The sequence below is a fragment of the Aegilops tauschii genome, chromosome 4, assembly GCF_002575655.3.
Source record: "Aegilops tauschii subsp. strangulata cultivar AL8/78 chromosome 4, Aet v6.0, whole genome shotgun sequence".
Taxonomy (NCBI): Eukaryota; Viridiplantae; Streptophyta; class Magnoliopsida; order Poales; family Poaceae; genus Aegilops; species Aegilops tauschii.
The window spans coordinates 49,266,712-49,338,800 of NC_053038.3; the positions used below are offsets into that span (position 1 = coordinate 49,266,712).

At 47.3% G+C, this 72,089-nt stretch overlaps 2 protein-coding genes and 1 non-coding gene across 5 annotated transcripts; 1 reads left to right on the forward strand and 2 right to left on the reverse strand.

Annotated features, from left to right (window-relative positions):
• The first annotated feature begins 12,040 nt into the window (after positions 1-12,040).
• LOC109782363 (probable U3 small nucleolar RNA-associated protein 7) lies at positions 12,041-18,087 on the forward strand. Of its 2 annotated transcripts, none has more exons than XM_020340975.4 (8): positions 12,041-12,348; positions 12,746-12,860; positions 12,970-13,059; positions 13,705-13,837; positions 14,318-14,436; positions 15,780-15,847; positions 16,126-16,174; positions 16,840-18,087. In XM_020340975.4, exons 2-8 carry the CDS (start codon positions 12,747-12,749, stop codon positions 17,860-17,862), a joined length of 1,596 nt encoding a protein of 531 aa, XP_020196564.1. In that variant the 5' UTR covers positions 12,041-12,348; position 12,746; the 3' UTR covers positions 17,863-18,087. The 2 variants fall into 2 exon arrangements, with proteins under 2 accessions (XP_020196564.1, XP_020196565.1); XM_020340976.4 differs by having other exon boundaries at positions 12,045-12,348; positions 12,737-12,860.
• A 1,761-nt stretch (positions 18,088-19,848) lies between these two features.
• Positions 19,849-20,655, reverse strand: LOC109782361 (probable CCR4-associated factor 1 homolog 11). The gene has a single exon (XM_020340973.2). It carries the CDS (start codon positions 20,653-20,655, stop codon positions 19,849-19,851), a length of 807 nt encoding a protein of 268 aa, XP_020196562.2.
• A 1,135-nt stretch (positions 20,656-21,790) lies between these two features.
• LOC109782362 (uncharacterized) lies at positions 21,791-40,242 on the reverse strand. 2 transcript variants are annotated; one of them, XR_005753582.3, is made up of 5 exons: positions 39,675-40,242; positions 22,701-22,874; positions 22,490-22,600; positions 22,127-22,386; positions 21,791-22,032 (listed from the first exon to the last, which is right to left on the reverse strand). It is a non-coding gene; the product is annotated as an uncharacterized protein (transcript). The 2 variants fall into 2 exon arrangements; XR_012181325.1 differs by lacking the exon at positions 39,675-40,242 and adding an exon at positions 22,969-27,407.
• Positions 40,243-72,089: the final 31,847 nt, after the last annotated feature.

Genomic DNA, 72,089 nt, shown 5'->3' on the forward strand with positions numbered 1-72,089 from the left:
TAGCAATCACACACTTATTACATCGAATATCTCCGAAGAGATTAAGTATGATAAACATGGCTTAAGGCCATCTAACAACGATAACAGCGGAAGACTTGGAAGATAAGTGAGTCCATCAACTCCAGCGGCATCACTGAGTATAAGACCATGACCTAAGGCACCTTACTCGTCGTCTGAAAAGTCTGCAACATGAAACGTTGCAGCCCGAAAACGGGTCAGCACATAGAATATGCTGGCAAAGTAACACATAGAGAATAATGAACAATAACAATGCTATACTACATGCATATGTGGCTGGTGGAAAGCTATATGGTTACAATTTTGCGAAAAGCCAATTTTATCCTACCTCAAAGGAATAAATTTTATTTAACTATCATGGTGGTTGTGAAACATTGAGATGGTTGACAGCATCTCAATCCCAATTAAATGTCATCAATAACCCAACAAAATTAATTAGTAGTAACATAGTGATGAGATTCACATGATAATCCAAGTACTAGATACTCAAGTTGTCCATAACCGGGGACACGGCTAACCATGATTAGTTTGTACACTCTGCAGAGGTTTGTGCACTTTTCCCCACAAGACTTGATCTCCTCCGTTTGATTACTCGCACTACATGGTGTTTGAGTAACGGATGACCAAGACACAGTCTTTCAGAAGTGTTTGCACCTTACGTATGGGTAGACAGTTACACCTACTTTCCCCTACATCTGCTAGTCTACCACTGTAAGAGTTCACACAACTTAGTCAACTATGCTAGAGCCCATAATAGCTTGCGGCTGCACACGGAAGTTTCTAGCATGAATAATCTCATGATCCCTTTGAACCTGGGTGGCGGTCCAAAAGAAAAGCAGGCAATCCTGGAATACCCAGGTACCTCAGTCCACCCAGATGTGAGTTTTAGTTGCCACCTTAAGTAAACCATTAATAACAATCTCACATCTGTCATGAATTTCACTCAAACCCAATCCACGTCTACGAGCATAGCATGGCAATAATAATAGCAACGTAGAAGTAACTCCCAAGGTTTGATAAGTAAAACAGGTAATAGGTTCTACCTCAACTACTTCCCAATACCCACAATTTAATTAGATCCTAATCATGCAAGTGTTTGAGGAAAAGATCTAATGCAATAAAACTGGGTATGAAAGGTATGATCAAAGTGTTACTTGCCTTGCTGATGATCCGCAAAACCTAGCGATTCGAAGTAACAAGCGGCACACTCCGGGTACTCTATCGCAAACAAACAAGCATACAATCAGTACTCATCTAATGCACAGGTAAAACTCGAATGAAAGATCCAACCAGAAAGTTCAACTTAAGAACTCCGGTTTGCAAAAAGAATCAACTCGAAAGAAGCAACGAAAGTCAAACGGCGAAAGAAAGAAACTTCGTTTGCCAATCTGGATCTAGGTCAAATTTTACTGTAGCAAAAACTTGTTTGAGTAGGTTAAACGGAAAGAGAATTTCGAGACGAAACTCTATGCGCTTGAATCGCCTGATTCCGATAAACGAGCGAGAAGTTAAACAGAATCGAAGATTCGATCAGAAATCGAATCTGAGATAATCGCAGAAAAATCCGACGAAAAAGAAAAACGGACGAACGGTTAAAGAACGGACGTTCGTTAACAGAGAAAAACCGACGAACGCGTTCGTTAAAACGAACGGTTCGGTGAACGCTCGCAAAATAATAAAACCAAAAAAAAACCGGGTTTTTTTATAACAAAAACCGGCAACGACGAACGGGGCAGCGGCAGTACCTCGTCGGGCGGCTCCGGCGAGGGCTCCGGCGGGGCTCCGGGCTCGGGCGGCGGGGTGCGGGGCTCGGGGGGGCGCGAGGGGCGGTGGCTCCGGCGACGAACGCGGCGGCGGCGGCTCGGCTTCCGGCGGCGGCGGCGAGGCGAGTGCGGGCGGTGGCGGCGACTTGATGAGAGGGAGAGAGAGAGGGGGGTATTAATAGGAGGAGGGTCCGGGGTGGCTTGGGGGAGGGGGCGGCCGAGCGGGAGGCGGGCTCGTGGCCATGGCGGACTCCGGCGGCGGCGGGCGCCGTGCGGGAGAAGGAGAGAGGCGCGGGCGGGCCGGCGCTCGGCTGGGCTGCGGCCCAGCGGGCGTCGCGCGTTTTTTTAAATAAGTTCCGCGGAAAATAATTCACAGAAAAATAAATAAAAATCGGAAAAATATAAAATAAATTTTCCCCGTCTAGTTAGAAAATCTAGAATAGGGTGAACATTTTTTTAAATCAAAATAAATATTTTGAAAACATGCAATATTTTTAATGCAATAAAAATTGCAAATAAAATCCAAATAAATTCCAATAAATGATTTTAACATTTTTCCTCCAGTATTTCAATTGTTTTGGAGAAGTCATATTTTCTCCTCTCATTTATTTTGTTTATTGAAATATTTTTACGGAGAGAAAATAATTAAAACCAAAATCCTCGTCTTATTATTTGATGAAAATCAAATGTGAAAATTCGAGAAAATCCCCAACTCTCTCCGAGGGTCCTTGAGTTGCTTAGGATTTATCGAGGATTTGTCAAAATGCAATAAAATATGATATGCAATGATGATCTATGTATAACATACCAAATTGAAAATTTGGGATGTTACAACCATGGAAAGTCTGCTGAAAACAGCGTCAGTCCGGGTTAGTTCCATTCAAATCATGCAAGTTAGAGTCCAAAACAAGGGCAAAAGTGTTTGGAAAAGTAGATACGACGGAGACGTATCAACTCCCCCAAGCTTAAACCTTTGCTTGTCCTCAAGCAATTCAGTTGATAAACTGAAAGTGATAAAGAAAAACTTTTACAAACTCTGTTTGCTCTTGTTGTTGTAAATATGTAAAGCCAGCATTCAAGTTTTCAGCAAAGATTATGACTAACCACATTCACAATAACTCTTAGGTCTCATGTTTACTCACATCAATAGCATAATCAACTAGCGAGCGATAATAATAAATCTCGGATGACAACACTTTCTCAAAACAATCATGATATAATATAACAAGATGGTATCTCGCTAGCCCTTTCTGAGACCGCAAAACATAAATGCAGAGCACCTTTAAAGATCAAGGACTGACTAGACATTGTAATTCATGGTAAAAGAGATCCAATCATAGTCATACCCAATATAAATTAACAGTAGTGGATGCAAATGACAGCTGCGCTCTCCAGCTAGTGCTTTTTAATAAGAGGGTGATGACTCAACATAAAAGTAAATAGATAGGCCCTTCGCAGAGGGAAGCAGGGATTTGTAGAGGTGCCAGAGCTCGGTTTTGAAATAGAGATAAATAATATTTTGAGCGGTCATACTTTCATTGTCAACATAACAACCAAGAGATGGCGATATCTTCCATGCTACACACATTATAGGCGGTTCACAAACAGAATGGTAAAGTTTATACTCCCCCTCCACCAACAAGCATCAATCCATGACTTGCTCAAAACAACGAGTGTCTCCAACTAGCAACAGTCCCAGGGGGAGTTTTGTTTGCAATTATTTTGATTTAGTTTGCATAAAGCATGGGACTGGGCATCCCGGAGACCAGCCATTTTCTCGTGAATGAGGAGCGGAATCCACTCCTCTTGAGAATAACCCACCTAGCATGGAAGATAAGGGCAGCCCTAGTTGATACATGAGCTATTCGAGCATACAAAACAGAATGTTTATTTGAAGGTTTAGAGTTTGGCACATACAAATTTACTTGGAACGGCAGGTAGATACCGCATATAGGAAGGTATAGTGGACTCATATGGAATAACTTTGGGGTTTAAGGAATTGGATGCACAAGCAGTATTCCCGCTTAGTACAAGTGAAGGCTAGCAAAAGACTGGGAAGCGACCAACTAGAGAGCGACAACAGTCATGAACATGCATTAAAATTAATAAACATTGGATGCAAGCATGAGTAGGATATAATCCACCATGAACATAAATATCGTGAAGGCTACGTTGATTTTGTTTTAACTACATGTGTGAACATGTGCCAAGTCGAGTCATTTAAATCATTCAAAGGAGGATACCACCCCACTATACCACATCACAATCATTTTAATAGCATGTTGGTACGCAAGGTAAACCATTATAACTCATAGCTAATCAAGCATGGCACGAGCAACTATGATCTCTAATTGTCATTGCAAACATGTTTATTCATAATAGGCTGAATCAGGAACGATGAACTAATCATATTTACAAAAACAAGAGAGGTCGAGTTTATACCAGCTTTTCTCATCTTAGTCAGTCCATCATATATCGTCATAATTGCCTTTCACTTGCACGACCGAACGATGTGAAAATAATAAGAGTGCACGTGCATTGGACTGAGCTAGAATCCGCGAGCATTCAATAAACAGGAGAAGACAAGGCAATATGGGCTCTTGGTTAAATCAACAATAATGCATATAAGAGCCACTTCAACAATTTAATCATGGTCTTCTCCTATCGACCCCCAAAGAAAAGAAAAGAAATAAAACTATTTACACAGGAAAGCTCCCAACAAGCAAAAGAAGAATAAGAAATCTTTTTGGGTTTTCTTTTTAATTATTACTACTACAGCAAGAAAAGTAAACTAACTAAAAGTTACACTAATTTTTTTGGTTTTTCTTAAGGTTTATCAAACACACAAGAAGAAAGCAAGAAAAAGAAAATAAACTAGCATGGATAGTACAGTGAAAGAGTATGAGCACCGAAATCTAGCAATGAGTGTGTGAATATAAATGTAATGTCGGTGGGAAATACGTACTCCCCCAAGCTTAGGCTTTTGGCCTAAGTTGGTTTATGGCCACGGATGGCCTGGCGGATATCCGTAGTTGTAGCCAGGGTCGTACTGAGATGAAGACTCTGATTGCCACTGGCTGGCAGTCATCTCCGGATCCCAAAAGTAATCAGACTGTCGTGGAGGCTCAAATTGTGGTTCCGGCTCAGGGGCTGGTGTAGGGTTCCGGTAGGCGTGAATGGCCGCCCACGGAACGAGATACGGACCTGTAGATAAATTAAACAAGGAGGGAGCAGGCAAGGCAATAGTCTCAGGGTGATGTTTATCAAAGAACAATTTATATTTAAGCTCACCTTCCCTATTCTTAACAATGAAATCATGCGCTACCATACTCTTATAATCTGAATAAGCATTGGGCAGCAATTTTTCTTCTTTCTCATAGTGCCTAATAGGTATGTTATAATGTGCAGCAAGGCGTGAAGCATAAATACCTCCAAAGATGGGGCCCTTTGTACGGTTCAAACTTAACCGTTTAGCAATAATTCCACCCATACTAATAGTGTTATCGCGGAATAAACCATGGAACAAGATGATAATATCAGGAACACTAAGGTTTCCACAGTTTCCACGACCAATTAAGCAACGACTAGCAAATATGGCAAAGTAGCGTAAAACAGGAAAATGTATGCTAGTGATTCTTGCATCGGAAACCTTCCTAGTTTTCCCTACAGTAATAGTGTCAATAAACCCGTCCACATCTTTACGATGTGGTTCATCTAAGGTACCCTCGAAGGGTATTTTGCAAACCTTGCAAAATTCATCTAGTGGCATTTTCTTAACAACATCATATAAATGAAACTCTACTGAAGGAGGTGATTCCTTAGGAAAATAGTAGAAGTTTTGCACAAAAGTATTAGTGAGTAAGAGATACTAATGACGTTGGTCGCGGAGGAAGTCGGTGAGGCCAGCATTCTCAGCCAATGAATAGAAATCATCATAAATCCCGGCTTCTCTCAAGAAATCATCGGAAGGCCATTCACACGGCCGAACCTCCACGATGCGAGGCAAATTATATTTGGGCCTCTGTGCTTCTTCATTTTGCTTTTCCTTCGAGCTTCGGCTCGATGAGCCCCTCAAAAATCTCTTCATTATTTTCTGAAAAATTCTGAAATTTTTAGTAACTTCGAACAAAAGTAAAACAAATTCAACAAAATTGATAGCAACTACTCCTACAAGTGCCTAGAGACTATATCAAGCATTAGAACTACTTGGAACCATATAAATTTGACATGCAAGCTCAAGAACATGGTCACCTAGGCAGCACAAATTTGCAATGAATAAAGCACTAGAACAAAAACTAATTGTACCAATGGAGGAGTCACATACCAAGGAACAATCTCCCCAAGCAGTTTTGTGAGAGGTGCTTTGAGCAAGGAGATCGAAAATCGCAGCAAAATGAGCTAGAACTCGTGCTTGAGCTGGATATTGGTGTTTGTGGGAGGAAGAAGAAGTGTGTGGGTGTAGGAATAAGTGGAGGGGAGCCACCATGAGCCCACAAGGCAGGTGGGCGCGCCCTCCACCCTCGTGGCCAGGTGCTTGCCCCTCCTGCTGTGTTCTTAGTGCCAGATATTCTCAAAAATTCTAGAAAAAAATCACATTCCATTTTCAGGGCATTTGGAGAACTTTTATTTTCGGAGTATTTTTATATTGCACGGATAAACCAGGAAACAGACAGAAAAATACTATTTTTACTTTATTTCAACTAAATAACAGAAAGTAGAAAGAGGGTACAGAAGGTTGTGCATTCTAGTTTCATCCATCTCATGTTCATCAAAAGGGATCCACCAACAAGGTTGATCAAGTCTTGTTAACAAACTCATTCCGAATAACATGGAACCGGAGAAATTTCGAATGCCACTATGTTACCTCAACGGGGATATGCACATCCCCAATAATAAGAATATCATATTTCTTCTTGACAGTAGGAAGAGGAAATTCAAAACCTCCAAAAATAATCGATGGATTTTTTCCAATAGAATTGATACTATGAACTTGAGGTTGTTTCCTCGGAAAGTGTACCGTATGCTCATTACCATTAACATGAAAAGTGACATTGCCTTTGTTGCAGTCAATAACAGCCCCTGCAGTATTCAAAAAAGGTCTTCCAAGAATAATAGACATACTATCGTCCTCGGGAATATCAAGAATAACAAAGTCTGTTAAAATAGTAACGTTTGCAACCACAACAGGCACATCCTCACGAATACCGACAGGTATAGCAGTTGATTTATCAGCCATTTGCAAAGATATTTCAGTAGGTGTCAACTTATTCAAATCAAGTCTACGATATAAAGAGAGAGGCATAACACTAACACCGGCTCCAAGATCACATAAAGCAGTTTTAACATAGTTTCGTTTAATGCAGCATGGTATAGTAGGTACTCCTGGATCTCCAAGTTTCTTTGTTATTCCACCCTTAAAAGTATAGTTAGCAAGCATGGTGGAAATTTCAGCTTCCGGTATCTTTCTTTTATTTGTAACAATATCTTTCATGTACTTAGCATAGGGATTCATTTTGAGCATATCAGTTAAACGCATACGCAAAAAGATAGGTCTAATCATTTCAGCAAAGCGCTCAAAATCCTCATCATCCTTTTTCTTGGATGGTTTGGGAGGAAAATGCATGGGTTTCTGAACCCATGGTTCTCTTTCTTTACCGTGCTTCCTAGCAACAAAGGACACCGCAAGATTGAACCCAAAGCTAAGCACTTCTCCCATTGCAAGAAAGATCAATCTAGTAGGCCAAACCAAACTGATAATTCGAAGAGACTTGCAAAGATAACCAATCATACATAAAAGAATTCAGAGGAGATTCAAATATTGTTCATAGATAAACTTGATCATAAACCCACAATTCATCGGTCTCAACAAACACACCACAAAAGAAGATTACATCGAATAGATCTCCACAAGAGAGGGGGAGAACATTGTATTGAGATCCAAAAAGAGAGAAGAAGCCATCTAGCTAATAACTATGGACCCGAAGGTTTGAGGTAAACTACTCACACATCATCGGAGAGGCTATGGTGTTGATGTAGAAGCCCTCCGTGATCGATGCCCCCTCCGGCGGAGCTCTGGAAAAGGCCCCAAGATGGGATCTCACGGGTACAGAAGGTTGCGGCGGTGGAATTAGGTTTTTGGCTCCGTATCTGGTAGTTTGGGGGTACGTAGGTACATATAGGAGGAAGAAGTACGTCGGTGGAGCAACATGGGGCCCACGAGGGTGGAGGGCGCGCCCCCTACCTCGTGCCCTCCTGGTTGATGTCTTGACGTAGGGTCCAAGTCCTCTGGATCACGTTCGTTCCGAAAATCACGTTCCCGAAGGTTTCATTCCGTTTGGACTCCGTTTGATATTATTTTTCCGCGAAACTCTGAAATAGGCAAAAAAACATCAATTCTGGGCTGGGCCTCCGGTTAATAGGTTAGTCCCAAAAATAATATAAAAGTGTATAATAAAGCCCATTAATGCCCAAAACAGAATATAATATAGCATGGAACAATCAAAAATTATAGATACGTTGGAGACGTATCATGTCCACGTACCCTCGTAGACCGAAAGCGGAAGCGTTAGCACAACGCGGTTGATGTAGTCGTACGTCTTCATGATCCGACCGATCAAGTACCGAACGCATGGCACCTCCGAGTTCTGCACACGTTCAACTCGATGACGTCCCTCGAACTCCGATCCAGCCGAGCTTTGAGGGAGAGTTCCGTCAGCACGACGGCGTGGTGACGATGATGATGTTCTACCGACGCAGGGCTTCGCCTAAGCATCGCTACGATATTATCGAGGTGGACTATGGTGGAAAGGGGCACCACACACGACTAAAAGATCCAAGAGATCAATTGTTGTGTCTATGGGGTGCCCCTCTCCTCCGTATATAAAGGGGGGAGGAGAGGGCCGGCCAAGGGGAGGAGGCGCGCCCAAGGGGGGAGTCCTACTCCCACCAGGAGTAGGACTCCTCCTTTTCCTATTTGGAGAGGGAGAGGGAAGGAAGAGGAAGGAGGGAGGAAGGAAAGGGGGCCCCCTCCCAATTCGGATTGGGCTTGGGGGGGGGGGCGCCCCCTCCCTTGCTGCTTTCCCCTCCATTCCACTAAAGCCCATTAAGGCCCATATACCTCCCGGGGGGTTCCGATAACGTCCCGGAGCTCCGGTATTATCCCGATCTCACCCGGAACCATTCCGGTATCCAAATATAGTCGTCCAATATATCGATCTTTACGTCTCGACCATTTCGAGACTCCTCGTCATGTCCGTGATCACATCCGGGACTCCGAACAACCTTCGGTACATCAAAACACATAAACTCATAATATAACCGTCATCAAACTTTAAGCGTGCGGACCCTACGGGTTCGAGAACTATGTAGACATGACCAAGACACGTCTCCGGTCAATAACCAATAGCGGAACCTGGATGCTCATATTGGCTCCCACATATTCTACAAAGATCTTTATCAGTCAAACCGCATAACAACATACGTTGTTCCCTTTGTCATCGGTATGTTACTTGCCCGAGATTCGATTGTCGGTATCTCAATACCTAGTTCAATCTCGTTACCGGCAAGTCTCTTTACTTGTTCCGTAATACATCATCCTGTAACTAACTCATTAGTTGCAATGCTTGCAAGGCTTAAGTGATGTGCATTACCGAGTGGGCCCATAGATACCTCTCCGAAAAATCGGAGTGACAAATCCTAATCTCGAAATACACCAACCCAACAAGTACCTTCGGAGACACCTGTAGAGCACCTTTATAATCACCCAGTTACGTTGTGACGTTTGGTAGCACACAAAGTGTTCCTCCGGTAAACGGGAGTTGCATAATCTCATAGTCATAGGAACATGTATAAGTCATGAAGAAAGCAATAGCAACATACTAAACGATCGAGTGCTAAGCTAACGGAATGGGTCAAGTCAATCACATCATTCTCCTAATGATGTGATCCCGTTAATCAAATGACAACTCTTTGTCTATGGCTAGGAAACATAACCATCTTTGATCAACGAGCTAGTCAAGTAGAGGCATACTAGTGACACTCTGTTTGTTTATATATTCACACATGTATCATGTTTCCGGTTAATACAATTCTAGCATGAATAATAAAATTTTATCATGATATAAGGAAATAAATAATAACTTTATTATTGCCTCTGGGGCATATTTCCTTCACTATGTGTGAATGCATGGTTTCTGAATTCAACGATGACAAAACAATGATCCGATTCCACTGCACACACATGCCGAACACGTATATGATCAATTTTTTGTCTGAACTCTTCATTGTTAAAGGCTCTATCAATCCTTGCCTTAACATTCGCATCTCCAGCTTGACGGTTGTCCCAAGTGTAAGCAACACCATACCACCCTAGATCTTGGAGAGCGCATTCGTCGGTGACTTCTCGAAACTCTCTCATCTGCCTCTCGGGGCGAGCTGCTCTACTGAAGTGTTCGTCAGGGTACAAGGTTTCGTTGAAGTCACCCATGCACATCCATGCACCATGGGGGATGGTATGTAAGGTTATAATGCAACACCAGCTATGGTGATGGTCTGCTGCTCTAGGCGCGCCATAGAATCCTGTGAACCTCCATGCATTCGGTCCCTGAGCTTCATCATGGACCAAAACATCAATGTGACTGTATGATTTAAGTTCCACCGCCACAGTAGTAGACCAGAACATCCCTATGCCACCGCTTAGGCCGTCACTGTCTACTCCAAAACTGCCAGCAAACCCAAGGGTATGCCGCAAATCCTCTACTCTTTTCCCTCTGATTTTCGTTTCCATAACAAAAACCAGTTCAGGCCCTTCTTGCTTCACCACATTGCGAAGCTCGCGAACTGCCTCGGGGTTCCCAAGCCCCCGGCAGTTCCAGCTCAAACATCTCATTGCGACGGGCAGGGCTGACTAGCAGCTCCTGCCGAGTTGTCTGAAGTCGTGGGTGTTTCTCTCTTCTTCTTCGGTGCTCGTTCCACTTCTGCACCTTCAATAGTATCCTCGCCACTTGCTACTGCAGGGTTATACTGTATGATGGCGTTGGTCTACTGATCAGCGTTCAATTCTGCAGTTGGCGCGGGCATGATAACCTTTCTGTAAACTTGTTTCGGAGGTCCCCCTTTCCTCTTGTTCTTGCCGTTGCTATTATTTTTTCTGGGAGAGGTTACATCAAGATTGCCATCACGAGTAGCACTGGATTCAGGAACGTCTGCTTTCCCACTTGGTTTTGCATTAGTCTGGCTAGCTCCTGAGCTCTCACTAGAAGTCGGTTTCTTTTTGTCCTCCGGTGCACCAATACTGGTTTTGAAGGGTAGCTCGCCATTCTCATCCCTGGTTCCCGGCGTCGGACAAAGCAGGTCCGAATGACCTAGTCGGCCACAAGAGAAGCAAAAGTTCGGGACATTTTCATATTGAATGGCATACCAGTCGCGACCACCACGGGCCGCTGAATCTATAAGGATCCACCTCCGCAGAGGCTTGCTGACGAAATCCCCCAATGGGGTCGAACTGTACTGAGTGGGCGTTCACATCTATCTGTTTTGCCACAGCCTGCCCTCTCTTTTCATTGCGGAGATTAAAGGGTAGGTTAAGAACCCTAGCCCATAGTTGCAGTCTGTCAAACTTCAGTTCAGATGGTTTCATGCACTCGGAAAACTCCGTCAGGATGACAACGTGCTTGCTGATGTGCCACGGGCTTCCGTCCCAGACGCGATCACGATCGCGTTTGCTGGCGAATTCCGCCACAAAGATGTTTTCCCCCGCCGACCTGAAAGACATGCCTTTAGGGTTCCGTCGAAGAGCATTGGGGATCGTCTGGATGTGGAACATGTGACGATGGTGAACTTTCCCGGCCAATGACCACTTCGTCGGATCGCCCTCGTCGACGTCGTCGATCACCAGTGGTGTGGCCTCCTCTTCCGTCAGATCCAACTTGCCCATCGCCTCCACCAGTCGCGCCCTTGCCGTGCGTGGTGAGAGTGCGCCTTCCTTGCCATTGCCAGCGCCAGATGCATCCATCTTGCGCCGCCCCCAAAGCGCCCCGTCGATCAAGATCGGACGTGCGCCGTCGTCGCCCCTCGAAACCCTAGTCGCCTGTCGCGAGGCTCCTAAGTTTCCGGGGACAAAACCGATAATTACTAACCGAATTAGTACACATATTTCGGTTTTATAGCCCCTGATTAACCGAAAAAACGAAGTGTATTACCACCACAATGTTTAGGCCCATTATGTTTCTTGCTAAAGGCCCGAGGCCTGAAGGCCGGCGTGGTGCGCTGGTGATGTCCTGTCCTGCCCTAGTTCCCCGAACCCCCACACCCGAGCGGCCGAGCGAGCCATCGCAGCGTGCCGCCGCCACAAGCGCTTTCCTGCCTGCTTCGCCACCACAGGCCCTCGCTAGCGCCGCCGCCGCCGCTGCCGCCATAGGCCCTCGCTAGCACCTCCGCCACCACACTCCCTTGCTCGCCGCCGCCGCCCCACGCCTTCCTCCTCCTTCCCTCCAGGCTCCTGCCCCGCTACGCAGCACCGGCAGTCCAGCACGCCGAAGAAGACCGTCGCCCGCGCATCTACTTTCAGGTATACTACTGTTATCAATCTCTTGTCTGCATGCCTCTTGTGATTGGCGCTACACATTCAAGATGTTATGCTGTTAAAAACTGAAACACAATCCTGCTAAAAGTGACAGTCTGAAACTGAAAATCTGCGTTTCCATGTTCTGTAGAAATTTCGGTTTTACTATTTCAGGAGCAAATTTCGGTTTTCACATCTCACTAACCGAAAGAAAAGCCAGGTCTGGTGGAGTAGCAGTCTATTTTTTTTCTTCCAGTAGAAGCCATGCTAAAAGAATGTTGCTGCCGCTAATTTAACTTGTCAATTTCATGATATCCCCTCGAGTTTTGCCTTGAAAAGTGGCTTCGTTTGTATTTGCTCACGCATCGTCTCGCCATTTCTACTTTCCATCCAGGGTGAGCAGGATGGGGATCACTACCGAGGAAGACCCCAAAGAGATGAAGAACCACCAAAACTCTGTGGATGAAATGGAGATGAAGGTGGTCAAGTTTTCGCGGGGGAAGGCTGCTAACTTGGCGGTAGGATAACTACTCTCCTACAAGTGTAGTCGTTGAAGTTCAGCGCTGGTTGCTTTGCTGATTGAAAAGCATGGTTTGGCATTTTTGTTTCATTGTGATTCCGTTGCAGGCTCTGCGTGATAAGAAATTGAAAGGGCAGCTCACCGGAAAAGAGAAGCTAATCGGAATATCTGCCAAAGCTGCTGCGCAAGCTGAAAAGGTGCGGTATTGTGGATTTATTGTAGAATTTCTCTGAATTTTTTGTGACAAACACATATATAAGTAGCTGAATAACAGTGATCATGATTTGATGGATTCTGGTATTCTGCACTGTTGATTTACTACAATATGATATTCTATCATATAGCTCATCTTTAGTTTTTCAGTGGTCTTTAGCTGTTCACTGGCATAATGTGGACCTGTTTGGATGAAATGATGGACTTATATTTATAGGATTTACCCTACATGTTTAGTGTGACATGGGTTTATTTGGTGTTCTTCCCAAAGAGGTGCTAGTCAATGAAAGATTGCTCGGTATTTTTTTATGCATCTACTGTGCAGAAAGTAAATTTACTGTATTGCTGATACTCTTTTTGGAGTTCCTTTAGGTTAATTCATACTACCTCATGAGTAACGATCGACATATCTATCATTTTCGTGCCTCTTTGATGGACTATTGCATGAACTTATGGTGCTTAGTGGCAGCAATATACCACCGGACCCATTGAAATTCCCTGCTGTATCTATTTTTATTATCTGGCCAACTTATGCTTCTTGATCTTCGTACTTAACATATTTCGAATTTGACTTTTGCAAACATGGGAGACTTTCCATTTTACTGATTTGTTGCTATCTCAATTTGCAGTGGTTTTTACCTATTGAGGGGGGCTACTTGGAGCCTGAAGATTTGGAGAAGACATATAGATTTACGCAGCGAGTGGTAGTGGGCGGTGTCGACATTTCGAGTGCAAGAAAACCATTTGATATGATCTTACCTGGTAAATATGTATTTATTTTGTGTTCTCTGAAGCTGTGTCACCATCCCTACATGATCCAGTACCAATAACAACAACGTACAATACAGATGTTGATATGAAACACCACTGATGATACTTATGTTCTTGTGTGGTACAGTTAGCTGATTAGCATTTCCAAATTGAAGTATTTTATTTCCTGATACTTATTTGGGTTGTCTTTGTAAGACTTATACTCTTCTTATTGTTTACGTGAAAGAAGGCCAATAGTTAGTTTTTTTAATGTTTATAAGCACAACAGCATAGAGTTATTGACACTATCAGGTTTTTGTCATTAAACAGTTTTACTTATTTGAATAGTCGACGAGAGTTTTTCTGTGCTCGTATGTTCTGATAGATATATATCTAATATCTATATTGTCCCATTGATAAATGCTGACTATCAACTTCCCTAATAATTTATGAAAATTGAGTTAAGGGGGCTAACTAGCTCTTTTTATGCAGCACTTGGTCCTTATACTCTAGAATACACCTCAAATGGTCGCTACATGATAGTAGGTGGGCGAAAAGGTCATATTGGTATGATGGATATGTTGAGTATGGATCTCATCAAGGAGTTTCAGGTCAGCTTACAGTATTTTAGCAGTTTCCCAGCATGTTGGATTTTTGGAACACATTCACCATTTGAAGCTTAGCGCTTTTCTCAAAAATTAAGCTGGCAAGCCTGGTCTAGTATGATCTTAATTTCTAGTCAAAATGCAGTTGTAGTAAAAGTATGTGCCTTCCATGCAACCAAGAAACTAACAGAAGGTTTGAGTTTGGTTCCTATTCGTATGAGAAAAATAAAAATATGCTGACCAAGGCTACAATACATTGAGCAATATGGACAGAAGATAAAGTATGCTCATAGATGGCTATTTTATCTAGTTGTAATTAAAGATGATGCAACTTTTAGTTGATGGAAGGTGTGGATGTTGAGGGCAGGGAGCTAGATCTAGTTGTTTTTGCTATTTCATATGCTTTGATTGCTAGCGGCTAAAATTCAGATCAAATAGGGCGAGTTCAGTTTAGTTTTCTCCTAAGAAACTGAAAAGTCCTCACAAAATTTTCCATTGCCTTCCTGTCGGGATTGTTATGCATACTTACTGCAATGGTTCCCAAGGTTCAAAAAAGACTGTATTCTAGGCGGGCGATGGGCCTAGGCGGCCACCTGGAACATAGCAGGAAGTAGTCAACCGGGCACCTGAGCTAAGCACATTGCATGTGAGGGCTAGAATTACAGAGAGCAGAGTGAGGGAGAAGTGAAGGTGGAGTTACGGTCCAGGTCATTGCAGCAGCATGAAGTTTCACAGTCGCCGCAGCAGCGAGCCTCCATGTCGTGGCTGTAGGGGGAGTACGGGGTATGGGAAGATGATGTTCTCATGTCATGAATATGGGGGATTTCTTGCTTGTGTGGGACCCTACCTTTACTAAGCCATCTAGGCATCCATCTAAAACATTCATGTATCCCAATCGTCCACATATCTGCTAATGAGGGGCTGCCCCCATGCATGTCCATCTTCTGCTTCACGAGGGTGCCTTCGCTTCGTAATTCTCCTCGTGCCACAGCCACTCCTCTTCTCGCTGCAGAGCTGCTGCTCCTCATGTCGCCGCCGCCTCTTCTCTGCTGCCAGAGGATGTCGATTCCTCACTGGAGGACCTTGCTGGCAGCCTAGGGCTGTAGCACCGCACCATGGAGCGCCTAGGCAGCGCCTAATTGTGTGTATAGGCCCTTGATTGTCTTTATTGTCACAAAAACTATCTTGCGTTCACGTTTGATGATGATTAAAGAAAATGATTCCTGGTCAAATCCTACTCTTGTCTACCACTTTTCTCCAGAACTATCCTTGTCTTTTATAATTACATTGACTAGACACTTTTGTTGCACTTTATGCATATACTTTACTTCTCTGATCCTCTTTTATAGGTGAGGGAAACTGTGCGCGATGTGGCATTCTTACACAATGAGCAACTCTTTGCAGTCGCCCAGAAGAAGTAATTTCTTGACTCTGTTCAAGCTTTGCGATATATATCCCTTGCTCATAATATATATCAACATGTTTCTTCTGCTAGTCTTAGCTGTTACCACACTATAGTTTGATTTTCGGCCACCTAGCTAGAGTTATGCAGCATGCCTACATGATTCACTACATTATTCTATATGTAGTTATATGCTACCATGAACCTTGAAGAGTTGTTTTGACCACTCATGCTGAATTTGGTACCATTTCTTTGACTTTCTAGAGTCCTTAACAAGAATATTCTCGAAACAGGTACCCCTACATATACAATCGTCATGGCACAGAAATTCACTGTTTGAAGGTAATTGAAATTTGAACACCTTTGCGTTCTTGGTAACTATGCTCTAACTATTGATGATTCTCAGAATTGACTGCAATGCTGTTTTATCATTTAACACATGCTTGCATTCATTATGTGAAAAGACTAGATAATAGTAGAACAGAATATAGAATATTCCCATTCCCTTTTTCTTATGAATTCTGCAGGACTGATGAATGATATGTTGATATACCTCAGTTATTTATGTAGCTACGTCAAAACGATTTGGTCCTAAATGAGCTCATCTCAATAAAATTCATTTTTGTACTAAACAGTTGAGCTACTGCGATGTGCTGATTCGTACTTAAATTGGAGAACTAGTAAAGTAGCATCCAGACCACATGTGGTTCTGGACCCGAACCTCGATGAGCCGAGTTAGGTTGTTCCTCAGTTAAGGAATATAAATATTTTTTCCCAGAGGGCATTCCGAGATGAAATTATTTGTATACTAACTGAACATTCAAGCTACTACAAGTTTATTGTTTGGTGATTTCTTTTGAAAATGCTTTTATTTCTTAAGCTGTAGAAGCATAATTTTAGAGCTGTTCATCATCCAACTTGCACTAGGTGTATATATATCGAAGGCATGACATTTCCGAAATACAGTTGTAACTTCTCTGATCTGTGACCACTCTTCTGTTTCACAGGAACATGGCAAAGCGCTGAAACTTCAGTTTCTGGACAAACACTTCCTCTTGGCATCGATAAACAGCTTCGGGCAGCTCCACTACCAAGATATGAGCACCGGCGAGATGATTGCAAATCACAGGACAGGTCTTGGGCGTACAGATGTTATGCGGGTAAATCCTTACAACGCTGTCATTGGCCTTGGGCATGCTGGTGGCAAAGTTACCATGTGGAAGCCAACCAGTGTGAAACCACTTGTCACAATGCTGTGCCATAATGGCCCGGTGACGGCTGTTGCATTCGAGAGGGGCGGTCATCTTATGGCAACTGCAGGTGTTGACAAGAAGATTAAGATTTGGGATCTCAGGAAGTATGAGGTTGTGCATACACACGCTGCACGAGCTGAGTCCTTGGATTTCAGCCAGAAGGGGTTGTTGGCCGCCAGTAATGGATCTCTAGTAGAGATATACAGGGATGCTGGGGGCCATGATTATAAAGTTTATATGAAGCATAGGATGGTAAAGGGATATCAGGTCGGTAAGGTTTTGTTCCGCCCTTACGAGGATATCTGTTCGATTGGGCACTCCACGGGGTTTTCTTCCATTCTCGTTCCTGGATCAGGCGAGGCCAACTTTGATACCTTTGTTGAGAACCCTGTGGAGACTGCCAAGCAAAGGAGGGAGAGGGAGGTGCATGCTCTCCTCAACAAGCTTCAGCCGGAGACCGTGATGCTTAACCCAAATATGATCGGTAACGTGAGACAGCCAAAGAAGAAAGAGAAGAAGACCAAAAAAGAAGTCGAGGAGGAGATTGAAGATGCGGTGGAGGCCGCCAAGAGCACGAAGGTGAAGAATAAGACCAAGGGCAGGAGCAAACCCAGCAAGCGGGCCAAGAAGAAGGAAGAAGAGGTCCTCAGAGCCAAGAGGCCTCTACTGGACCAGTACAAGGAAATCGGCGGGCATCCCGACAAGAAGCAGCGGGTCGGCGACAAGGCCGAGCTGCCAAAGGCCCTGCAGCGGTTTGCCAAGAACAAGCAATCATGATCTTGTTTATCTACCAGCTTGTGTTGTGTAGTCTATCATGTAGCTGGCAAGTAGTATTTGAGTCCATGTGGACATGCCACATGAGACAACGATGGGAAAGGACGCAGCAAATTTTTGTCCCGAAAGAACTTATTTTCTAGTTGAAATTTAGCTCACTTCTTGAGTTGGACATCCTATATCTTGTATGAATGGGCTAGGCTGGGGCTTGAGAGGTTTATTTGATGATTGGTGGAGCCTTTTCGGTTCGGTGTCAACATAACTTTAATGTGCAAGTTCCATGTGCATTTTAGTGATTCGAACTCTTATGGTGAGCACCACACTGGGAATGCTACAACTTAGAATGTGTTTGGTTCAGAAAAGGTTATCTAGATGTAATCAAATCACACACTTCCAGCTCTCTTCCATTTGTAAGTATGATGTAACAAGCCAACAACTGTAAACAACCGAAATCGGAATCAAAATTCAAACCAACGGATGACGAGATTTGGTAGTAATTTCATGAGAACTCAATCGCAAGAATTAGCACACGCGTGCAGAAAGAATCAACGATCTGTGGTGGGTGCTTTAGGGGAAGTATCAGGTGATGCAACACTAACATGCTCCCACTTTGAAAAAATTAAAAATCAGATCCAAGTGTGTCAAAAAGATCCATTTTTTGTATGGATGTTCACAACACATGTTTACACCCAATAAAAATTTCGGATCAAAATTCGAAATACAGAAAGAGATACAAAAATGATAAATCCAACATTTGAAATACAGAAAGGACAAAAATAAAAAGTCGACACTAACCATGCCGGATTTGTCTTTTCATTTCTCTTGGACTTCGAATTTTGAATTGAATTTTTTAGGAGCTGTACATACATGTCTTGTGGACATCCACAAATACTTTTAGATTTTTTTGACACAATTTAAATTTGTTATTTTTTGAAATGGGAGCATCCTAGTGCTGGTAACACTAGATATTTTCCCGGGTGCTTCAAGTGCCACCATGAATTCTCTGGTTTTGAAGCTCGGCTGCCTACTTCCTCACGAGCATGCTTCGGCTAATTGAGAATATAACTAGAACGTTGATTAATTGAGAAGCGAGGAAGTACTTAGCAATGTTATTTCATTTTCCTCTCTCCTGTAGAAGGGTGCATCTAGCGTGACGTGTCTTGGAAATATGATGGATATGTTTATAACTTGATTCGGCTAACTGGGCAACATTACTATTTTTTCGAGAGTACGACGAGCAAATTGCATAACAAATTTTCTTGTATAGAAGATAGCAAAAGAGTTTACAAGATATTTCTCCAATAGAACGGCTACTAGATAGTGTTGCAAAAAAAGAAAAGAAAAGAACTGGGTATCTTTATACTATAACTTTAACATACTTTTTGCGATTACATGGGCAACATTACTATGAAGCTATACTGAAAAAAAGAAAGTCTAATACTTGAACTTCAAAAGTGTAGTACTGCTAAATTCTTCAGACTTCAAAAACTTGATCAGAGCCACCAAAGGACGCAAGTCGGCATCAGTCTTCCTTGCACGAACTTTGAATTATCGACTCAGCATCGTTGGTGTCAGATCGACCTAGTGGATGCCTTGAAGAACACCTCGGTACCTCCACGTTGGCTGCTTAACTCTCCGTACTTCCTTGCTACCTGATACTATACGTTTTTTTTCTGAGAAAACTAGGAAACTTCACTGAAACGGATTTTTTCAGACTTTACTGAAAAATATAAAATCTAATACTTGAACTTTTTTTCCCGAGGAAACTACTACTGAAACTTTAAAACCGTAGCACTTCGATCCATATTAATTGTCGTGGATCAGAGGGAGTAGTTTTTTTTTTTTTTTTTTGGTTTTTTTCTGAAACGGGATTCTTCGGACTTGGGACTTCAAAGGACTTGATCAGAGCTACCATGGACGCAGGTCAGCAACAGTCTTCCTTGCACGAGCTTCGAATTCTCGGCTCAGCATTGTTGGTGTCAGATCGACCTAATGCAGGCCTTCAAGAAGACCCCGGTACCTCCGCACATCGCCGCCGAGTTTTCCGTACTTCAGCCGCATGAATACCTGCAGCGCGTGCACGCCGGCGGCAGCTGCGAGGCGTGGGCTCCCCAGCGGCGGATGGAAGCCGAGGTGAGCGGCGATGCTCTCCAGCCCGAGCGGCATGTCCAGGCAGTCGGCCGCCATCCTAGCCACATCATAGACCTGGTCGCCGAGGTAACGCCGCACGGCGCCGTTGAACCCGGCCACGTCTCGCGGCAGCGGGGCGCCGCCGGTGACAATCTTGAGCAGGTATGCGACATGGTAGGCCCCAGCGTAGGTGATCCAACTCCGCGACCGCCCACGCCGAGGCCGAGCGCTGATCAGGCCGGATTCAAACAGCTTCTTGCTTAGCACGTCGGCGCTGACGCCGTGGTCGCGGAGCACGCCGACGTCGAGGCCGCGGCCGGCGAGGTACGCGTGGGAGTTCTCGTCGTGCGGGTCGGCCTGGGGGCGGAAGTCGCGGAGGTTGAACTCCCAGGCGTCGAGGTACCCGCCGTCGCTGTCGTAGAGCGCGATGCCGAGCTGGAGCGGCTTCAGGCCGTCGACGTTGGCCTTCACGAGGGCGTAGCGCTCCTCCACGGTGAGGGCGTTGTGGTCCTGGCTGGGGTGGTGGACGACGCCCGGGTAGTGCACGTCGATGGCGACGTACTGGGCGTTCCTGGCGACGTGGCGGAGGTTGGCCGATTCATGCTTGAGGTTGGGCGCCCACACGGAGCGCACCGGGACCGCGGACGACGGCCATACCGGCGACATGGGTGCATGGTAGAAGTACGGCGGGGGCTGCATCGGGAACGCGTAGTGGAAAGGTGGTGGCGGCGGCGGCGGCGGTGGAAACATTGGAAACATACCGGCGGCCGGGTTCATGCTGATCGATGCCTCTGATCAACAGGAGAAGCTTGTAGCTCTGCGTTCGTGTTAGCTAGGCGGGTGGCGTGTTTCGCATTATAAGGAAGGAGAGGGAGTGGAGTCGTAGTCGTAGTCGGACGAGGAAGGCTATTGCGGTGGTGGGAGTGGGACACGGACCGGCTGTAATTCAGAGAAGCTAAGCAGCATAGTACAGTAGAACTCTTTTTCTTTGTTTTTTTTTTGTTTTGCAAGGGAGTGGGTCATAAGAACTCGGAGGTAAATAGTTACAGTAGTCCTGACGGGGTACGGTACTTGTGTGAAAAGAAATTCCTGGAGTTGTAGTTCTCTACTCTTGTTCTTTTTGGTCGCTCGACAAAGGGAAGACCGCCCATTATGAATTTTTTTTTTCTGAAAATATCAGATCTATTATAAAGATTTACATGGGAGTACAAAGCACCTCAAACATAATAAAAATTACATTGAGATCCATGGACAACCGAACGACCATTGCCGCCGCCAGAACAAGCCGCCGACGCGCCGCTGTCGCCGCTCCCATATCGGAGCCGGCCTGACCTTGTCGATGACAGTTGGGAAGTCTTCGTGCACGTGCCACTAAAGACCAGCGTTCGGGAGCCGCAGTCGTCGCCATTGAATCCTTGAATCTATCTGAAGAACCTGACACCAAATCTCGCCAGGTACGCACGACGAGAAACCCTAACCTCGCCGCTCTGAGGAGCTGTCAGCACTACCGGAGAAACGGCCTTTAGTCCCGGTTGGAAAGGGATTTTAGTCCCGGTTCACCAACCGGGACTAAAGGCCCCCACCCTTTAGTTTCGGTTGACCACGACCCGGGACTAAATCTCTGCCACGTGGCTGCGAGCGTGCGCCGGGGGCCGGGGACCTTTAGTCCCGGTTGGTGACACCAACCGGGATTAAAGGTTTAGGGATTCAGGGGTTTAGGTTTATGGTTTATTTTTTCTTTTCATTTTGTGTTTTACATTTAATTATTGTTCATTTAAAACGTAATTTACGCTACTACACGTTATGCATATATAATAGAATTTCTCGTAGAACCAATCATATATCATAGAATTTCTCGTACGACCACGCATACACATATATATACAATTTCTTCTACAATTTGCAGATCATTACATGCAGGCATTAGGTGAAATGGTATTCTTCGTCGGGTGCTATGACCTCGTCAAGCAAAAATCCCGCCATTTCCTCTTGAAGTGCTTGTATGCGGTCCTTTGGTATGAGCTTATCCCACATCTTCATCGTCTTTAAAGAAGGAGATCAATATGAATATATTAGTTGTGTGTATATATATTAGATCATGATATAAAAATTGTGAATAGTGTTCTGGCAAACGTACCCAAAATTATCCTGCAGAGGTGGTCCTTTCGGACTTCATATTGCGAATGTTCTCGCAAACGTAGTATGCACACAAATTATTCCCCTTTTCCTGCCTCATGCACTTTACGAGAATAGAATTCAATCAGAAAAAATGGTATTGAAACTAGAATTAAATAGACGCGTGGACGTAGCTAGTACTAGTTAATTGCCTTGGATTGCACCCATTTCAGCTTTGGTGCCCATACACCGACTATCTCTTGGGTGAACTTTTTTCAAACCCTGTCCGGCAAAAAAAAATTGAATACAAGAGTTATTACTTACTTACTTGATATCATGAAATGAACTAAAGAGGCCGACATAGTGCGATAATGATTGAAATTACCTATCGAGCATCAAATACAGGTTGTAGTATTCTTTAGGGTCTTTACCTAGTGAGTCCAGTACTTCAACTTTTCCCTCGTCAATTCTAATGATTAGCAGGATCCAGTGAAAACTGCGCACACGTTTGTATAAGCGGGCATGCATAACTCATCAACTACACTTAACATCGAGTAAGCAAAATAGAATTTGTAGTACAAGATAGTAACACTCACTTGAAGTTGTAAGGAAATAATATTTCTGGTTTGGCTTTTAGTTCCTTCAAAAACCTTAGCAAGTTGTCCTCTGTGTCTTCTTCATTTTCTTTTAATACATTTTCATAAATGGTATTTGGGTCAATGAAGCCAATGCCATAGACTCCATCTCTCTTCATTTCAAAAATCTTCATTCTACATAATACCACACAAAAGAATATAGTGAGGATAATTACAGGCAATGAACGAGCTGAGCTAGAGACTTAAATTACAGAAAGAAATCACTTACAGACAATAGCAACTGACGACCAGTGCGTCTTGATTGTATAACTAAAAAAGTTCTGGCAAATCAATCCACACATCGGTTCCATGGAAGTAATGCTCTGGCTTGATTTTCACCATGAGGCTCTCTCGCCCGTCATTTACTTCTCTCAGGTACTAGTCATGCAATCCGCGCATCTTCGTTGGTAGAAGATGGACCTCCTCAGGCCTGACCAGAGGGTTCCCGGGGACGTATTTCCATGCTAGTTCCTCCTCTTCAATCCCGGGGAGATCCTCGATGCCTAGGAGTTGTCCAACAGTGACACCGGCCTCTCTAGCCATCTGTCTAGCAGCTTCGGTTATTACCGGCTTATCGGTGGTACTCACCTTGAGCGGGGGGATCGATTGCACTACCTGTTCTCCCAGCTGGGGAACAGTTTTCCCGCATTTACTACTACCTGTTGTAAGGCTCGACTCCTTATCTTTTTGTGCACGATATGACTTCTTAATAGAGTGCTCGTAGTCTGATTGCGTTCTCTCCACAGTCGGTTGAGCAAGATCCACAAAGTGTTGTATGACTCTCTCAGGTATTTTCACCTTTGGCGGCGGGGGCAGTTTCGGTGCAAAAAAGGCCTTCACTTCGGCAGCCACTATGGCCTTGTTTTCCTCATCAGACCTCTCGTAAGCCAACTTGTTTTTGGCAGCAGGTTCAGATTTCTTCGTTGGTGCTCTCTTCCAGCCGAGGCAACTTGCCCGACGCCAACAATGCGGCCACCCTTGAGCCTGGGAGTTCCGACACCATCGACAACGTCAAAACCAAGGCTCGGGAAGCGCCTTCATAGTGGCATGCATATCTTTGTGAAGATCATAAATACACAAGATCAGATGAGGACTAGAAGACGATGACCCTTGGCAAGATCCTTGCCGAGGAAATCCACAAGACCCTCGGCAAGATCCTTACGGGGGACGACCACGATGCCACGGCAAGACCCTTGCCGGGGCCCCGGCAAGACCCTTGCCAAGGACGCCTGCGGATCCATAGCCATGCCCGCATCCGTCAAAACTCCACCGCCGTTCACATGCAGCTGCCAGCTCAACCAGCTGGGCAGGCACCTGCGTGGCAACATGCGGCTTCCAGGCCAACTCAGCAAGCACCTGCGTGGTGGCATGCAGATCTTCGTGAAGACCCTACCACCTCACCATCTCAGCAGCCTGCGAGCCTGCATGGCGCTGCACGCATCGCTGGCCTGGGCGCGTGTCGAAGCGAGGCGGGGTGGCGACGGACGGGACGGGCCTCGTTCCCGTCCCCGATAAAGCTAATGGACACCTAAGTAGCGCATTTAATGCGTTTTGTCCCGTGATGCCGGGCGATAAGCTTGTGCACTGTATGCCTTTCCACCTCCTGTGTGCCACTGTGGCAACCCCTTTTTGACTATAAAAGGAGGCCCGAGGCATACTGGAGAGGGATTTGACTCTTTTGAACTACGCAACCACCATAGCTAGTTCGAGAGCTTAAGAACACTCTCAAATACACACCAAAGCAGGACTAGGGTATTACGCATCCTCGCGGCCCGAACCTGGGTAAACGATCTTTGTGCTGACTCCTAAACCCGCTCTTCTCACAACCTCGCGCCCGCCAACTGTAGAAGGGATTCTAGTGATCCCACAGGTGTCATTTCCCCGACATCTTTGGCGCGCCAGGTTGGGGGCGCAGTTGTGATAATCCGGTTTAGTAGTTCTTCATGGCCATGGCTTCTAAGGAAGAAGACGACCAAGTGAGCAGCGTCACCTGCAAGCGCGAGGAACGCCCGCACGGCGATAGAAAAGCTTAAGTCATGCAAGACTTTAAACATTTCCTTTTTATATAAGTTGTTCTCCTCAGAGATCCTGCTCTCTGTATGATAAATCTATGCGCGATGGGGCCCTTCCACTATTGGCAACGCCTTCGCTCTGTTTCGAGTCCGCTCAACAGTTCGAGCGGCCGCGTCGAGAACGGCAGGGTGTCCTTTCCACTACTGGCAACGCTTTTGTCCTGTTTCGAGTCCGCTCAACAGTTCAAACGGCTGCGCTGAGAGCGGTGAGGTGGTTTGCATGGCAGCAAGCCCACATGGCAGGCTATTGAGGATCCGTCCTCGAGGCGCAGCGGCTTGGGCTTATGCGCCGGCAGGCCTATCCGACTAAACGTACGGTGGACATACAAAGAGAGATCGAACAGGAAAATAGCATACACCAATTTAAAGTACTGCAGAGTTATATTACATCACTTGTTGCCGCGGTTCTAACTAAAGATGAAAATTGTCTTGGTTGTGAACCTGCAGCAGCGATAAGAAATGGGACGCCTAGTCTCGGCACTGGCCCTCTACCCTCTGGACTCCATCGATGCGGCTGATGATGGGCTTGATACCCTCCTCGAGCGGTGCGAGGTCCACATCCTCCAGCAAGCTCTCCAGCGCGGCGTCTGATACGTCTCCAACATATCTATAATTTTTGATTGCTCCATGCTATATTATATTCTGTTTTGGACATTATTGGGCTTTATTATACACTTTTATATTACTTTTGGGGCTAACCTACTAACCGGAGGCTCAGCCCAGAATTGCTGTTTTTTGCCTATTGCAGAGTTTCGCAGAAAAAGAATATCAAACGGAGTCCAAACGGAATGAAACCTTCGGGAACGTGATTTTCGGAACGAACGTGATCCAGAGGACTTGGAGTCTACGCAAAGCAACGAACGAGGAAGGCACGAGGTAGGGGGCGCGCCTACCCCCCAGGCGCGCCCTCCACCCTCGTGGGTCCCATGTTGCTCCACCGACGCACTTCTTCCTCCTATATATACCTACGTACCCCCAAACTACCAGATACGGAACCAAAAACCTAATTCCACCGCCGCAACTTTCTGTACCTGAGAGATCCCATCTCGGGGCCTTTTCCGGAGCTCCGCTGGAGGGGGCATTGATCATGGAGGGCCTCTACATCATCTCCAAGGCCTCTTCGATGAAGTGTGAGTAGTTTACCTCAGACCTTCGGGTCCATAGTTATTAGCTAGATGGCTTCTTCTCTCTTTTTGGATCTCAATACAATGTTCTCCCCCTCTCTTGTGGAGATCTATTCGATGTAATCTTCTTTTGTGGTGCGTTTGTCGAGATCCGATGAATTGTGAGTTTATGATCAAGATTATCTATGAACAATATTTGAATCTCCTCTGAATTCTTTTATGTATGATTGGTTATCTTTGCAAGTCTCTTCGAATTATCAGTTTGGTTTGGCCTACTAGATTGATCTTTCTTGCAATGGGAGAAGTGCTTAGCTTTGGGTTCAATCTTGCGGTGTCCTTTCCCAGTGACAGCAGGGGCAGCAAGGCACGTATTGTATTGGTGCCATCGAGGATAAAAAGATGGGGTTTATATCATATTGCATGAGTTTATCCCTCTACATCATGTCATCTTTCTTAATGCGTTACTCTGTTCTTCATGAACTTAATACTCTAGATGCATGTTGGATAGCGGTCGATGTGTGGAGTAATAGTAGTAGATGCAGAATCGTTTCGGTCTACTTGTCTCGGACGTGATGCCTATATACATGATCATACCTAGATATTCTCATAACTATGCTCAATTCTATCAATTGCTCGACAGTAATTTGTTTACCCATCGCAAATACTTATGCTATCTTGAGAGAAGCCACTAGTGAAACTTATGGCCCCCGGGTCTATTTTCCATCATATTAATCTTCCAATACTTGCTATTTCCATTGCCGTTTATTTTACTTTGCATCTTTATCATAAAAATACCAAAAATATTATCTTCTCATCTCTATCAGATCTCACTCTCGTAAGTGACCGTGAAGGGATTGACAGCCCCTTTATCGCGTTGGTTGCGAGGTTCTTGTTTGTTTGTGTAGGTACGAGGGACTCTTGCGTGGCATCCTACTGGATTGATACCTTGGTTCTCAAAAACTGAGGGAAATACTTACGCTGCTTTACTGCATCACCCTTTCCTCTTCAAGGGAAAATCAACGCAGTGCTCAAGAGGTAGCAAGAAGGATTTCTGGCGCCGTTGCCGGGGAGTCTACGCAAAAGTCAAGCCATACCAAGTACCCATCACAAACTCATCTCCCTCGCATTACATTATTTGCCATTTGCCTCTCGTTTTCCTCTCCCCCACTTCACCCTTGCCGTTTTATTCGCCCTCTCTTTTCCGTTCGCCTCTTTTCGGTCTTTGCTTGTTTGCTTGCTTGTTTGTCACGATGGCTCAAGATAATACTAAATTGTGTGACTTTACCAATACCAACAATAATGATTTTCTTAGCACTCCGATTGCTCCTCTTAATGATGCTGAATCTTGTGAGATTAATGCTGCTTTGTTGAATCTTGTTATGAAAGATCAATTCGCCGGCCTCCCTAGTGAAGATGCCGCTACCCATCTAAATAGCTTTGTTGATTTGTGTGATATGCAAAAGAAGAGGGATGTTGATAATGATATTGTTAAACTGAAGCTATTTCCTTTTTCGCTTAGAGATCGTGCTAAAGTGTGGTTTTCGTCTTTGCCTAAGAATAGTATTGATTCATGGAATAAGTGCAAGGATGCTTTTATCTCTAAGTATTTTCCTCCCGCTAAAATCGTCTCTCTTAGAAACGATATTATGAATTTTAAGCAACTTGATCATGAACATGTTGCGCAAGCATGGGAGAGGATGAAATTAATGATACGTAATTGCCCCACTCATGGTTTGAATTTGTGGATGATCATACAAATTTTTTATGCCGGATTGAATTTTGCTTCTAGAAATCTTTTAGATTCGGCCGCGGGAGGCACTTTTATTGAAATCACTTTAGGAGAAGCTACTAAACTACTAGATAATATTATGGGTAATTATTCTCAATGGCACACCGAAAGATCTACTAATAAAAAAGTGCATGTGATAGAAGAAATTAATGTTTCGAGTGGAAAGATGGATGAACTTATGAAATTATTTGCTACTAAAAGTGTTCCTCGGATCCTAATGATATGCCTTTGTATACTTTGATTGAGAATAATAATGAATCTATGGATGTGAATTTTGTTGGTAGGAATAATTTTGGCAACAACGCGTATAGAGGAAACTTTAATCCTAGGCCGTTCCCTAGTAATTCCTCTAATAATCATGGTAATTCCTACAACAATTCTTATGGAAATTTTAATAAGATGCCCTCTGAATTTGAGAATAGTGTTAAAGAGTTTATGAATTCGCAAAAGAATTTCAATGCTTTGCTTGAGGAAAAATTGCTTAAAGTTGATGAATTGGCTAGGAACGTTGATAGAATTTCTCTTGATGTTGATTCTTTGAAACTTAGATCTATTCCACCTAAGCATGATATCAATGAGTCTCTCAAAGCCATGAGAATTTCCATTGATGAGTGCAAAGAAAGAACCGATTGGATGCGTGCTAAGAAAGATTGCTTTATGAAAGCGTGTTCTTCTAATTTCTACGAGAATAAAGATGAAGATCTAAAAGTTATTGATGTGTCCCCTATTAAATCTTTATTTTGCAATATGAATCTTGATAATGATGGAACTGAAGATGAGTTACCTTTACCTAGAAGACGTTCCAAAAATTCGGAGTTTTTAGATCTTGATGCAAAATTTGATAGAAGTGGGATTGAAGAAGTTAAAACCTTAGATATCAATGAACCCACTATTTTGGATTTCAAGGAATTCAATTATGATAATTGCTCTTTAATAGATTGTATTTCCTTGTTACAATCCGTACTAAATTCTCCGCATGCTTATAGTCAAAATAAGGCTTTTACTAAACATATCGTTGATGCTTTGATGCAATCTTATGAAGAAAAGCTTGAGTTGGAAGTTTCTATCCCTAGAAAACTTTATGATGAGTGGGAACCTACTATTAAAATTAAAATTAAAGATCATGAGTGTTATGCTTTGTGTGATTTGGGCGCTAGTGTTTCCACGATTCCGAAAACTTTATGTGATTTGCTAGGTTTCCATGAACTTGATGATTGCTCCTTAAATTTGCACCTTGCGGATTCCACTATTAAAAAACCTATGGGAAGAATTAATGATGGTCTTATTATTGCAAATAGGAATTATGTGCCCGTGGATTTTATCGTTCTTGATATAGATTGCAATCCTTCATGTCCTATTATTCTTGGTAGACCTTTTCTTAGAACGATTGGTGCAATTATTGATATGAAGGAAGGAAATATTAGATTCCAATTTCCATTAAGGAAAGGCATGGAACACTTTCCTAGAAAGAAAATGAAATTACCATATGAATCTATCATGAGAGCCACGTATGGTTTGCCTACCAAAGATGGCAACACCTAGATCTATCCTTGCTTTTATGCCTAGCTAGGGGCGTTAAACGATAGCGCTTGTTGGGAGGCAACCCAATTTTATTTTAGTTTTTTTTGCTTTTGCTTCTGTTTAGGAATAAATAATATGTATAGCCTCTGGTTAGGTTCATTTTTCTGTTTTAATTAGCGTTTGTGCCAAGTAAAACCATTAGGATAACCTACGGTAATAGTTATTTGATTCTGCTGCAGAAAACAGAAACTTTGCGTGCACGAGATTAGTTTTCATAAATCACAGAAACGTGCTTTTAGTTGATTCTTTTTGCTGTAGATCAATAAACAAATTATCTAGAACTTCCTAATTTGGTTGAATTTTTCACGTTCCAGAAGTTTGCGTTAGTTACAGATTACTACAGACTGTTCTGTTTTTGACAGATTCTGTTTTTCGTGTGTTGTTTGCTTATTTTGATGATTCTATGGCTAGTAAAATAGAGTATGAACCATAGGGAAGTTGGAATACAGTAAGATTAACACCAATATAAATAAAGAATGAGTTCATTACAGTACCTTGAAGTGGTGTTTTGTTTTCTTCCGCTAACGGAGCTTATGAGATTTTCTGTTGAGTTTTGTGTTGTGAAGTTTTCAAGTTTTGGGTAAAAGATTTGATGGACTATGGAACAAGGAGTGGCAAGAGCCAAAGCTTGGGGATGCCCATGGCATCCCAAGATAATCTAAGGACACCTAAAAGCCAAAGCTTGGGGATGCCCCGGAAGGCATCCCCTCTTTCGTCTACTTCCATCGGTAACTTTACTTGGAGCTATATTTTTATTCACCACATGATATGTGTTTTGCTTGGAGCATCTTGTATTATTTGAGTCTTTGCTTTTTAGTTTACCACAATCATCCTTTCTGTACACACCTTTTGAGAGAGACACACATGATTCAGAATTTATTAGAATACTCTATGTGCTTCACTTATATCTTTTGAGCTATATAGTTTTTGCTCTAGTGCTTCACTTAAATCTTTTAGAGCACGGTGGTGGATTTGTTTTATAGAAACTATTGTTCTCTCATGCTTCACTTATATTGTTTTGAGAGCCTCACAAAACTGCATGGTAATTTGTCTTAATCATGAAATTAAAATTCTCTTATGAGTGCGTTGAATACTAAGAAAGGTTTGATGCTTGATGATTGTTTTGAGACATGGAGGTATTAATATTAGAGTCATGCTAGTTGAGTAGTTGTGACATTGAGAAATACTTGTGTTGAAGGTTGCAAGTCCAGTAGCATGCACGTATGGTAAACGTTGTCTAACAAATTTGAAACATGAGATGTTCTTTGAGTGTCTTCCCTTGTGTGGAGGTCGGGGGCGCGCGATGGTTAACTCCTACCAACCTCCCCCCTAGGAGCATGCGCGTAGTGCTTGCTTTTGATGACTTGTAGATTTTTGCAATAAGTATGTGAGTTCTTTATGGCTAATGTTGAGTCCATGGATTATACGCACTCTCACCCTTCCACCATTGCTAGCCTCTCTAGTACCGCGCAACTCTCGCCGGTGCATTACACCCACCATATACCTTCCTCAAAACAGCCACCATACCTACCTTTTATGGCATTTCCATAGCCATTCCGAGATATATTGCCATGCAACTTTCCACCGTTCCGTTTATCATGACACATTGATCATTGTCATATTGCCTTGCATGATCATGTAGTTGACATAGTATTTGTGGCAAAGCCGCCGTTCATAATTCTTTCATACATGTCACTCATGAATCATTGCCCATCCCGGTACACCGCCGGAGGCATGCATATAGAGTCATACTTTGTTCTTGTATCGAGTTGTAATAATTGAGTTGTAAATAAATAAAAGTGTGATGATCATCATTTTCTAGAGCATTGTCCCAAGTGGTTAAAAAAATGAGAGAAAAAGAGAGAAGGGACAATGTTACTATCCTTTTACCACACTTGTGCTTCAAAGTAGCACCATGTTCTTCATGATAGAGAGTCTCTTGTTTTGTCACTTTCATATACTAGTGGGAATTTTTCATTATAGAACTTGGCTTGTATATTCCTACAATGGGCTTCCTCAAATGCCCTAGGTCTTCATGAGCAAGCAAGTTGGATGCACACCCACTTAGTTGCATTTTGTTGAGCTTTCATACATTTATAGCTCTAGTGCATCCGTTGCATGGCAATCCCTACTCCTCACATTGATATCTATTAATGGGTATCTCCATAGCCCGTTGATACGCCTAGTTGATGTGAGACTATCTTCTCCCTTTTTGTCTTCTCCACAACCACCATATTCTATTCCACATATAGTGCTATGTCCATGGCTCACGCTCATGTATTGCGTGAAAGTTCAAAGAGTTTGAAAATTCTAAAGTATGAAACAATTGCTTGGCTGAAACCGGGGTTGTGCATGATTTGAGTATTTTGTGTGACGGAGATGGAGCATGACTAAACTATATGATTTTGTAGGGATGAACTTTCTTTGGCCATGTTATTTTGAGAAGACATAATTGCTTAGTTAGTATGCTTGAAGTATTATTATTTTTATGTCAATATTGAACTTTTATCTTGAATCTTTCAGATCTGAATATTCATACCACAATTAAGAGGGTTACATTAAAAACCATGCCAGGTAGCATTCCACATCAAAAATTCTGTTTTTATCATTTACCTACTCGAGGACGAGCGGGAATTAAGCTTGGGGATGCTTGATATGTCTCCAACGTATCTATAATTTTTGATTGCTCCATGCTATATTATATTCTGTTTTGGACATTATTGGGCTTTATTATACACTTTTATATTACTTTTGGGACTAACCTACTAACCGGAGGCCCAACCCAGAATTGCTGTTTTTTGCCTATTTCCGAGTTTCGCAGAAAAAGAATATCAAACGGAGTCCAAACGGAATGAAACCTTCGGGAACGTGATTTTCGGAACGAACGTGATCCAGAGGACTTGGAGTCTACGCAAAGCAACGAACGAGGAAGGCACGAGGTAGGGGGGCGCGCCTACCCCCCAGGCGCGCCCTCCACCCTCGTGGGCCCCTCGTTGCTCCACCGACGTACTTCTTCCTCCTATATATACCTACGTACCCCCAAACTACCAGATACGGAACCAAAAACCTAATTCCACCGCCGCAACTTTCTGTACCTGAGAGATCCCATCTCGGGGCCTTTTCCGGAGCTCCACCGGAGGGGGCATTGATCATGGAGGGCCTCTACATCATCTCCAAGGCCTCTCCGATGAAGTGTGAGTAGTTTACCTCAGACCTTCGGGTCCATAGTTATTAGCTAGATGGCTTCTTCTCTCTTTTTGGATCTCAATACAATGTTCTCCCCCTCTCTTGTGGAGATCTATTTGATGTAATCTTCTTTTGTGGTGCGTTTGTCAAAATCCGATGAATTGTGGGTTTATGATCAAGATTATCTATGAACAATATTTGAATCAAATCTGAATTATTTTACGTATGATTGGTTATCTTTGCAAGTCTCTTCGAATTATCAGTTTGGTTTGGCCTACTAGATTGATCTTTCTTGCAATGGGAGAAGTGCTTAGCTTTGGGTTCAATCTTGCGGTGTCCTTTCCCAGTGACAGCAGGGGCAGCAAGGCACTTATTGTATTGGTGCCATCGAGGATAAAAAGATGGGGTTTATATCATATTGCATGAGTTTATCCCTCTACATCATGTCATCTTTCTTAATGCGTTACTCTGTTCTTCATGAACTTAATACTCTAGATGCATGCTGGATAGCGGTCGATGTGTGGAGTAATAGTAGTAGATGCAGAATCGTTTCGGTCTACTTGTCTCGGACGTGATGCCTATATACATGATCATACCTAGATATTCTCATAACTATGCTCAATTCTATCAATTGCTCGACAGTAATTTGTTTACCCATCGCAAATACTTATGCTATCTTGAGAGAAGCCACTAGTGAAACTTATGGCCCCCGGGTCTATTTTCCATCATATTAATCTTCCAATACTTGCTATTTCCATTGCCGTTTATTTTACTTTGCATCTTTATCATAAAAATACCAAAAATATTATCTTCTCATCTCTATCAGACCTCACTCTCGTAAGTGACCGTGAAGGGATTGACAACCCCTTTATCGCGTTGGTTGCGAGGTTCTTGTTTGTTTGTGTAGGTACGAGGGACTCGTGCGTGGCCTCCTACTGGATTGATACCTTGGTTCTCAAAAACTGAGGGAAATACTTACGCTGCTTTACTGCATCACCCTTTCCTCTCGAAGGGAAAACCAACGCAATGCTCAAGAGGTAGCAGCGTCGAAGTCGAGGTTGGGATTCCAGTATGCCACCTTGGTGAGAACCTTGGTCATGGCACCCCGGCAAAGCTTCCGGGCCTCATCGGCCAGAGAGGCCGCCCTGTTGGAGCGGAACTGCTCCAGGGCCCCGAGAACACCCTCGAAGAATAGGGTCAGCTTGGCATTTGGACTCATGCTCGGTTCCGATACGTACCTCACATTTGGCATCCCCATAGTGGCCAGCTACGTGGTGATCCTGCCGGCGACCTCGGCGAGACGGCTGACCCAGAGCTTCTCACCCTTCACGAAATCCGCGTGGTTGGCGGCTTCGTTCTTCCACAGCTGCCTCTCCTTCTCCAGGTCCTTGGTCAGGGTCCCCTCCCGGGCCTTGACCTCCGACAGCGTTCCCTCAAGACCCTCCAGCTTCAGCTTCAGGTCTTTGATGGAGTCGTTGGCCTTGGAGAGCTGCTCGGCCTCTCCGAGGACCGTGCCCTGCGCCTCCGTCAGAGCACCGTTGAGCGTGTCCTTCTCCTTTGCCAGCTTCTCGGCCTGTTCCTTCAGCTCATCCCGCTCCACCTCAAGCTCCTTCACCTTGCCGGCATGGACTAGGGCTTGGGCATTGAGCGCCTCCTTGTGCCTCTGCTCCAGCTCCTGGGTCCGCTGCACGACAAGCTTCTCCACCTCCTCATCTTTGCCGCGGAGTGTTGCGGCGAGCTTCTCCTCACGAGCGGCAAGGTCCTCCTCCTGGGAGTTCAGTTCGGCCTGGTGCTGGTGCTAGGTGGCCTCGTCCTTGGCGGCCTGCACCCTCGCCTCGTCCTGGGCCTTCTCGATGTCGGCCTGCTTCATGACAAGCTCCAGCTTGTGCTCGGCCAGCAGGTCCTGGGCAACCTTCAGCTCCTCATGGGCTTGGCAAAACCAAGCCTGCGTCTCGGCGACGCGCCCCTTGAGGTCTGCCACCGCCTTGTCCATCGCCGCCATCCTGGACTTGGCCTTGTCCAGGCAAGCCCGGTGGAGCGCCCGGAGCTTCTGGAAGTTGGCGTTCATGGCCCGAAGGAGCTCCTCCTCCTGGGAACCACCGCCACCGGCACGTGGCTCGTCGACAACCTCAAGCCCGGCGGCGGCGAGCACCTCGTTGTCGAACACCTCCCCTTCGGTGGGCGCCCTGGTGCTCGCCGTCCCTGGGAGGTGGACGAACAAATCGTCGCTTACCCTCAGATACCTGTCCGAGCCGGAGGCAGCAGAGGAGGAAGGCTGGTCGTCAACCATCCCCTCCTTAGCAGCAGCCTTGCCGGCCTCCCCGGCAGGCCCCTGGCCGGCATCCTCAGCAGTGGCCTTGCCGGCCGGCCCCTTGGCGGCGTCCTCGTCAGCAATCTTGGCGGCCTCTTCGGCGGCAATCTTCTCAGCCTCGGCCTCGGCATCCCTGGCGACCTCCCCGATGACGGTGTTGACGTCCTCCTGGTCCGCCGAGGAGGGGCCTGGACACCAAGAAAGGGAATGAAGCAGAGCCAAGGCTAGGGCCCGAGAAGGAGGATGAGGATAAGCCAAGACCAAGGTTCAAAAAGAAGAAACAAGAACACGACATAAGGTAAATAACTTGCCCGCACCAGGCTGGGAAGAAGTGGCGCCCTCCCCGCCAACGTTCGTTGCCGGGGTGGAACCACCGGCACCCAAGTTCGTCTCCTCTTCCTCCTCCATGGGCGTGGGCTCAGTGGTGGATGCCCTTGCCGGGGACACCCCTCGGAGCGGCGTAGTCGAGAGGGGCGACGTGTTAGGGGTCGCCCTTGGCGGCTCTTCCTGCTGCCGTTCCCCTCCTACATACCCGGCAAGATCAACACCAAAGATCCACACCCCAAAGCTCATCAATGGAGGAGTGAGTGATGGACTTACGCTGGGGGCTGACGCAGGGGCTGCGTCGAGGGCTGCTCTCTACCACCAGCAGTGTGCTTGAAGTACCCACCGGGGGCTTGTCGCCCGGCGTGGCCTTGGCCCTCTTCGCCACCCTCTGTGCCAGCGTCTCCCTATCCCTGTGGAGGCAACATCAAGTCAAAGAAGAATACACAAGAGTAAAGTCAGGAGAAATTGTGGGAAGGGGCAAGATGCTTACTCTTCCTCCACCACCTCCACCTCTGGCTTCCTCTTCCTCCTCGGGCTGAGAGACCCGAGGTTAAAGACGACCTCCGTGTCGACATCTGCAGGAGGGGGGGAAGCGGATGGAGTCCGAGGACGCTTGGACAAAGAAGAAGCGGTCGCCTTCCTCTTCGCCACTGCGGCTTTCACCACCTTCTTCGCTGCCGCGACCCTCGTCTGGCGCACGGACTCCTCCGGGGTCTCTTGCCACTGCACGGCCTTGCTGGGCCGGACCGGCTCGCCAGAGCCAGCCCGGCACAAGACACGTCTCCTCCCTGCAGCCGGCGGGTCGACGGCCTCGCCCTCCTCCTCAGTCGACTCATCGACCACATCTTCAATGAGAGGAGCCCCGGTGCCGGCACTGCTGGCCTCCCCAGCGCACTCCGCCCACTGGGCGAGCTCTTTCTCCTCCGCGGCCGCTGCGGCCTCATCCTCCACGCCGCTAGCGCTGCCAGCCTGTTTGGCAAGCTCCGCCTCCGCCGCCCTGGCGGTGATATAGTCCAGCTCCGCTTGAGTGGTGTCCCGATTGAGCAGCGGCTCGTCACTGACGTACTTCTCCAACAAGGTGTCGAAGAACTCCTGCACCCGCTCCGCCTCCGGCTCGGCCCAATTCGGGTCAAGGCCGTGCGCGTTGCAGTCCGGCATCATGGCGATGATATCGGTCCGGTGAGAGTTGTTGCTCAGCGGGACCACCCCCGCCGGCAACCCAAACAAGGGCCCCTTGGCGACCTTGCCGGCCTTCGCAGCCTTGCCGGACCTCTCGGCCTCGCCGTCGCGGTTCACGTCGAGCTGAAAGAGCCGCTGGCAGAAGTGGGCATGCCCCATCACCGTGAAGTTGTGGTTCAAACCGGGGCGAAGCCTCATGATGTCAGCCGCATTCCTAAAAAGCCAGGCCGGCCTCCCCTTGTTGTGCAGAGGAGCGATTCGGCGGCGGATGAAATCCGCCCCAATCATCTCCAAGGTGAGCCCGGCAACGGTGAGGCGGTGGATCCTGGTGGTGGCGACCTTGAGCTTCTCATCCTGGGTGTCAACATCGCCCCAGTCGTTTCTGCGAACCGGCGGTGCATGGCGAACCCGGCAAAATTCATGTGGGTCCTCCTCCTCAATCCAACACCACCGGCTCTGCCACTCCTCCCACCTCTCCTTCTGAGTGCCCTCTGGGTATGCCCCTTTCTCCTGGGTCCTTGGGATCCAGGCGACAAAGCCGGAGATGGCACCTCCCTTTTAGACCCAAGGATAAAAGTAGTGGCGGAAGAGCGCCGTATTGGGGAACACTCCAGCGAAGCCCTCGCAGAAATGGGCAAAAAGAGGCATGCACGCCACAGCATTCGGAGTGAAATCCGGAAGGTGGAAGCCGTAGGTGTGCATGACATCATTGAAGAAATAAGAGGAAGGGGGGCAGAGGCCGCATGAAAAGTAATCGACGAAGAACGGATACCGATTCGGGCCGGCCTCGGCAAAATCTGTGGGGATGATATGCGTGGCTGGATGCCCCGTCGTCTCGCCCCCCGTCTTCACCCCCCATCGGGGCTGGAATTAGTCCCGGAGTTCGACCGCGTCGACCGTCGAGGGAAAATAGGCGAGCTGCGTCCGCCGCGCCGCCAACTCGCTCTCCGGCGGCTCCTTTCCCCTGGTGTCCTTGGCCACTCCCTTGCCTTTGCTGGTTTTGGGTGCCATGGCGGCTATGAGAGGTGAAGGACAAAGAATAGCGAGGACGCGGCGGCGGCGGCGAGCGAGAGCAAGAAGGAAGGAACGACGATTCCGAGATTGGAGAGGCGTAGAGGGTAAATGAGCAGCGCGCCTGCAGTTTTTCCTTTTTCTATGGGAAGGCGCGGGCCACCTCTTTACCATTTACTGCGATGTGACGCATGAGGGCAGCAACCACCCCACACATGACCCCCACGTTACGCACGACCCCCACGACGTGCATTCAACGTGGGTCGTGGGGAAGCGCAGCAGGCGTGAAAGTTACCGCGGTAAAAATTCCGCCGCGCGCGCGCCCGCGCACCATTCTGGGCCTGGCCCAATAACGCCCCACGCTTATATGTGGCCCAGGCCCGGGGGCTCTTGTCGGTGTACAAAAATAGGGGTCTTTGTTTTGTACCCCTTTACTTTTGCGATGGCAGTCGCAGCCCCACGTCCTTGGCCGCCCTTGGCAGGGCGAAGGAAGCCAAAGGCACAGGACGGGCAGAGCAACGCCAAGACCAAGGACACAAAAAGCAAGAGGGCGAGGTGAACTCCCCCGGCAAGAGCCTTGCCAGGGCGGCTTCAGCAGCCCCGGCAAGAGCCTTGCCGAGGCAACTCGCCCGACGCCAACAATGCGACCACCCTTGAGCCTGGGAGTTCCGACACCATCGACAACGTCGAAACCAAGGCTCGGGAAGCGCCTTCATAGTGGCATGCAGATCTTTGTGAAGATCATAAATACACAAGATCAGATGAGGACTAGAAGGCGACGACCCTCGGCAAGATCCTTAACGGGGACGACCGCGATGCCACAGCAAGACCCTTGCCGAGGACGCCTGCAGATCCATAGCCAGGCCTGCATCCGTCAAAACTCCACCGCCATTCACATGCAGCTGCCAGCCCAACCAGCTGGGCAGGCACCTGCGTGGCAACATGCGGCTTCCAGGTCAACTCAGCAAGCACCTGCGTGGTGGCATGTAGATCTTCATGAAGACCCTACCACCTCGCCATCTCAGCAGCCTGCCAGCCTGCATGGCGCTGCACGCATCGCTGGCCTGGGCGCGTGTCGAAGCGAGGCGGGGCGGCGACGGACGGGACGGGCCTCGTTCCCGTCCCCGATAAAGCTAATGGACACCTAAGTAGCGCATTTAATGCGTTTTGTCCCGTGATGCCGGTCGATAAGCTTGTGCACTGTACACCTTTCCACCTCCTGTGTGCCACTATGGCAACCCCTTTTGGACTATAAAAGGAGGCCCGAGGCATACTGAAGAGGGATTCGGCTCTTTTGAACTACGCAGTCACCATAGCTAGTTTGAGAGCTCAAGAACACTCTCAAATACACACCAAAGCAGGACTAGGGTATTACGCATCCTCACTGCCCGAACCTGGGTAAACGATCTTTGTGCTGACTCCTAAACCCGCTCTTCTCACAACCCCGCGCCCGCCAACCGTAGAAGGGATTCCAATGATCCCATAGGTGTCGTTTCCCCGACACCAGCGTCAACAGAATGACAGAGGCTGCCAGCCCGATCAAGTTATTGACATTTCATACGACACACACACACCCTCCCCTGTTGCACCACACACTCTCACAACGCTCTTGCTTCATTTTCTATCCTTTTTTGAACCGAGTTTCTACTACCAATTTTCCTTGGCCTCTCTTATGCAGCAAAAGTCTTTTTATTTTGGTCAGTTTGTTCGCATAAATACTTCTCTTTCTCTATCAAAGGGGAGGCACGAGCACAACCAGCCCCCAAATGCTCTTTTCTTTAATTTCCGCCCTAAAACTTTCTTTCTGTATCACAGGGTTAATTTCTGGACCAGTCTACTAAACAGTTTTTTTCTAGATATCTACAACAATTTATGAAGAAACAATAACGGGTTCAGGGGAGGCACAACCGCACAAGCACAGCCTGCCCCCAAATGCTCTATTCTTTAATTCTCCCCCTAAAAATTCCCACCCATGGGTTAGCATCAATATATACCTTCTAATCCAGCCGACCTCCTTTGGATTAGGATTTACCACAGACTCCCCCGACTCCGCTGGAGCGCTCTCGGCACTACACTGAAGTACAAAATTTACGAGGCCTCTGAAGTACTGAACCAACTCCAACTTACTTCATGCCGAGAAAAATTTACAGTACCTTATCCTATCCCGGAGGACACAATCTACACAGCAACAATTCCACATCCCTTGGATAACCTGACACTACATTGAAACAAAACGTCCCGACTCCGAAGTCTTTATCCTAATCATGCAATGCCCAGCAGAATTTCACTTTAGCCCGTTATAATTCGCGCCAAACTAACTATTAGTTAACAAGACCAGAGAGTGTGAATTTATACCTCGACCATCTCGACGGAGCCGTCCTGCTCGAAGAGCCCGGCGAGCTGCGCGCTGTCGACAGTGAAGGGCAGGTTGCCGACAAAGACCTTGAGGTCCTCAGAGTACTCGGCCTCGGAGTCGCCTCCGCCCTCGCCCTCGCTCTGCTCTCCCTCGGCGTCCTCCGTCACGAACTCGGACGACACGGCCACGGCCACGGGCAGCAGGAGTCGCCTCCGCGGCACCAGCAGCGCCGACACAGCGTGCAGCAGGCTGCAGGTGAAGGAGGAGGCGGCGGCGGGCCTGGCGAAGGAGGGGAGCAGGATGAAGTGGTGCGAGAGCACGGTGGAGAAGAGGGTGGCCCTGTAGGAACTACGGCTATGTCGGATCTGGACGGAGAGGAGGGATGGGCGGAGCTTGGGGGAGTGTTGTGCGCGGCCGGTGCTCGCCGGAACCGGCCGACGTGGGTGGTGGCGGCGGCGAGGAGATCGTGGGGAGAGGAGCCGGGGTGGGGTGGACCGAGGAACAAGTGAATTCGTGAGAGAGTTTTTTTAGGGATGAGAGAGAGAGAGAGTGGTGGGGTGGGAGTGGATCGGGCCGGGGTGGACACGCTTAGTAATAGCGTGTGGGTCTTACCAGCGCTATAGCTACTTACTTAGTAGTAGCGCAGGTTTTATACTCCTCGCTACTACTATGGCCTATCCCGGGGGCATGGTGGAGACCACTTAGTAGCAGTGCAGGTCTATACCCCTCGCTACTACTATCAACTTAGTAGTAGCGCGGGTTTTATACCCCTCGCTACTACTAATTAGCAGTAGCGCCCCATTTTAGACCGCGCTACTGATAAGCTTCTGTGTATAAGGTTTTCCCTAGTAGTGATGGTATGGTAGACAGATGAAGTACATACTGATGAATAACAATGCATAAGATATTGAGAAGCATGATGTCCAAACTAAGCAGATGGCATTGCGATAGAGTAGAATGACAATACTTGAATTTGAAAACATGTTATCATTAATGGAAAAGGTACTGAAAAACAGGAAAGCATGCCATATTTACGTGCATGATCAGCAGGCGAAGCACAAGGCATTGCAATAGAGTAGATGCACTCCAGGACATTATATGCATGTTGTACCCATACCAAGGGCCAATTTAGAGCAAGGACCTTATGGGGTGAATAGGATTCATCATCTTTCTGCAAGTCTTGTGAAGAACTGCCTTTACATGTTCCATCATATTGGGTATCATTGACGTCAAATTTGTTGGCCGTTACATTGCTCCGTGAGGTTCTTGTGGATAAATCAGTGTGTGCAATTATATCTGACATGCATGGAAGACAACTAGTAGTTAGATTTATGTAATGAGTGCCTGTAGGAGACGACATAAATAGTAGGACTGGGGTTAACTAGCAGCAACATGTCTCAAAAACTAAAGGGGGAACACAAATGAAAGCTACAGAATATGTATCATTTGTACTTGAGATTAACTAGATGGCACACAAAAGTATTAAGGAACAACATAGGTTATACTAGAAGTGGTATAATACTATAATCACCAGCCTGTGGGATAGCATTGGCTGATGGATGATAACTATGGAACAACGTTACCTAAAGAACAAGTCTCTTAGCTGAACTATGGAACATCGTTAACTCCTGAACAAGACCCGTTAGAGATCAGCATGAATATATAGTGAAATGTGATAATCTATTTTCAATGCTTAGATGAATAACAAAGCCATAAATGTTGCACACAAGTAAGATGAGGGTACAACCTATCTGGCCGCCATCCATAGGAGTGAGCATCATGTGCTGACTTGTCGATGGCCCTGCAGTTGTTGTGGCTGTCCATGTCGGGCACGCGCATTCGATGCAGGGAACTGTTGAGTGGGGACTGTAGCTCCCTTCTGGTGCATGCTTCCCTTGTTGGAGCAGCTGCGGTGAGTCGGAAGACGGTGTGGCTGAAGATGCAGAAAACGCATAATGTTAAGAACGACACATCTCTCTGATCTGAAGAAATACCCTAAGAGATCAACAGCAAGGTCGAGAGTGGTCACACGTCTGTTGACTGAAGACTAAATTGGGGTCACACGATTTTATTTTATTTTGGTACTGTCCGATCTACGCCGGATGGCTTGATGGCCGTCTTGTGCCTCCCGGCCGACACTGTTCGGAATCATTCCCGAAGAGCCAGCGACAACCGGCAGAGCAGCCTGCCTCCGCCGTCCGTGGCCCCGACCAAAACCCCACTCCCCGCCCCACCGCATTGCCGTGGTTGCACCGCTCCGGGAAAAATCCACAAAGACTCGCCGTCATCCAGATACGGCGGCGGCAGTACCTTCAACCCACACAACTCTAAGATAGCCATCTAAGCGCTGCTTCCGCGGCGAACTTGCGCCCCCGCACCCTTACGGTAGACACCAGCCAACCGGCAGCCTAGGAGCTCCGTCGGCTCGAGGGGTGCTGCTTCCCATTGGGAATCGATTGGCCCAAAATAAAAATTCAGACAACTGATGCCTAAATAAAGTGATTTGAGATGAGGGTGCGACCTATCTGGCGTCCCAGTGAAGTAGGCAGTTCCAGCTGCCTAGTCGGTGAGGCCGGCGCGGTTGTGGTGGCCACCGGCGGCAGGGAAGTAGAGATGTCGCGATGGTCGACGACTACAGGGAAGCAGCGCCGGGGCTTTGGACGGGTCCAAAGTTGGAGCCGCTCCGGCGCCATGACCAACGGCGGGGGTGAATCGACTCCAGGACGGTTCACGCGGCTGTCGTCGAGGCAGCTCCGGCAGCATAGAGTAAGAGGCACACGACCCAGTGCACGACGGCAAATGGACAGCGTCTCCGGGATTAGAGAGGAGGGCGGCTGTGAATTTGGTGCGGTGGGGGGCGCCATGGAGGAGGGGCTGAGGTTTCGTGGCTCGGGAGAAGGGAGCTTCCGGGGAGAAGGTGATTTGGCGCCCACGAGGTATGAATGGGGAATTGGGAGGGGGAACCATGTTTTACAGATGCATTTGTCTGAAATGTGTGTGTGTATGTGGGGGGGGGGGTGTTACAGTTCTACCCCTGCCTTTAGGCTTCTCGGCTTGGGTCTGTGTACTGAGGGTCGGGGATAGTAGAGTAACTTTGCTTCTCCCAAATAGTGGGCGCGAGCGATTTCGGGCGAGGAGGGCGTGTTTTGAAAAATACCGGGCGCGAGCGATTTCAGGCGAGGAGGGCGTGTTTTGAAATATAGTGGACGCGAGCGATTTCGGGCAAGGAGGGCGTGTTTTGAAATATAGTGGGCGCGAGCGATTTCGAGCAAGGAGGGCGTGTTTTGAAATATAGTGGGCGCGAGCGATTTCGGGCGAGGAGAGTGTGTTTTGAAATAGTGGGCGCGAGCTATTTTGGGCGAGGAGAGGGTGTTTTGCCGACCATGGTTTATGAATTATTCGACACATGTCATTTCGGCTGAGGAGAAGGCGCGCTTGGATGAAGTTACGAACCTAACCTCCATGGACAACGGGCCAATTGATGCGTGTCCCACATAGGCCGGTAATTTCGCGTCTCCCATTTATTTGCTCGGGCGAATTCCACTGAGCAGAGGGTATTTAACGATTCGTCCAAATTTTGGGAGAACGAGCATCCACGTCTACCTTACCAAGTCGATTCGAATCAAATTTTGAAATATTTGCTTGCCACTTCTTTTTTAGATGGAGAGATGATGCTCGGGAGTAATGTGTTTTTACATGCTCGTTGCTAGCGATTTACTATATGACAAATAGTTGACCCACTAAAAAACGGGAATCAAACCCAAAATGAAATATCTCGATTCAATGAAATAGCTCGTTCACCAGGTCAAAATAGTGAACTAAATCCAAAATTGAACACCTCAATCGAGTAGCATGTTGTACAGTATTATAGTACTCCATGAACATGTTGAGAGTCAAATTAATGAACTTGTTTGATATACACATATCTCCGTTCATGTGTGGATTGCAGACAACATGTTCTCCAATTTAAATATTTGAATGCAAGTTTATATCGAAACATGGTTTATATCAGTCTTTGATGCATAAAATGCGACCTCCCCCTCTCCCGGACTCCTGCTCTCTCTCTCTCTCTCTCTCTCTCTCTCTCTCTCTCTCTCGCCGACAATCTTCAATTCTGTCGCACGCATCCAACACACAAACCTTGTTGGTCCCTCTCCCTCTCTCTCTCCGTCTCTCTCTCTCTCTCTCTTTGTGTGTGTGTATGGGGGGGTCTTTCTAGTTCGCATGCATATATACTCCATCTATAGATCTCTCTCGCACACTATGTATGATTCTCTAGTCCAAGCTAAATATCTTGGGAGCACTCATCGTACGAACACAAATTCCTTGGCTCGTTGCCCGCAACTCTCTCATGCACCACTCTGTCGTCTCGGAGCTCTTCCCTCTCTCTCTCTCAAACTCTCCATCTACCTGGGTCACACATACACATGCATATCTCACTCGCACTTGATAGACCCATCTAAAACCTTATCTCTCTCCCTCGTTCTCTCTCCATCTCACACACACGCACACACAATCTCATGCCTAGCCAAGTATGATGGTCTCTCACTCAAATATAGGCACACGCAGTCCCCCCCTATATGTATATGACTAGCTAATCTTAGTCTCCATCACAAACATGTGCATGGTCTATCTCGATTTCTCTCGGGGCATCTTTCTATCTCACACGCACCTCCCTCGATCTCCCACCCATATAGTCCCCTCACGATCTCGAGGGGATCTCTCTATCACAAACACACCCTCTCTCCCTCCCCATGCGTCCATGTTCTCCATGTGTCCCTCTCGACCTTTGTTCCCTGTTGGCCAGACCTCTATTGGACATGTGCTATAGGGGTGTCTCTCTCCGTTGCAAACAATCACGCACTAGCCATCTTCATGTATCTCCTCACCTCGCTTCTCTATCTCGGAGATGCATGCGTGATATGTTTGCATAAGAAACGAAAAAACACACACTCTCTCTAATTTAGCGTTTGTTGTCCCTTTCTCTTTCACACACATACTATTTTTGCACACTCACTCATTCTCCTTCACACGCACTTGATCTCTCTCGACTTAGGCACTCTCTTCGGTCCATAGCATATAGATTTATTGAAAAGTCAAACATCACAAAGTTTGACCATGTACGTGGAGAAAAACATTTACATCTAGAACGGTAAACATATACCATTAGATTCATCATGAGATGTAGTTTCATATGATGTATCTTTGGTATTGTAGATATAAATAACATTTGTGTAAACCTGATCAATGTTTCCAATGTTCGACTTCTAAAAGAATGTACATGCACTGCATTATCGAGCGGATGGAATATCTCTTTCCCCCTCTCAGCTATTTGACGCACCACTCAGCCTTATCGGGGCTCCTCTATCTCTCTCAAACTTTATATCTCCCTGGTTCACACATACACATACACATGTCTCGCTCGCGCTACATATAGACCCATCCAACACTCTCCGCCCTTGTTCTCTCTCTATGTGACACGCACCCCCCTAAGTACCATAATCCCTCAATCCATCATAGGCGCACGCACTCCCCCCTAAGTATGATTATCTCCCACTAGCCATCAGGAACACACGTATTGTCTCCTTCCATCCATACGTCTATCTCGATATCTCTCGGGGTAGCTTCTATCGCGCACACACCTTGTCACTCGATCTCCCACCCATGTAGTCCCATCACGATCTCCAGGGGATCTCTCTATCACAAACATACACTCTCTCCTCCCCATATCTGCATTTTCTCCGTACGTCTCTCTCGACCTCTCTCCCTTGCTTGTCAGACCCCTGTTGGCCACGTGCTAGGGGTCTTTCTCTCTCGGTTGCAAACAACCAAACACTATCTCCTCACCTTGCTTCCATTGTCGAATGCATGTGTGATATGTTTGCATAAGACACACACGCCTTTTCTCTACTTTTATCGTGTGTTGTCCATGTCTCTTTCACACACGCACACACACTTTTTTCACTCACTCTTTCTATTTCTCACACACACGCACTCTCTCTCTCTCTCTCTAGTTAGGGACTCTCTCACGTCCATAAGCATATGGATGTTAAAAGTCAAACCTCAGAAAAGTTTGACCAGGTATATGTGGAGAAAAACATTTACATCTGGAACGAGCATTAGATTCATCACAACATGTACTTACTTCATACTGTCATTTATCTTTGGTATTGTAGATATAAGTAATTTCTTTATAAACATGGTCAAAGTTTCAAAATTTTGACTTTAAAAAAAATCTTGGCACTACATTATCGAACGGAGGGAGTAGCTCTTTCTCTCTCTGCTATCTCTCACGGGCCTCCCCTCTCACTCGAACTCTCTATACCGATGGATTATACGCTCGCCGTGTCAGCGTATAGCTCCGTATATTGTTTAGTTGACTGGTCAACCAGTCCACATGGTGCCTTGTGAGCTCGTGTTCTCTATCTTCGTGTGCTGGCCCATGTGGTAGTGGGTGAAAATAAGTAAACTAGAGGCCCATCTAACACGCGGTGAAGTAAACAAAGTTGAAACCACTCGGGGTAGCACCCCGCACGCTAGTAAATTGAGGGCGCATTGAGGACACACTTCTTCCGCGTGAAGGACGCACTCGCGCACAATTCACCACTGTGCGGCGGCATGCACAGAAGGACGCACTCGCGCGCACCCAGCAGGCCAGCACACAACACAGACCAGCACACATGTACACCAGCGTCGCCGCCGGTTGATATGGACGGCAAGGCAGCCAACAAGCAGAGGCGGCTCGAGCCAAAACCCCATCCGGCGAGCCTGGACTTCATCAGCAGCCTCCCCGACGACATGCTGCTCGTCATCATCGGCCTCCTCCCCACCAAATCTGCCGTGCGGACCGCCCTGCTCTCCCGGCGGTGGCGCCCCCTCTGGCGCCGCGTCCCCTCAACCTCACAGTCGACAGCCGCCTCTGCGACGGGGATTGCAAACGCATGCACTACAAAAAAAAGACACATCCGTGACATTTTGGGCCGAACGAAATTTTTTCTGTCATACTTATGACACTTCTATGACAATAATTGTGACAAAACATGGTATCATCATAGATGTTGTGGGGTCCTACTTCTATGACAAAAAATCATGACAGAAAATGGGCTTTTCGTCCTAGGCGGGCCGGAGACGCAGCTGCATGACATTCTTTGGACCGTCCATGACGGAAAAAACCATGGTAGAAGCGAGGGCGAGGAAAATATCGGGGTGTTCCCGGTTACGGTGGGTGGTCAGGGCTGAGCGATGCGCGTTTCTCTCGTACACGCACGCGCGTGGGTGCGAGGCGTTGGGCTCTAACTGAACCCGAGCGAGGCGTTGGGCTCTAACTGAACCCGAGCAATTGCACTGCAGGCTACGCGTTACTGAACCCAAGCGATCGATCGATGGCTGTTAACTGAACCCGATCGAGCGATTCCTTCGCTACTGCTGCTAACTGAAGCCGATCGATGCTGCCTATGGATGAATAGTGAGCATTGCTGGGGGGTTGGATGAACAGTTCCCGGTGGGGGCGGATGAACAGGACCCCGTGGTGTTGCCTCTGGATGAACAGGACCCCAATCGATCGAGCCGGTTGGGGCTGGATGAAGAGGACACCGTGGAGGGTTGGATGAACAGGACCACCCCGTGGAGGGCAGGATGAACAGTAGATGGTGGAGGGCTGGATGAACAGTAGCCCATGGAGGGGTGGTTGAACAGGAGCCCATGGAGAGGGCTGGTTGAACAGTAGCCGTTGGAGTAGCGCGCGGTGGAGGCTGGATGAACAGAAGCCCGTGGATGAACAGTCGCAGGTGGAGGCTGGAGGAGGTCGACGGTGGATGAACAGTAGCCCGTGGAGGCTGGAGGGGGTCGACGGTGGAGATGAACAGTATCCCGTGGAGTACCGTTTTGCGGTATGCCACACCCCTCCCGATGAACAGGGCCCCTGTTTCGACCGTAGCGCTCCAACACAAGTCAGTTTCCTCTGTTTTGCGGTACGCCACACCCCTCCCGATCAAAAGGACCCCCGTTTCGACCGTAGGAGGTTCGTTTCCTCCGTTTTGCGGTACGCCAGACCCCTCCCGATGAACAGGATCCCGTTCCGAACGTGGCCGGTCGAACACAAGGCCGTTTCCTCCGTTCTGCAGTACGCCAGGCCTCGTTTCCATCGGCTGTTTCGTCCAAGCCCTCCCGATGAACACGACGACGCATTCCATTCCGACCCAGCCGGTTGGCTCCCCATGAACACGACGACGACGTTGTTTCTCCGTTCCGACCCAGCCATGTACACGAGCCCTGGCCGTACGTACGCGCGAGTAGGCGTTCGAGACCCCGCCCTTATGTACGCATGTGGCCGTATTTACTTTCTTGCACCCTGGCCGCTGTACGTACGTGTACATGCTACGTGCGCGCCTCTACTACGACACGTGCGCGCCTCTACATCGACCAGTATGCACGTTCACGTTCGCGACCAGAATGACAATGCTAGGTACGCTTCGACCAGGTGGGTCCCGACTGTCAGGCACTTCCTTGCGTGCGAAGATGTAGCTGGTGGGTCCCAGCAGTCAGGGGGGCGAATCATTTTTTTCGGACGCACTTCCTTGCGTGCGAAGATGTAGCTGGTGGGTCCCAGCAGTCAGGAGGAAATGTTTTTTTCGCAAAATACGGTGGCCCGTCCGGTGGGTCCCCGTTGACAGGTGGAGGAATAATTATTTTGCGCGTAATAAGGAGGCACTTCCTTGCTGCGGCCGTGGACCCAGCTGTCAGCCTCTCCATGTACAGTCCATGTCCGATGGAAGCTGTTCCTTGACCATGTTGACCACGCCGCGCCGAGAGCACCAGGGCGGTGGACAACGGCGAAGCCTAGGAAGGGGACGACACGGAGCCGGGGAAGACGCGGCAGTGGATGCCCACGCGTAGAGGAGTATGAGGGTTCACTGGTTCGCTGCGGTGTGAGGCTGCCATCGCCGCAGAGTAACAGGGGGTGTGGGTGAGTAGAGGGATGGCCTGGCCAGCGGTGGGAGTAGTAGGGGGCGGTGAGGCCTCCGCCGCATCGCAGCCAACCACGGGAGGCAGGAGCACGAGGCACGACCGGCGCTGGTTTGGGCGGCTGGAGCAAGAAGACCAGAGGTTGAAGAAGCACTACGGCCGTTGGATGGACATCGTACGGTCACAGGAGCTAGAATCGTGCATATTGACTAAGTTGACAAAGCCCTCCGTCCCCGTCAACTTAGTAGGCCCACAAGTTAGCCTGCCACTATACTGGGTCCCAGCTAGCAGGGGGGTATTCATTTTTTTGTGCGTAATAAGGAGGCACTTCCTTGCGTGCGAAGATATAGCTGGTGGGTCCAAGCTGTCAGCGGCGGTAACGTTTTTTTGCGAAAGTCAGAGGCCCTTTTGGTGGGTCCCAGATGTTAGGTGCAGGAATAATTATTTTGCGCGTAATAAGGAGGCATTTCCTTGCATGCGGCCGTGGACCCAACTGTTAGCCTCTCCACATACAGTCCACTTCAGATGCATGTCGGTCGTTGACCACGTTGACCAGGCCGCGCCGAGAGCACCAGGGCGGTGGACGATGGCGAGGCCTAGGAAGGGAACGACACGGAGGTAGGGAAGACTCGGCAGTTGTTTCCCACGCGGAGGGGAGTACGACTGTACGAGGGTTTACTGGTTCATCTGCCATCGCCGGAGAATAACAGCAGGTGTGGGTGAGTAGAGGGATGGCTAGGCCAGCGATGGGAGTACGGTGGGGCGGTGAGGCCTGCGCGGCAGCACAGCCGGCCGCGGGGAGGAGGGAGCAGGCAGTCCCACCGGCGCTTGTTTGAGCGGCTGGAGCAGGAAGAGCAAAGATTGAAGAAGCACGACGGCCGTTGGATGGACATCCAACAGTCACTGCTTGTGCGTCAACCTTTTTTTAGGAAAACCTCAAATCTGTGGAAAACATCATACAACCCATCTGCCATTATTTCTAATAATTTATAGCCCATTTGCTAATTCTTGAGGGTTTTTTGGAGCCCATATTCTTTTTGTTAGCATTACAGCCCATATTGTGGCCACGGTTAAAAAAATATACGAAATTTTGCATATTTCGGTGCGGTCCGAACTGTTTTTAATCCCGAAATTTTGAGTCACATTCAAACTGATTTAAAAACTAAATGTATATCAATATAAAATCCAACAAATTGTCCATGCATAAAAATCAATGCAATTTAAAATCTCAAAATGAAAAAAAGAAATTTGAAACTAATTGCCGGTTTGATGTGTTTTAAAAATGCACAACCCATTTCTCATTACTGATAGGCCATTTTCTCGGCCAGCCGAATGAAGCTCTCCTCGTCTTGAAAGATTTGCAGCCCAACAGGCCTGACAAAGCGACTTACTTGGCAAATCACAAAAAAACTGGGTTGTGGCCATGGACCCAACTGTCAGCCTCTCCACGTACACTACTCTTCTGATGGAAGTCGGTCATTGACCACATTGACCACGCCGCGCCGAGAGCACCAAGGCGGTGGACGACGGCGAGGCCTAGGAAGGGGACGACGCGGAGCCGGGTAAGATGCGGCAGTGGATGCCCACGCGGAGAGGAGTACGAGGGTTCACTGGTTCGGCTGCGGTGTGAGGCTGCCGTCGCCGCAGAATAACAGGGGGTGTGGGTGAGTGGAGGGATGGCCCGGCCAGTAGATACCTGCTGGATCTTTGTGCCCCGTTGTCGTCATGGGCTGGGCCTGTTAAAAACAAAACCAAGCCTAGGCAGTCTATAGCCCAGTTGAAACTTGCTTGACCTGAAAAAACAATATACGTGCTCAATAAATGAGAGAATTCTGCAAGTACAAACTGATAACTGGGATGCAGTAGGGATATTGTTTTTTCATCGTGATAATAAGAGCATGCACTTGTTTCGAAAAATTTGGAGAACTGGGATTACGAACGGCAGGTGCTTATGCTACCCATCAAATAAAAATCAGGTGCCTGAAAATTCGTTTCGAAACAAATGATTCAGCTTTATATCCACGTCGACCCTCGGCATGATGGTTGGAAGCAAATGCCAAGTTCATACCAAAAGATCGTTAACAACAATACCAACTTGCGGACGACAAGGTAGTACAAGTACCAATACCAAACTAACTTATAATCTTTTTACTCCTGGCCCTTGTGTTCGTCTGGTAGAAAATCTTGCAGAGGACCAGCTCCCGCTCCTTCTCTTGCTCCAGGTCCCCGAGGTGGTATTGGTGCATCACCCAGTTGGTCCTCTGCTGGTCGAAGTTCTTGTTGGTGTGCAGCACCAGAACCTTTTTGCTGCCCGTCTACCGGCCGTTGACCATCACCTGCAAGGTATTGCCGGTGTTGTGCCACATCACGTGCATGCCGCACTCCGACTGTATCTTGCGACGCATCCATGTGCCCCTTTTGAATGCCCTGGAATTGCGCTGGAAGAAATGCTTGCTTAGGCCACTCAGTGTGATACCTGCAGTATTGTCGAATACAGGTTTTAGTGTACGTAGTTGGCATTTTCATAACATCTTTGGCATGTTGCAGTCACTTGTTTTACTTTTTATTAACTATCAAATTGTAATTGCTTCACCAGGTCTGCGTCTAAAAAGAAAAATAGAGCTATAAACAAAGGAATATGTTTGTGCAAGTAGACGGCCGATTGGTGTCTTATCTGGAAGTTTCTCAGGATGGGTGTAGCATATGCCGTGCTCGCTGTCGATGGTTGGTATGAACAAATCGATGAGAGGGTGAGATCTCGCGCTGTCAGCACTCACTTTGGCCTCAAGGTGCTCGATCAGCTCCTGATCCGTGGGATCGAACTGGACGCTAGCCGGCAGCACCGGCCAATCCTTGTTCGACTTGCATGGGTTAATTCCAGTTATATGGTACTCAATGTATGATCAATCGACTATTTTAAGTGAATGATGAAAGATTTCGACAGATAAGTGGTACTCCAAATCTGAAGTCCAGAATACCCGAACACGCCGCCGGGATTCTTGTGTCACCTCACGTGCAGCGTGTTGTCACGTCAATTCAATGTGTGGACATGATGAATAATTTGACCGACGTATAGTAGTACTGCTACTGTAATACTTACTAGTCGTATTTAGTGTCACATTTTAACCATAGTTTTAACTAACAAGTACGCACTTGAAGCCTAAGTGATATATATATATACACTGCACAACATCTCCATCATCATTATCAGTACATCCTGCGCAGGTGAGTTAGGATGCACTTGATCCCAGAAAGGTATCTATCCTTCAAACCAGAGGAGTGCTTCAAACTAACAATAGTACATAATATCCAACAAAGGAGGGTCGTGCTACAGCAGCAGAATACATGGCTCAGTCTACATATTAGTACGAATCAAGTTGTGCATATTTGCTGTTGGCATGAACCACATCGCCGCATGTCGGGTTTGCAAAAGCCATCCATCGCATGGAAGCTTGATGCCTTTCACACACTGAAGATTATCTGGCAACAAGCTGTGTCAACGAATCTCTGGATATGGTGATTCATGAAACCCATGGTATGATGTGTAAACACAGTCCCCCCCGGCGAATGGAAGTTGCAGAGCACGGTAATCATCGCCGGTGATATGATCGATGATTGGTTGGATGATCGGATAATTGAGCCCGAGGAACATGAAGTGGTTGCCGAGGCTGTAAACCCGCCTCCAGTTGAATACGCCTGGCCCAACGGAGCTGGGATCTTTCTCGAACACGAAGCAGTCACAGCCATCAATGTCACGAATGCCCCAGGCATTGTACTGCATGTGGTTTGATGAAATGGTTTGGTCAATTTGGTACGTGCAAATGAGCATCAAATGACCACCGTTAGCTGAATGAGCGATAAACCACCACCCATCGGCTGGTATGATTCCAGGTCCTAGAATCATGAAGGCCAGCGCATTTACGTCTGCTGCAACAATTCAAACTGGAGACCAAAAGGACAAAAATAAACAATCATGTTCAGAGTATGTGTGGAATTAAGATTATTATAACAGTGACACATATCATAGACAGAGAATTGCAATGTCGTGGTCATAATCATACCCCAGGTTAAAAAAAATAAGCCAATGGCTTTCATATTCTAGCAATATATCATGGTTCAAACATCATGTAACAATGAGAGGAAAACTGATATGACAGGGCCTACTCATATTCTACCATAGCACTTACTACAGTTATCATACCAACTCTAAGCAATAACATGCATTGTTATAAAAATCCTGGAAATGAGAGTAACATATAGCAATCATGAGGTTATACTCATAATATCTATTCTAACAATCATTAGATACCAATTGTTCTCATATCAACTCTAACAATAACATGCGTGGTCATAAAAATCTAGGAAATGAGAGGAACATATAGCAATGATGTGGTTATAGACATACTATATATTCTAAATTTGTAACAATGAACAGGCAGTCGTATTCTTAAGGTAAAGATGAGATGAGATAAAACAATTACACGACGATAGATTCCACCAGTATAGGCAGCCAATCTGTGCGTCGACCGCATAAACGATGCCATCATGCATTATAGCATCAGACAAAAGTGTTGGGTAAAGAGGATCGACGATGAGCCATAACCATGTATGGCGACCGGATTCCAGATAGACTAATCCCATGTTGAACACGACAATGAGCTTGTAATCCATGTAGTCTTCTGATGGTGTGGGCACTTCGCAGATTACAACCTTCAGCAAACAGAGGTCGAGCCAAAAGCTCGATGCATCTCGTGCGTAGTAGGCAAGAGTGTCCGGCGGGCCGCGAGGCTCGATGGCGGCGGTATCCAAAGATGGAAGGGTGATCTCTCGCTGGGTGTAGATATCCACGAGACGCCACGGACTACCGAATTGGTGGATGAGGATGATCCAGTTGGCCTTCATGCCCGCCCAGTAGTGGCCGCGCATGAAGGACAGGTGGACGGGTAGTGGTAGCATGTCGAGGGGCACCACGGCAACCTGCAAGGATTGGGCATCAGCAAGCAGGGTGTCTTGAAAAGAGCCGGCCGGTTGCAGACGAGTAGACGGTACAAAGACACCGAGCATGCGGCCAGACGAATGGTGCTGAGTAGGTCCATATGATTATAGATCTGCTCCAAGAGAACATCGGGGAGGGAATTCCAATCGCGGCTCTGCATGTCAGTCGGTTCTGCCATTGGGATTTTCGGTGCCAGCGAGCCAGCGGGGAAGTGGATTCGGGCGGGCGAGCGAAGAAGCTTCTCCTCGTGTGGCTGAGCAGTGAGCGGGGGGATATGGTACGCGCGAGCTGCCAAGGAAGATAGCGCGGGCGGGCGAGCAGAGAGAGGGAGGAAATGGTGTGCGGCTGACGATGGGGAAGAGAGTGCATTAAATCTCAATTCTACTACTACTACTACTACTACTACTACTACCGGTGTATACCGTCCTTCGGAGTGTAAATAGTTACACCGATGACATATGTGTCTACCACAAGAGGGCCCATACGTCAGTTAATGGAGGACAGAAGCGTGCTCTACTGGCAAACATGATGGCAGTACTGGGTAAGGCTGATTTAGTAACACCAACACGCTGGTTCAGCTTATTAATTAAGTGTCCCATCTGCTGCAGCATGTATTGTCACTTCACTGCGAAGACTAGTTGAATAGTTCTCTCTGACCGAGATGGGGAATAATGGATCGCGAAGACTTCCTTTCTACATTATCCCTATGCCTCTACGTTCACTTCACTCATTTTGCTCCGTACGTAGTAACTTGTTGAAATCTCTAGAAAGACAAATACTCCGTATTTGGGAACAGAGGGAGGATTTTACACCGTAATTGGGAACAGAGGGAGGATTTTACTCTGTATTTGGGAACAGAGGAAGTATCACCATATGGAGGGAATAGAGGAAGCTTGAAATATGAACATGTCAATGGGAGGGAGTAAGCCCCATGCATGCATGCAACATGCAACACTCACACGTACACATGGACGCACGCAACACTCACGCACCCATGCGGCACACAACACACGACGCAACACTCACGCTCACGCTCAAGTGCTCAACCTACTCCCTACGTCCGTGAAAGACTGTACATTTAGAGATTTACACATTGACCAGGGCATAATTAACGCCCAAAAGTAGCAGACTTATGTGTGCATGCGACCATTGAGAGAAGAAGATTAAATGAAGGTCGTTGCATGCTGTAATTAAGGATAGACATGTACAGTAGCCTATACCTAGAGCACAAGTTGGTGCATTAGTCAATCAATATCGATTTAGATTAAAGGCTAAATGCATTGGAAGTGTAGATGTACTACACTCTTTGTTTTTAGCTGATTTCTTTGCTCTGCCAACTGACAGGTGGGACCCAGAAACCAGGTGACAATTTAACCAGTCAACAAAGTGCCATGCCGACTATGTGGCCAGTCAGTAGGGTGCAATACGGTGCTCTACGATGAGCTAGTGATCGTATAATCACCGCAAAACTATATATAGTGACCGTAAAGAGCGTATTGTTACATACGTTGACCACCAGTGTATTTTTCTTGTTTCAAATTAAGCCATATTAACCGGAAAGGATGCAGTATGGACTAGTACTAGTACTGCTTTTATGTGTCCCGTCAACTCGCCGAACAAGGAGACGCTTGCTTACTATGCCTCTCCCTCGCCCACGCGCGCGGTGGTTCACAAGACGAGGAGAGGGTTTTGACTACAGCGCCCTCTCCCTCGCCCTCGCGGTGGACGTGCAGCAGTTCTATCGGTGTCAGATTTCCGGAAGCATAATGTGTACATTAGTATCATCATTGTTGGACCTTCCGAAGAGGCGAAGAGCCAAGTGCAAGGTTCACACGAGTACGAACTATTGAACCTCCCGAAGAGGCAAAGAGCCAAGCGCAAGGTTTTATAGGAGTTGTCGTCCTAGTAGGAGCGTACTACAACTATAGCGAACGATGCTACTGTATGATGCCGCCACGTCACGTATATCCAAAGCTGTGCCACCTTTTTTTCTCAAAGAGCGTGTTGGAGCCCGTGCAACAACCACACAAGTTGCACGTACACATAACACATTTACTAGTAATAAATTCTAAAGGACAAATGCCAGTATGCCACACAAGTTCATCTCCAATTCATGTGATAAATTTGTGCACGACTAGTCTACATATATTCACAGCGCTACCGTTCACAATTTATCGTACTCCACTTACACGTTATAGATGGGCTACATGTCCTCCTCCAGGTTCCAGTCCCAGGTGTTCTTCATGGATGGCACGATCCATAGCGGTGGGCAATGGGAATCTTTATCGCAGCTTTCTAGTCCGGTTCCACATGATGGAGACTCATCCAAGCTGAAGAAGCATAAATCAGGGATAGCGTGTCCCAGCATGTCGTTCATCCGGTAGTGTGCACTAAAGACACAACCATGCTTCATGAACGGCAGGCCTTCCGTGTCGTGCACGGAAGGTGGCATCTGCTTCACAATGGGGTAGCTGTCCCCAATGAAAAGCGAGTACTCTCCAAGAGTGTTCCTCGGCACCCACGTGGCATCACGGGGGTCGAACTCGGCACCGTTCATCTGGTACACGCGACATCTCAGATCTGGACACATGGTGACGTACATAGTCAAGGTCCATGCATAATAATGTTGTGCTCAAATATGGCGGTCAGTAATACTGTGTAGCAAATAGTACTACTCCGGTATAGAGGAAGTAAAATAACCGGCTTATTATATATAGCCACTCTTGGCTACATGGATGAGATAGTAAGACATGGAAAAACAAAAATGGTGGCAGCTAGTGGGTTCAAGTCTTCAAGGGCCTAGCTAGCTATACGCGTCCTCCAAGGTAAAAAGTACTCCTACTAGTACGTAAGTAGAGTACTAGTACAACAATGAAAGAGAAGGCGAGAGGGTTAAAAAATGGAATACCTGGGTAGATGGTGATGGTCCGATCGTGGTAGATTGTGTGACCATGTTGCACATCAGTGGTACCATGGGTAACGACTGCTAAGATAGTTGATCCCAGTATGCCAAAGTCAGCTACAAGGTTCCAGGTTAGACCGAATCGCGGATGCAAATGCACATCCAGGATCGGTGATCTTATTTTGATCGCGGGATGACTGGTCCCTGCAAAATAATGGAGTACCGTTAGGGATGCAAATGATGGTTTGTGCATTCCGTTTGTAATCTCCCAAACCGTAGGATGGCAACCAGATGAAACAAGTCCCCTGGCTTGTCACCATGAAGATGCGGCCTAGATGGCGCACGGCATCTTCGAACGTGTAGGGGTACAAATCTGCCGCCGCCAACATGCGCCAGCCTCTGCCGTTACTGCCTCTTGCATTGATGGCAATCCTTATGTCGGACACCGCGATGAGACAGTAATCGTCGTAGCTGGTCCGCAATTGCTATCTTCTTCAATCTCATGTAGGCGATCCCAATGGTGGAGAAGGGGTCTACCGGAACGGCCGCACTGCTGTGGATGTTGTGCAAAATGATGGTGGTATCCGGCTGGAGGTATGCAAGCCAATCTTCGTTGGCACCGACCCAGACCTATATATAAGATGGTGGGCAGCGGAGAAATTACGGGATGGAAATGGAATAACTAAGTACTACATGATCAAACTCCATTACTGACCTGCTCATCGAACAAAATCCGACTACCTCTCAACGTCGGCAACTCTAGCGGAGTCAACGTGCAACCATGGCCAGGGAGCAGTGGAATGTTCGAAGGATTGTCCCATAGAAGAACCTTCTCCTCGAGGACGCATGGAAGACCAACAAGCATGGCCTTTTCCCAAGCCATTTTAAGCACCGTCTTTAAAAAGTTGGTGCAGGAAGCACCGAGTCTTGCGGCGGTGAGGACGTCGGAGCGGCGTGCAATTTCTCCCAGAGGATCGTCGTCCAAGGTCTCCCAGCCCCGACGAGGAGGAGAACCGCCTGGCGAATCCATGGGAGCAGCGACGAACTGCCTTCTCTTCGGGGGGAGCGGAACTGGCGAGGAGGAGATAAGAGCGTAGTAACCGCAGGGCCTCGTCCCTTCCAACTGTAGATCGTTCCTTCCAACTGTAGTGAAGGGGTGAGGCTATTATTTACTACTAGTACTAGCATTATGGGACGTTATGGGATTGCATTATACTGTAAATAATAGCACTAGTAAGAAATTTTTGGCACTAGCTGGTAGTTTTTGGCATGGATTAAGAAATTTTGGGTATGTTTTTGCTATTTTTTGTACACGCCAACTAGTGTCAAAAAAGTCTTACATTATGTGACGGAGGAGTACGCACTCGTACTGTAGCAGTACTAGTACTACTTTCTCAACTAGTAGTGCGAGGGTACTACTAGTGCTATGTACTGTACTTCTAGTATAGTGCACCAGTTTTGAACTCTTGAATCTCAGGGCCAAGGAGCTACAGTTGGAAGTGGAGGGTACTACTGTTCTCTAGAACCATCGCTGTACTATCAATGCAGGGAAAGTACACCTGCGTAGTGGCCTAGTGGGTACTCTCGGTGCTCTATTCAGCCGCTCCTCTCATGTAGCTGGCCTACTCAGCCGCTCCTCTCACGCACACACTAGCAGTCTGTTTATTAGCGACGGTTACTGCGGAGGCTAGGCAGAACATTTGAGTTACTTGATACAGCGAGACTAGGCTTTTCTCTTCCATTTGTGGAGGTGTAATGGATCTCGTCGAACTTTGTTAGTAGTTCCTTCTTTATGAATGAGATGAAGCAAAGCTTTTGCCTCCGTTTAAAAAAAACACATCAAGAGGAATTTCTTTTATAGTAGAGCCGATAATGGAGTGAAGTCCATGCATGCAACGCCACAAGCTACAGAGTAGTAGTAGAGCACTTTACGTACAAAGCCATATTGCACAGTTCCCAATGCCCTGCCAGGCTTTTCCGGCTCCTCGGGCTTAATTGGGAGGCGCTAGTTTAAATATGCTACTAACTGATGAGGAAGCTGCAAGCGAGGTGCGGCTAGGGTGAGCACGCGAGCCACGAGATGCTGGGAAGGAAAACCCGTTCACGTGGCTAGGCTATCCAGTGCACCCAGATTGTGGTGCCGCACGTCCGTTTGACTTCAAAACTCAAACTACCCGTGTAAAATATTGGCTCGCAGCGAAGTTACTATTTAAAAAAAAGGCCGTCGTGCGTTCGGCCGGGATCGAACCCACAAAACGAGGTATACACTCCCGCGACCACTAGTAGTACTCGTTGGAGTACAACGCAACCTAGAATCGCCTTTTGTCGCTAGTAGTACATTGTTCATTACAAGAAACCCCTAATAATGCAAGAAACCACTAATAATGCCAAGAAACTACTACCACTTGCATACGTGGCAAACTTAAGATAAGACTACCTTATCAACCATTGTACATGCTCTTACCAACCAGCCCTGCCAAGAAACGACTACTCTACAAAGTGTCGTTATAGGCTCGTTTCAACCCATGGCCCTGTTTGGATACATTTGTTGTCAATCTAACCCTGCCATCCAAACACCACTTGGGTTAGAGTTAGTTCAGGGTTATTATCTAACCTCTGACTTAGAGTATCCAAACAGGGCCCAGGTCGCCCATTAAGTCAACGCCTTCTATTCGACCGGGCGTTATGACTTGTGGGACCTACATGTCAGTCTGCACAAAAATCCCCGAGTGACCTCCTACCTCCGGCCCGTCCACCTAGTCATCCTCAGCCATGGGACGCAGCTACCGCCGCCGGCAGAAGGCGAGGTCAAAACTGCCGGCGGTGCGGAGCCCATCTTGCGGCAACCCGGATGCCAGCTCCGTCCGGCGCTCGCGGCCGCCAGCTAGCCAAGATTGCTCCATCCAGCTGCTTGTCTGCAAGGTTTGCTAGCTAGATTGGCACGGCGGCGCGGCGGCTTGCTCACGCGCACCGCGCTAAGGCCAGCCATCTGGCTCGAGTGAAGGCCAGCACGACGGCTTGCTCGCTCGTGAGTCATGCTCGGGCCAGCCTGCCAACCTGTGCGGAGGCCAGCGCGGCGTCCGGCCCGTCCGGCGGAGCGGCGGCCAACTCGCTCATCACCGGCGCCACCGACGAACACGCATCAGTACTGTTTGAAGTAATGTTCAGGAAAAATAATGATTTGAGGGGGAATAACAAGATAGAAGGTCAGATGTGGGTCCCTCGTGTCAACGGTCAAACAAAATGTTTTGGTTTAAGCTGCCTCGTTAGCACGGACGTGTGGGCCAACCCTGTCATAAATGGGTTTGAACTAACCTAATCGGTAGGTAGTAGCTTTTGGCGTGGATTAAGAAATTTTGGGTATGTTTTTGCTATTTTTTGTACAATAGATTCTTCCTAGGGCTGGTTGAAAGTGGTAGTTTTTTATTAAATACTCTACATACTGTAAGTAGGAGTGAAAGTTAAGCTTTGGAACCCAATAAGCAAGGCTAGTTACATAGTGCATATGTGTACATGATTGAAAGTAAATATCAACCATGAGTGACTAATATCTTGATGGAAAACTCGAAACTATGGAATACTAGGGAAACAAATTTGCATGGTTGGAAATACTAGCAATGTTCATGTGCGTTGCAACGAATCATAATTATAATAATACTTATCCACAAACTTGATACAAAACACTCTAATTTTGATATACATATATCACTAGAGATATATTATGTTTCAATTAGAATATATTCCTTGGGCTATTTTGGTGAGGTCGGGGAGGGATGTGGTTGGCTTTAAGATACTAATTATGGGTTTTTCTGCAAATTGGTAGACAAGTGGGATGTTTGTGAGAAAAGGAAACAACTTACCTCACAGTCGTTAGATGTAGATAAAATGGTCACAAACGACGGATGGCAGACACACCATCATCACCAACTTAGTCTTCTGTAGGAGTACTAGCAAGATCCATGCATTGCACGGAACATCAAGATGCATTTTTTTTTATAAAAACACTCGTTGTGATTGACCCATGCGGGAGTAATCCCATGTGTAAAAACTAATGATATCTCGAGAAATAGGAGATAAGGTGAAGAGGAGTGGGGCATGGTTGTGATTGGTGGTCGGACTGAGCGGAGGCATGGGGATTGACGACGCCGGCAGCGGCCACCAAGCCAGTTTGTTCTAGAGGCTTCCTTTCTTAATTGCTCAACAATGAGGTTGTTGGAGATAAGGATGAACGAGGGAAGGCCTTGTCTGCAAATGTGGAGAGGGGTGCGGGTATCTTTTAGTTTAATTTCCATCAGTCAGATATAGATCGGACAGTCTATATTGCAAGATGGCACGCGTACCATCATCACCAACTCGGTTTTTTATAAGAGAAGAAATATAAGTATGGAGACACAAACGTATTATCGATACTTGTTTCTGTAAACTAGCATCTACATTCTATTCAACGCCTTAGCATGTGAGGCCTTAGCACAATGACTTCTCGATTGTGTAAAACAAAGGTTTTCCCGTCGCCGATAATGAGGGGGTGACAGCGGCGCGCTTTTTGGCTTGCTCTAGTCCTAATAGTCATACTAGGTGGTCTAAGCATGTGTAGATTTATTCTTTTTCACGTCTCGTGTTTGCCGTACTGCCACGACTGTTGATGAATAGACGGTAAGTTATTCACGGGGAAACCCTTTTTGAGCGTGTTTGCGAGAGAGAGAGAGACAGTGTGCGTGTGTGATATGTCTAGAGACCGAGGCAATGATAACAGATTCTTTGTGTCTATGTGTGTGGAGGATAGAGAGAGACATGTACATGGGGCTTTGTGTTGTGTAACGTGGAGACACATATACATAATTAGAGAGTGAGTGTGCGAAATACACATGCGGACATGGGGAGAGATGAGGATCCAGATTAATGGGTGTTTGTGCGTGTCTGTGTGTGTTTGTGCACGTGTTTGTGTGTGAGAGGGAGCGTGTGTATGTGGAGTAGAGAGACCACTAATGATGTAAACCTAGTATAAGGGAAGGGGGAATGGTGTGACATTTGTAGTAGCGGGATAGCATGGGTGCGGGCGGGGGGAGCAGACTATTTGGAAGAGACATCGATTGTGTGTGGGAGAGGGGTGTGAGAGCGAGAGAGAGAGATAGAGATCTAGCGACGGAGAGAGAGAGAGAGAGAGGAAGAGAGGGGGCGAGAGAGGGGGCGTTTGTGTCCATAAATGGCGTATAGATAGGGAGACAATGTTGATGTTGTTTGAAATTGGCCTATGTACGGAGACGCAAGGGAAGCAAGTCATCGTGTGTGTGATAGGGACTTCGTGAGAGATCTAGAATAGATGGTGTAGAGAACAATGTGCGAGATCGAGAACGATGATACATTAGGGAGCTATGGAAAGAGTCACGACATATATGTATACATGGAGTAGCTGGGGCGGGTCCGCATGTGGGAGAGACAGAAAGAGGAGAGTGGTGCACAAGGAGACAAAGTGTGCTTGTTTTGCAGTGGGGGTGGTGTGTGAGGTGAGTGTGCGAGAACCACATAACTAGGGAGATAGACGTTTGGGGGCGACGTTTTGTGTGTATGGGAAAGATGCACTCTACATAGTGCATGTGCTTGGGAAAGAGAGATGCCGGGAGACCTAGCTAGAGAGTGGGGGAAGAGATGTGTGCATGCCAAGAGACAAAGTGATAGAGACCTATATTTGGGTCCGGACTTTAGAAGAGAGAGGGGTGTTAATGTGCTCGTGTGTTGGTGTTTGGGGGAGAGAACGACTTATCTGTGTGTGTGTGTGGGGGGGGGGGGTTGGCTTCAGATAAAGAGTGAGGTGTCTATATTTGAGGGACTTTAGCGTAATTGAGATATACATGGTCAATAGTGTGTGCACTCAAGGTTGATCAATTTGTTTCACAGTTTGGACTATGAGATAACGGTACTTTTGAACATGCGTGATATACTTTGATGTACTAGAATTACAACCTAAGATTGGAATTTTGGAATTCGACTCCATCATTAGCTTTTGTAATTCATTTAAACGGAGTTACATTTTTAAGCAGGGATTTCGTGATTTCAAATTCATATATCAAACCTAGATATATACACATACGGGCATCATATTTAGGATAAACACATTTGGAATTTCATTTGAATTGGACCATATGATGGTATTTGCTTGTAGTAGCTCAATGATCCATATTTGAATTGAATGGACAATCTAAGTTTCGAGTTGGAGACATTGATTTTCAAAACTTGCACTTTTTTCGCGTGCAAAACAAACAAATTCTCGACCATGATATCATAGTCGGCCGTACAAGACCAGAATATATTTCAGGCGCCAAAAGCTTTCAAACTTACCGCTCACATCAAAATATCTCGCGCCCGAAAGTTTAGCCCTGCGATATTCCTGTTTTACCCCTGCCACATGAACAGAAAAGGGCTGCTTTGGTAAATCCATTGTTTTCCCCTCTTTGCCCCCAACATTCTTCCCCAGAGCCCCTCCCCTTCCCCTCCCCTCCTCCCAACCACGACAAGCCGCCGAATCTAGTCCTCCGCCGCAGCCGTGGACCTCACACCCCGACGGATCTACCTTCCGCACCTTGGAACCCCCAACTGCCAACTCACCACTTCACCGAAGCCGCTTCAGCGACTGGCTTGTACACCGCTCCAGATCTCCTTGACCGCCATCATGGTCCACCGCACCAGATCTGCTTAACTGGCGCTGTCGTGGAATTGTCACGGCAGATGTCCTCGTGCAAGGACTTAGTCGCGGAGCCATCGCAGCTAGGAAGCTTAAAGGGGTTAAACGGGACAAGGAACATGAGGGTTATACTGGTTCGGCCCCTTACGGTGAAGGTAAAAGCCTACGTCCAGTTGAGGTGGTATTGATTAGGGTTTCGATGACCAGGGAGCTTAATTGCTACGCCTGGCTCTCGACGAGATCTTCCTTGTCCCTAAACCGCCGCCGGGTCGTCCCTTTATATAGAGAGGTTGACGCCCGGCGGCTCTCAGAGTCCCGGCCGGCTCATAAAAGTGTCCGGCTCGGACTCTCAACTATTCTTGCCTTACACTACAAGTCTTGCCATACGGCGGTTTATCACTACGGGCCTTAAGCCACCTCCGGGTCTTAGGCCCATCATTGACCCGCCGTCTTCAAGCTTGGTACTGGGCTTCGCATGATGACCATTATGAGTAACCCGGCCCCTCCTGGCGGGTGACTCTAAGGGTTATATCCTCAACATTAGGCCCCAGATTGATTTGAACCGGTTCATGTCAATCTTCAATTCCCTTGAAAGAAAATTTTCCGGCTTACATCTGTGCGAAGGTTTTAACCCGCCGTGATGTCATCTTCTGGATTCCTGATAACCCGCCATGACATCATCTTCCATTAAGTTCATTTCTTTATTCCATTAAATCCCAACGGATCTTATCTTTAATGGTCATCCCGAAGATCGAGGCGCCTCTGGGGCGAGATAATCACGTCGTGACCTCCTTGTTTCTCGTGCCCACTTATGAGCTTCACCTTATAAATAGCCCGGCCCGTGAGCCTCCAGTCACTCGTCGCTTCCATCTTCTTCCTCCTCTCGCCACTGTGCTGCCGCCCGAGCTCCTCCTCCGCCGCCGCCGCGGGTTTCCTCATCTTCACCAACTCAGGCCGCTGCATCAACCTGACGTGACCAGAGAAACGCGACGAACCTCCGCCGTAACTCCGCACCTGTAAGTCCCTGCACCTCTCCACCGTAGATCCGCATTAGGGTTCCACTGTTCTTCGCTGTTCTTCGCGAGTCCCTGTAGTTCTGCCACTATGGTCATGTTTCGATCCAAGAGTAGCACAGAGCTCTTGCGGTAGTTGTTGCACATCCATTTTGACACTAGTAGATCCCCTTTGTTTGAAATAAGGTCCCATTCTGAATCCATGAACTTCTTCTGCATCAGTGCTAGGTCTAGAAAATTTTCTCTTTAGCCGACCGTTTTGATCCAAAATAATTACTGCGATCTGTGAAACTTGTTTTCACCACACTTAGTAAAAAATTGCATCTGCTGAGCTATGGCGGCTTACATTTCCGGCTCAAAGAAGCCACGCGCCGTAAAATTTTCCGGCTCATTTATGATAAAGCTGTAGACAATTTGAATTACTCTTGATACCTTCAGCGGCTTAGATAACCCGATGCACTTAACCATATGTCATTAGGCCCCTCTCATAAGCCGCCATTTGAGCATTAAACTGTAAACGTCTGCCGACTTATAATTGAACCGGACATTTTCCTTTTGTCATAGGCTTCATCTTTCACAATGCCTCCCAAAGCTCCCAAGGCACCCATCACGTGCAACTGGATGAGATCCAATGTCACCGACGACACTTTAGCTGATTTCGTAAAGACAGGTTATTTGCCCAAGAAGGAAATCATGTCCTATCGTGCCCCTGATCCGTCGGAGGAGAGACCTCAACCAAGAGATGGTGAGGTGGTGATATTTGCTGACCACATGAGCCGGGGCTTCGCACCGCCCGGCTCAAAATTCTTTAGAGATGTGCTAAATTTCTTTGATCTGCGGCCGCAAGACATAGGACCCAATTCCGTGTCAAATATCTGCAACTTTCAAGTATTCTGCGAAGTCTACCTTGGAGAAGAGCCCAGCCTGCTGCTCTTTAGAGAGCTCTTTTATCTGAACCGCCAGAACGAGTGCGCCAATGGGCCGAGCCTGGAACTTGGTGGAATCTCCATTCAACGCCGTAGAGACTGCCTCTTTCCTTATGCTGAGCCGCCCAGCCATCCAAAGGACTGGAACCAGACATGGTTCTACTACCAGGATACTTCACCGGCTGACGAGAGCCCTCTGCCCGGCTTTCGTGCCCTGCGTCTGGAGCCAAATCACCCTCTGCCAGACAAACTATCTCAGGCAGAGCGTCAACCTCTGATCCCCACCATCAATAAGATCAAGGCTCTCCTGGGAAACGGTCTCAACGACATTGATCTGGTCCGGGTTTGGATCTCCTGGCGGGTGATCCCTTTGAGCCGCCGCCCCGGCTTAATGTGTGCTTACACGGGCCGGAAGGATGACCCTCTGCGGCACAGCCCCAATGATCTTCCTGAGGATGTTGTGGACGACATGACCAAGTCTCTCCTGAATGAGAGCTTAGCCGACTGTGGGAGGACCAGCTTGAACCCCTTCTGCCAAGCTAACCCGGCTCCGGCGGTAAGCCACTGACCTGAACACCTTGGTTTTCCTTTGAATAGTTTCCATCTGAACTTTAAGAAATCTTTGTTGTATGTTTCAGGCTAATGACAAGTTCTGGAAGGTCAAATATGACCATGAAGCGACCAAAAAGGCCAGGAAGGCTAAGAAAGCCGCCAGGAGAGCCGCTCCCTGCAAGAAGGGAAGCAGGCCTACTGCCTCAGAGCTGCTTCAACTAAGTGACAGCTCCGAGTCAGAGGTAACCCCTGAATCTGTAAGCTCTTGTTTTGTTTCTTGTTTATTCCTATCCACCTTATTGATACTGATCATCAGCAGGATGACACCGGAGCAAGTAACCCGGTGACTGAAGAGGTAATGACACTTTCCTCTGACTCGGAGCCCTTGCAAAGGCTGAAAGTCCGAAGAGTAACCCGGAAAGTAAGATTTTCACATCCTTTAGCTTATCAAGATCCTCAATTTGTTTTGAAGCAACAGATTCATGAGAGCCGGCGGCACACCCGGACCAACAAGGATGCAGACCTCTCCTCCGGCTTACCTGAAGCGTCAAGGAAGCGCCGGACCGAGGTTATCTCCAACTTATATCCTTTTCATCCCTTGGCGGGCGTTATACGTCAACCGCTCAATTCTTCTGATTCAAATTATCAGGAAACTTCACCTTCCTCTGGTGACTCTATGCAATCGAACCTGCCGGCTTTCAAGACCGTACCCAGGTAATGATGACCATCTCTTGTTGTGCTTATCTTTACTCATACTTTTGTACTAACCTTTTGTCCTTTCAGTGCCCAGGAAAAGCTCAGCAAGAGGGCGAAGAAGAATAAACTTGTCGAAGAGCCGGTCTTGACTGAGCCGGAGGTTTTAGCTCAAGAGCCGCCAGCTGCCTCTGCTCCTGACCACCGCTCCAACCGACGAGCCAGCCATAGAGACTTCTACCAACCCGGACATCTCCAGCCCGGCTCAGCCGGCCGATGACCCGGACGTGGTAATCGCCCGGACGGAGTTTGTCGAGCCGGGGAGACCCACTGCGTTGGCTAAGTGCTCTGCCAAGGAAGAGTTGCTAGAGCGCCGCAGGGCCAAGCTGGACATCACCAACTATGCTAACCTGAGCATTGGAGATATCATCTCCGGCTATGTCAATCAGGTGCACAGCAGCCGAGACCTGGAGATTGACATGGTGAAGCAGATACAACAGAAGTCTGAGGTACCACTCTATTGCTTACTGCATAGTCATCTTTACCATACTCTAGCCCCCAAGTCTACTACTTATGATAGAATATGTGGTAGACTTAACTTCCGGCTTACTTTCATGAACAGGTAATTTTGTAGATAAAAACTTTCGACATGCATTAGCCCCCAAGTGCCAAGTGTCTTTGCTTGGAAAGTGCTTGGGACTTTTAAAATTGCATAATAATTATCCATACTATAACCCGTAAATTGTACAGGCTGCTTGCAAGAAATTTGAGGCTGATATCTCTGAGCTGAAGAACCGCCTGAAGACTCAGGAAAATGAGACCCGGAAGGCCAACGCTAAATTTGAATCCAGTGTTGCTGCTCAAGAAAAACTGAAGAAGAAGTTTGAAGCTGAAAGGAAGACTTGGGCCGAAGAGAAGGCTGCTCTGGTAAGCCGGGCCGAACAGGCGGAGAAGGCTCTGACGGAGAGAACCGCCAAACTCTCCGGCTTAAAGCGCCATGTGTCACAGATGGTCGCCGCAATCTTCGGTAAGTCATTCTGCAGGCTTTGAACAAGTTTACAGTCTTTATGTCTCATAATTCCCATCATTGCTAGCGGCTTATCTTACTTTGTTAAACAGGTCCCAGAAGCGCCAACCTCAATCAGAACGTGCTGACCAAGCTGAAGGCCGTGTACACCTTGGTGGAGCAACTCTACACCGGGTCACAACGCGCCTTGGCCGTTGTGGCCCTATCCAATGAGGTTCCGACTCACCTGGCAGACGTACTTCGCCGGCTTGCCGTTCTTCCTCAGCGTTTCCAAGAGCTGCGATGGGCTTCTGCAAGAGCCGGAGCCATAGCTGCTCTGAGCCGGGCCAAGGCTTTTCTTCCAGAGCTAGACCCGGCTGACATTGCACTTGGATACCCCAGCCTGAAGGAAGACGGCACCCCCTTCGACCAAAAAGACTTTGCTGCCTGTGTGAAGATCGTGCGCCCGGTGGCCACCCTGATTGGGAATGACACCGACCTTACCAAGTACCAGCCGGGCTACCACACAGAGAATCAGAGGATCCCCACTCCGCGTTATGAAGCCATCAGCTTGGTCCCGCCGACTCGTAAGCACACCTTTGCCCCAGAAATTGACCCGGCCGGGTTAATTGACGAGGAGGCTCAATTTGAAGCTTTGAGCGGCATTGACTGGAAATTGTCAACCTTCCAGGTCATGGGAACAGCCGGAGGAGCGGAGAGGGATGAGCCGGAAGCTTCAACTCAACAAGTATCTTGACTTGTAGGCGGTTCATGACTACATCTTAAAACAATGCCTCATCTTTTGGACTCGGGGAGTCTTGTAATAGAGTAGGACAAATACTTAATTTTGTCGTGCCATCGAGTACGTGTTGAATGCTTAGCTCCATTGAAACTGCTTCTTCTTATTCCTCCGGGTTATAATTGATCAGTTATTTTCCTTAAGCTCGAATAGCTGTATTGAACCATCCTGCATAGAAAACAAGTCACAAGTCTCTGGGCGGCTTACCGCACTGAGAATCATAAACCATAGATATATAACCCGGAATATGAACAAAGTCACCAAAGACTGGTCCTCAATGATATCTTTGATGTAACCATAACAGCATACTTACAAACCTTCAAGCATACTTCCGGTTCATGTAACCCGAATAGTAAGGTTAAAATCTCAACGCCGGTTCACCAGTATCGATAAGGCTTATTGCGTGTTACCAAAGTTAAACCGGCAGAACCAAAAAACCGCCCTTGCACACTGCTGATGTGATCGAAATAACTTGTTGTAAGTCAGAAGATCAAAACTTAGGGGCTTCCGGTTCGAATACGACCAGAGAACCGTCCAAAGGGGTTAAGCTAAGATTCGAATGTGATCATATAGCCCCCAGTGGCTTTGGCGATGCCGATCAAGAGGGTACCGACAGCTATGTTCTCTTTGGTTCGAATATGACCCATGTTTGGACAGGAAGCCCCCAAATGACCTTAAGAGTTGTTTAACGACGCTGATTCGAATACGATCCACGTCGGTTCCCAAAGGGGGTTGAGCTATGATTCAAATATGATCAAAGAAAACTCCCCAATGAGCTCGACACTTTGCCAATCTAGTGGGTATCGACATCTATGTTCTCTTTGGTTCGAATACGACCTATGTTTGAACAGGAAGCCCCCAGGTGATTATATTGCTTACGGCTAGATTCGAATACGATCATAAGCCGGATCCACCTCCAAGCAACCATGTGATGTTGTAATGGAAATAACACGTCTACCTTTGGAGGAGAAAAGGACAGAGGCCCTGCTTTATTATTTAACATGATATATACATGGCTATAGAAATATGTACATTATGAGAGCCGGTGGCTCAAGTGTAATAAGGCCGAAGCTGAGCTATGTTCCACGGCCGACGGGTCTCCTCCTCCGACTTGCGTGAATCTTTATGCTCCCGAACTTCAATAAGGTAATATGACCTGTTGTGCAAGTTCTTGCTGACCACAAAGGGTCCTTCCCATGGCGGGGATAGCTTGTGTGCATCGGTTTGATCTTGGATGAGCCGGAGCACCTGATCACCTTCCTGGAAGACCCGGGACTTAACCCGGCGACTGTGATAACGGCGCAGGTCTTGTTGGTAAATTGCTGAGCGAGCTGCTGCCACGTCACACTGCTCGTCCAACAAGTCAAGAGCATCTTGGCACGCCTGTTCATTATCCGCCTCAACATAAGCCGCCACTCAAGGCGAATCATGACGGATGTCACTGGGGAGGACTGCTTCCGCTCCATAAACCATGAAGAAAGGCGTGTAACCCGTAGACCTGTTAGGAGTAGTATTGATGCTCCATAACACGGAGGGTAACTCCTCCACCCAACAACCCGGCGTCCGTAGCAAAGGGACTAAAAGCCGAGGCTTAATGCCCTTCAAGATCTCCTGATTAGCTCTCTCAGCTTGACCATTGGATTGAGGATGAGCCACTGATGAAACATCAAGTCGAATATGCTCTCGTTGACAAAACTCCTCCATAGCGCCCTGAGATAAATTGGTGCCATTGTCAGTTATAATGCTGTGTGGAAAGCCAAAGCGAAATATCACCCTTTTCATGAACTGAACCGCCGTGGCTGCGTCACACTTACTAACTGGCTCTGCTTCAACCCACTTTGTGAACTTGTCAACTGCCACCAAGAGGTGGGTCTTTTTATCCTTGGACCTTTTAAAAGGCCCAACCATGTCAAGCCCCCAGACCGCAAATGGCCAAGTAATTGGAATCATCCTCAGCTCCTGAGCCGGCACATGAGCCCGTCGCGAGAACCTCTGGCAACCATCACATTTACTGACCAAGTCCTCCGCATCAGCATGAGCCGTCAGCCAATAAAAACCATGATGAAAAGCCTTGGCCACAAGGGATTTTGAGCCGGCATGATGGCCACAATCCCCTTCGTGAATCTCACGCAAGATTTCTTGACCCTCCTCAGGGGAAACACAACGCTGGAACGCTCCCGTAACACTGCGGCGATGCAACTCACCATTGATAACAACCATTGACTTAGACCGCCGGGTTATTTGTCTGGCCAAAGTTTCATCCTCAGGCAAATCTCCCCGGGTCATGTAAGCCAAGTATGGCACCGTCCAGTCCGGGGTGATGTGGAGAGCCGCCACCAACTGTGCCTCCGGGTCAGGGACAGCCAAATCCTCCTCTGTAGGTACCTTAACAGAAGGGTTATGCAAGATGTCCAGGAAAGTATTAGGCACCACTGGTTTTCGCTGAGAGCCCAGCCGGCTTAATGCATCAGCTGCCTTGTTCTTCCTGCGATCGATGTGCTCTACTTGGTAACCCTGAAAATGTCCAGCAATGGCATCCACTTCACGGCGATAAGCCGCCATGAGAGGGTCCTTGGAATCCCACTTGCCTGATACTTGTTGAGCCAGTAAGTCTGAGTCGCCGAAGCACCTTACCCGGCTCAAGCTCATCTCCTTAGCCATCCGAAGACCATGGAGCAAGGCCTCATATTCAGCCGCATTGTTAGTGCAAGGAAACATCAACCGTAGCACATAATGAAACTTGTCACCTTTAGGGGAAGCCAATACAACTCCAGCCCCCGAGCCCTCCAATTGCCTGGACCCATCGAAGTGAATAGTCCAATATGTATTATCCGGCTTTTCTTCGGGCACTTGTAGCTCTGTCCAATCGTTGATGAAATCCACCAAGGCTTGAGATTTAACAGCAATGCGTGGTACGTATTTCAGACCATGAGGCCCAAGCTCTATAGCCCACTTAGCCACTCTTCCTGTGGCTTCTCTGTTTTGGATGATATCTCCAAGGGGAGCAGAACTAACCACAGTGATAGGGTGACCCTGGAAATAATGCTTAAGCTTCCGGCTTGCCATGAACACACCATAAACAAGCTTCTGCCAATGTGGATACCGCTGTTTGGACTCGATGAGCACTTCACTGACGTAATAAACCGGCCGCTGAACCGGATGCTCCTTACCCTCTTCCTTGCGCTCCACCACCACAGCCACACTGACGGCCCGTGTGTTAGCAGCTACATACAGTAATAAAGGCTCTTTGTCAACCGGAGCGGCAAGGACTGGGGCTCCGCCAGCTGTCTCTTCAAATCCTCAAAAGCAGTATTAGCAGTATCATTCCAGACAAAGTCATCAGTTTTCTTCATCAACTGGTACAATGGCATGGCCTTCTCACCCAAACGGCTTATAAACCGGCTTAAAGCAGCGATACGGCCCGCCAGGCGCTGGACGTCGTTTATACACGCCGGCTTAGCCAGAGAGGTGATTGCCTTGATCTTCTCCGGGTTAGCTTCAATGCCTCTATTAGAAACCAGGAAACCCAAGAGCTTGCCTGCAGGAACACCAAAAACACACTTGGCCGGGTTAAGCATCATCTTGTAGACCCAGAGATTATCAAAGGTTTCTCTCAGATCATCTATCAAGGTTTCCTTCTCTCTGGACTTAACCACAATATCATCCACATAGGCATGAACATTGCGCCCAATCTGGTTATGAAGACAGTTCTGTACGCAACGCTGATAAGTCGCCTGTGCACTCTTGAGCCCAAAAGGCATAGACACATAACAGAAGGCCCCAAAGGGAGTGATGAACGCTGTTTTCTCCTGGTCTTTAACTGCCATTTTAATCAGATGGTATCCAGAATAAGCATCCAAGAAACTTAAGCGCTCACAACCCGC

Bases quoted from the DNA above. Each gene is read 5' to 3' on its own strand.
- LOC109782361 (XM_020340973.2), bottom strand. From the start codon at position 20,655: ATGTCGCCGGTATGGCCGTCGTCCGCGGTCCCGGTGCGCTCCGTGTGG.
- LOC109782363 (XM_020340975.4), top strand. From the start codon at position 12,747: ATGGGGATCACTACCGAGGAAGACCCCAAAGAGATGAAGAACCACCAA. The intron at 14,437-15,779 runs GTCAGCTTACAG...CCTCTTTTATAG, and splicing joins ATCTCATCAAGGAGTTTCAG to GTGAGGGAAACTGTGCGCGA. The intron at 16,175-16,839 runs GTAATTGAAATT...TCTGTTTCACAG, and splicing joins CAGAAATTCACTGTTTGAAG to GAACATGGCAAAGCGCTGAA.